Source organism: Nicotiana sylvestris, chromosome 4 (genome assembly GCF_000393655.2).
Source record: "Nicotiana sylvestris chromosome 4, ASM39365v2, whole genome shotgun sequence".
NCBI classification, from domain to species: domain Eukaryota; kingdom Viridiplantae; phylum Streptophyta; class Magnoliopsida; order Solanales; family Solanaceae; genus Nicotiana; species Nicotiana sylvestris.
The window spans coordinates 143951304-144023392 of record NC_091060.1 but is presented as its reverse complement, the minus strand read 5'-3'; the positions used below and the strand labels follow the sequence as shown (position 1 = coordinate 144023392).

At 37.6% G+C, this 72089-nt stretch overlaps 1 protein-coding gene and 1 pseudogene across 1 annotated transcript; both read right to left on the bottom strand.

Moving 5' to 3' along the window:
* Window positions 1-25821: 25821 nt before the first annotated feature.
* LOC138868147 (uncharacterized) lies at window positions 25822-31560 on the bottom strand. Its single transcript, XM_070173658.1, has 6 exons — window positions 31541-31560; window positions 28449-28737; window positions 27938-28337; window positions 27564-27794; window positions 27002-27276; window positions 25822-26355 (listed from the first exon to the last, which is right to left on the bottom strand). The coding sequence occupies exons 1-6, from the start codon at window positions 31558-31560 to the stop codon at window positions 25822-25824; spliced, it is 1749 nt and encodes a 582-aa protein (XP_070029759.1).
* Window positions 31561-32311: 751 nt separating this feature from the next.
* LOC104213080 (uncharacterized) lies at window positions 32312-49498 on the bottom strand (annotated as a pseudogene).
* Between the last annotated feature and the right edge of the window lie 22591 nt (window positions 49499-72089).

Here is a 72089-nt window from a genome sequence, read left to right as displayed (position 1 = left end):
TATCGAGGGTCGAACGACGCAAACCATAGATGCATCTATTAACCTGCCAAGGCGAATGACCCGCTCCGATGAGAGTGTGGTACATAAATCCTGCCGAGGCAAACGGCTCGATCCCATAAGAGTGTAGAAGGAAATACCCCGCTTGTGAAACATACATGCGATGCGGTCAAATATAAGTTTAACATTTAAATCATATCTCTTTCTTGATTCCTTTTAAAAATAAGGGAAATTCGTCTTGTAGCTTTTTAAGGAAATTACCCCGCTCGCGAAACATACATGTGACGCGGTTACACATAGATTTCTTAAGCTTATTATAACATTTCCGAAAATACGAAGTTTAAATGAAACTTTTCAAATCCTATATTCTTCATTTTCACTACTTCCAAAACATTTAATGAGCAAACTCAATCTCGCTACCTTTCAAGGCAAGCAATAAATATAAATCAATAACAATATCAACAAGGCATGATGTAAGCCTAAAACTACCAGGATTTATAGGCATAGCTAGTAGCTACATACGGACTCTCATCACCTCGTGCATACGTAGCCCCCACAAATAGAAGCACATAATTAATTAATTTACCTATGGGGACAATTCCCTCTTACAAGGTTAGAAAGGAGACTCACCTTGCTCCGAAGTTCCATAACTGGCATTCCACGCCCTTTCGAAGACTCAATTCGATGCAAAAATGCTCCAAAACTAGCCAATAATTATGTAAACCCATTAATAGGCGTTCAATTACTCATTATAATCCAATTTATAACAATTCCTAAACCCGATTGAAAAGTTGACAAAATTGCCCTCGGGCTCACGTGCCCGGATTTTGAAATTTTTCGAAGATAAAGTTTACCCATGACCTCATGAACTCAAATATATAATTTATTCTAAATTCCATGCCCAAAATCGTGGTCCAAATTCGAAAATATCAATTTCTAGGTTTTTCTTCAAAATCCCTAAGTTCCCACAATTCTACATGTTTAAATCCATATATAATCCTTGTATTTAACCCAGAACTAGAAGAAATCACTTACCTCTTTGATGATGATGGAACTCCTTCTCAAATGCTCTAAAAATCGCCTAAGACCAAGTGGGAAATGGGCTAAGGCTCGGAATAAAAAGCCATTGCACCAGATGCAGAAGTCATATTTGCGACAAAGGCATCGCAAATGCGAAGCCCAGCTTCTCCCTGCCATGGTCGCATTTGCGACAAAATCCTTGCAAAATGCGAAGAGGACAGCATCGCAAAAGCGATGACCCCCTCGCAAATTCGATCTCCCTCCAGCAGCCCCAGGTTCGCAAATGAGAGCTCCCTCTCGCAAATGTGATGGTCGCATTTGCGACCAAAACACCACAAATGCGGTCATACTAGTACCAGCAGTCCCATTTCTTAGCAAATCACTCCGAAGCTATCCTGAATCTCACCCGAGCCCCCTGGGGCTCCAAACCAATCACCCGCCAAGTACAAAAGCATAATACGGACTTGCTTTCAGCCTCAAATCACATCAAACAACATCAAAATCATGAATCACACTCCAATTCAAGCTTAATGAACTTTAAAATTTCAAACTTCTACTTTTGTTGCTTAAACCTATCAAATCACGTCCGATTGACCTAAAATTTTGCGCACAAGTCATACTTGACATTACATACCTACTTCAACTTTCGAAATCGAAATCGAACCCCGATATCAAAAAGTCCACTTCCATTCAAACTCCTCAAAAACCTTCAAATTTCTATCTTTAGCCAAATGACTCCAGAAAGACCTAAGGACCTCCGAATTCACTTCCGATCGCGCTCCCAATACCAGAATCACCATACAGATCTATCCCCAGACTCAGAATCCCAAACAGACATTGATAACACTGGAAGGCACTTTAACCCAAACTTATGAAATCCTTCCAAAAATGTTAACTTCCACAATAGGTGCCGAAATATTCCCGGGTCTTCCAAAACCCGATCCGGACATACGCCCAAGTCCAAAATTATCATACGAACCTGTTGGAACCTTTGATTCCTGATTCCGTGGTCGTTTACTCAAAAATCCAATATTAGTCAATTCTTTTAACTTAAAGCTTCTTAAATGAGAATTCTCTCTCCAAATCAACTCCGAACTTCCCGGAATTCAATTCTGACCATGCATACAAGTCATAATACCTAAAGTGAAGCTTTTCATAGCCTCAAACCGCTGAACAACACGCTGGATCTCAAAACAACCGGTCGGGTCGTTACACGAACAATATTCGCATTTGCAAAGTGGGTCTGGGGCAAGCTTGGTCGCATTTGCGATCAATTTGGTCGTAAATGAGGAAGATCAATGTTCGCATTTGTGAACAAGTCATCGCAAATGAGATGAAAGCAGAGATGGGAAGGATTTCGCATTTGTGATGGTTTCTTCGCATTTGCGAACACCTGGTCGCAAATGCGTCATCTGCAACTGATCAAAATGGGAGTTAGACGAGATTTTCTTTCATTATCTCAAATTTTCAAACTTAGAAACCCTAGAGGCAATTTTTCAAAGAACTCTTCTTCCCCCAAATCATTGGTACGTGATTCTAAACTAGTTTCTTTCAATCTTCCATTGCATTTCCTAAAATTTCAACCTAAAACCTTGTATTTTCATAGTGAAAATTGGGGGTTTGGGTAGAATTAAAGATTTTTGTAAAATACGGATTTAGACCTCAAATTGAGTTCGGATTCCAAAATAAATTATATAATCGGGCTCGGGGGTGAATGGGTAATCGGGTTTTGATCCGAATTTCAGGTTTGGACCAAGCGGGCCCGGGAGTTGACTTTTTCAATAATGAATTAAATTGAATTCTTTGCAATCGTGGGTAGTTCCTAAGGCTTAATTTGAATCGTTTGGTTGGTAAATTTCTAGATTCTATTGGTTTGGAGACTTGTTTGAAAGGCAAAGCCGTGGTTGAGCTTTGAATTGATCCTTTGGAGCGAGGTAAGTATCGTGGTTAACCTTGACTTGAGTGATTATGACTTATTTGTCTATATGCTACATGTTTAGATGTTAGGTACAACGTATATGTGAGGTGACGAGTACTTATGTGTTGTTGTCGGGTTAAAGCATGCGGGTGGGACTTGTTCCTTGCAATTAATTCTTACTTTGGTCATCTTATCCATGCTTAGACTAGTTATTTGTTAAATTTATCGTTCTTATCGTGTTTATGGGTTTTTGTGATAATTGAGTATTGATTCCAAGTTGAGATTGGTATTGTGGAATCGTTATTGAAGTAAAGCTTGTACTTGTTGATCCTATCTCCCTGTTATTACTTGTTCATTATTATGTAGTAAGGGAGAGTGTTAATGCACGAAGGGTGATGTCGTGTCGTATGTGAGTGTTAATGCACGAAGGTGATGTCGTGCCATATTGTAAGTATTAATACACGAAAGGTGATGTTGTGCCATGTTATGAAAGTTATTGTACAAAGGGTGATGTAGTGCCGTATCTATTGATTTATACTGTGAGTGAGAGTAAAAGCACGAAGGGTGATGCCGTGCAATTTTCTTCATTGTGCTTAATTATTTTTACTGGTTAAAGGCATATTGACTGTTATGGTTATCATTTCCGCTATATCTCTCGTATCTTGTATCCCCTTAGCATGTTTCCCTCCCAATAGTACATGTTTAGCTTTTATTGTTGTTATATTATATATATACTGTTATCTGCACAGTTTTATCATGTAGATATCTTTTCATAGCCTCGTCACTATTTCGTCGAGGTTAAGCTCAACACTTACGAGTATAGAGGGTCGGTTGTACTCATACTACACTGTGCACTTCTTGTGCAGATTTTGGTACCAGACTTAGCTGTTCGTGAGGCGTAGCAGCTTGGACTTGCTTACTGGAGACTTGAGGTAGATCCGCTGGCGTCCGCAGACCTTAGAGTCCCCTTCTATTTTCTATTTTACTGTTTCTTTTCATTCAGAATAGTTGTGTTTCTTTCAGACTCTTTTTGTAGAAAATCTTAGAGCTCGTGAGTTGTGACTCCAGATTCGATTTGTAGTAGATATTATGGGCATTTATGTTTTTCCGCACTCAGTTTTATTTCATATATCTATTGAACTGAATAATAATGGACTTAACGGTTCACTAATGTTGGCTTACCTAGCAAGTGAAATGTTAGGCGCCATCACTGTCCCAAAGGTGGAAATTTCGGTTTGTGACACTTAGAAAGAACATTATATCATGATTATGCTGATTTGGAACGCAACGTCGACATGTATATAGACGACTAGTAAGGGATTACCCATGCTATGCATGGGCCCAATAACACTATTACCGAAATATTGGAGTCGTAAAGATGTGTATATTTACCTTGCCTTTCATCAAAAAATATAAATATCAATGGAAACATACAGGAATAGTCAATACAGATATTTTAACTTGCTTCAAGTAAATAAGACTGCAACTGATATTTTTACTTTTTTGGTTCAGAGATTTCCGCTTTAAGTTTGGTTTCGTAACACTAACTTTTTATGTGGTTTATAATTTTACGGTTATTTTCCCTATTTATTTTATTTTGTTACAATTCTTTTAAGCTATTTATCATTAATAAAAAATAATTACAAACTTACCAGTTTGCCCTTTCTTACTGTAAGATAGTTTGTTATTCCAGTTGGGAAGTGGGTTGATCCCACATCGGAAAAGAGAAGGCAATTTTGAAGCCTTTTAAGCACTTGTCCCTTTTATGTCTTTGATTTAGGACACATACTTTTAAATGTATGCAATTAAGTACACTATATCTTTATATATTATAATCAAAGACTTGGACTTGGACTTGGGGCTTGGGCGCGGGCCGGGTCGGATCCTAAAATTAATTATTTTACTTTGTGACAGAAAAATTAAATTTATTTGAATTTTAAATTCAAAATTCGAATAAATAGTTATGTTTGTTATGAAAGGATCCACCCGAATATGACTGTTTGTGAAACAAGACATCTTTTCTGAAAGGGTCTGTTAGTTGCCTATAAATACACAAGAATTTCCAATGAAGTAGTATAGAAAATCACAAGTATTATTTCAGGCTTTGTTGTATCCTGAAGAGAATCATTTTGTATTTCCCTAAATTAGTATACATGCGATAACTCTTTAAGGACAGTCGATTTTCACGCCTCAAAGCCATTTTTGTTTATTATTTTCTAACAATCTTAAAGAGTTATCCTGCTATGGAGAAATTGATGTTTGTTGTTGAGAATCCGAAGGAGTTCATCAAACTTGATCGCTTTGATGGAACGAATTTTACCCGCTGGAGAGACAAGATGATATTCTTGTTGTCTGCTCTCAATATCTACTATAATTTTTATTATGCCTTGCCTGCGATGCTTGAGCCTACAACAGAAGATTTTGATGTAGTCAAGGAAGAAAGGAAGAAACGAGAACATGATGAACTGTTGTGTCGCGGTCATATTCTGAATACCACGACAAATTAACTCTATGATCTCTACTGCAATCTGAAGTCGCTAAGGGAAATTTGGACTGCTCTACAAACTGCATACCAGAATGAAAAACAAGGTATTGACAAATTCCTAGCTCTGCAGTACTTTTAATTTAAAATATTTGATACTAGGCCTATAATGGATCAGATTCATGAACTGCAAATCTTAGTATCAAAACTAAGTGATCTTGAAGTTAAAATTCCTGATGCACTTTAAATAAGTGCTATTCTTTCGAAATTGCCTTCCTCCTGGAATGACTATAGGAAGAAAATCCTTCATTCAATCGATAAAATAACCGTGGAACAATTTCGTACTCACATTCAAATTGAAAGCGAGACTCGTGCTCGTGATGCTATTAATCAGCCCTCGAGTTCCGCAGTCAATTTTGTTAGTCAGAATGGTTCTGGAAGTGGGAACAAAAATCTAAAAGTTTCCAAAAAGTCTTCTTTTAAAAAGAGAAAGAACTTTAGTTGTCACCACTATGGAAAGAAAGGCCATATGATTTGGGATTATAGATATAGAAAGGCAGGAATAAATTTCAATGCAGGCAATACTGAAAAGTCTGGAAAGATTGAAAAATCTGGAAATTCTGAAAAGGCAAACGTAGTGAAAAATTCTGCCTAAGGACTGGCTTCCATGGTTTCCGCAATGCAAATTGGTATGGTCACCGAATTGAATATGGCTACCGCTGCTACAAATACTCAAGACTGGTGGCTAGATTCGGGTGCTACTACTCATGTCGGTTATGACAAGAAGATGTTCAAGACATATGCAGAAGTGCAGGATTCTGAACAAGTATTGATGGGAAACCATGTTGCGGCAGATGTTGCTAGAAAAGGAAGCATTGAAATTAACTTCACATCCGGCCAGAAGTTGACATTACTGAATGTGTATCATGTTCCTGATATGAAGAAAAACTTAATGTCTGCTGCTTTGCTGTCAAAGAAAGGCTTCAAGATAATTATTGAGTCTGATCATGTAATAGTGTCTAAGAATGGAGTTTTTGTTGGCAAAGTCTATAACTGTAACGGCATGTTCAAATTGAGTATTAATGAAATAAATTATGTTTCTACTTATATTGTTGAGTCCGATTCTTGTTTATGGCATGCTAGACTAGGACATTTAAATTTCGGCTCCTTGAATTATATGTCCAAAAATGGTTATATCTCATGTAAAACTCAAACATATAAAATGTGAAATTTGCATACAAGCAAATATGACAAAGAACCATTTCATAAAGTTGAAATATCCACAGAACTATTAGATTTAATACATTCAGACTTGTGTGAATTAAATGGAGAATTAACTAGAGGAGACAAAAGATATTTATTACTTTTATAGATGACTTCTCTAGATTTACATATGTTTACCTACTTAAAACTAAAGATGAAGCTTTTCAAAAGTTTAAAGAATACAAGTATGTTGTGAAAAATCAAAGGAGTAGGAAAATTAAAATTATTCGAAGTGATAGAGGCGGAGAATATTTTCCTAACGAATTTAATAAGTTCATTGAAGAGCATGGCCTAATACATCAAATGAGTGCCCCTTATACTCCTCAACAAAATGGCTTGGCGGAAAGAAAAAATAGAACTTTGGTGGACATGGTTAATGCTATGTTACTTAATGCACATTTGCCACATAATTTATGGGGTGAAGCACTATTAACTGCATGTTATATTTTAAATAGAGTGCCTTCAAAAAGTATGCATATTTCGCCTTATGAGCTTTGTAATGGTAGAAAACTAAATTTAAATTATTTTAAAGTGTGGGGGTGTATATCCTATTATAGAGTACCTGACCATCAAAGAACAACATTGGGTCCTAAAGGAATTAAAAGTATTTTTGTAGGATATGCACAACACTCCAAAGCATATAGACTGCTAGATCTAGAATCTAATATCATTATAGAATCTATACATGTTGAGTTTATTGAAAATAGATTTATAAATGACAATGTTAATGAAATGGCTGAAGTAAATGGAAAACGTATTGATGCTAATAGATTGTCACCTTCTGAAATTATTACAAATAAAGAAAGAAGTGATGATATGCAAATAGAACCAAGGAAAAGCCAAAGAATAAGAAAAGAAAAACATCTTGGTTCTAATTTTATTTCTTCACAGTTTATAGTATTTCTTGTTGAAGGAGATAGGACAAACGTTTGTAATCAAATTCCTATTGTATTGAATGTTGAAAAAGACCCAAAGACGTTTCAAGAAGCAATGTCTTCTAGAGACGCTGCCTTTTGGAAAGAAGTCATTGATGATGAAATGGACTCAATTATATCCAACAACACTTGGGTTTTAGTTGATCTTCCTCTTCGATCAAACCCTATAGGTTGTAAGTGGGTCTTTAGGAGAAAGTACAATACCGATGGTTCTGTCCAAACCTTCAAAGCAAGATTAGTTGCAAAAGGTTTCATCCAAAAGGAAGGCATAGACTATTTTGATACATATGCTCCTGTTGCAAGAATAACATCCATTAGAGTCCTTTTATCCTTGGCCTCCATTTATGATCTTTATGTACATCAAATGGATGTTAAGATGGTCTTTTTAAATGGAAACCTTAGTGAAGAAATATATATATATATGCGCAACCTGAAGGATTTGTTCTTCCAGGAAACGAGAAGAAAGTTTGTAAATTGATAAAGTCTCTCTATGGTCTCAAACAAGCGCCTAAACAGTGGCATGAAAGATTTGATAGTGTAATACTATCAAACGGGTTCGTACATAATAGTGCAGATAAGTGCATTTACTCTAAATTTACAAAAGAATATGGAGTAATAGTTTGTTTATATGTCGATGACATGCTGATTTTTGGTACGAATCTGCGAGGAATTACTGAGACCAAGAAGTATCTAACTTCAGTTTTTAAAATGAAAGATTTAAATAAAGTTGATACTATTTTGGGAATCAAGGTGAAAAGAGATAACAAGCGAATGACTTTGTCACAAGCACATTATATTGATAAAATCCTTACTAAATTCAATCATTTAGGAATAAAGGAGTATAATACTCCTTATGATTCTAGTGTTAAGCTATCTGCAAATACTGGAAGAGCAGTAGTACAGTTAAAGTATGCAAGTGCAATAGGTAGTATGATGTATGCAATATATTGCACTAGACCCAACATAGCATTTGCTGTTTGTAAACTTTTAAGGTTTACCAGTAATCCAGGTAATGATCATTGGAAAGCAATAAGTAGAGTACTTGGATATTTAAAATATACAAAGCACTTGGGCATTTGCTATAATGGTTTCCCTAATGTATTAGAGGGATATTCCGATGCAAGTTGGATTACAAGTGTTAATGATAATAAATCCACATCAGGATAGATATTTACTCTAGGTGGTGGATCCATTAGTTGGGCATCCAAGAAACAAACATGTATTTCCCATTCTACTATGGAATCTGAATTCATTGCATTAGCAGCTGCTGAAAAAGAAGCAGAATGACTGAGGAATATGTTACTTGATATAAAGTTGTGGCCACAACCTATGCCAGCCATTTTCATATTCTGTGATAGTGAGACTACAATGTGTGTTGCTCACAATAAATTATACAATGGGAAATCGAGACATATAAGCTTGAGACATGCTTATATAAGAGAATTAGTTACAAATGGAGCTATAACTATAATATATGTGAGATCAAATAAGAATTTGGTTGATCCACTTACGAAGCCATTGGGTAGAGATGTAGTACAACAAACTTGTAAAGGGATGGGGCTGAGACCCTTAAATTAAATGCAAGGAATGGGAACCCCACTTTGAGTTAGTATATACTCTAACAATATAAGTTCAATGGGTAATAACAAGTTACTTGTATTGTTTAAGCACTGATCTCCTCTTTAGGAGCCCTAATTCTATTGTACTACTTACTGTTATGTGAGGAGTTAAGTAGTTGTTAAATGCTTGTTATAACAGGGGCATAAAGACAAACTGCAAAGTGCATACTGTTACATGAAAAAGTTGATTAATCTTAATGGAATTATTAATGTCTGGAGTAACAGGGACATAGTAACTAATTCCACCTATATGAATATTGAAGTGGTGCCGCTTCTAACAAGATTTAAAGGATTGATCTTGTAAATATTCATGAATTCAGGATGAGCACATGACCGTAAACGTGCTAAAGCGAATACTGGATTTTCTAAGCTATTAGATAACACTGTGTGTGTGGTACTTTCGGTTTTGGCATAAGGAGTTGTGGTTCAAATCTTAAGATACCAATAACTTTGTCAAAGCTTTAAAGTACTTACACTAAAGGAAAGTTCAAATCTATATAAGATACTTTCTATTATTCACAAGTGTTATGGAGCGAAATACTCCCTCCGGTCCAAAATAAGTGATTTTTTGGATGTTTTCACACAGATTAAGAAATCCACCTTTTAGCATTAATTAGCAATGGAATTGACCATATTAACCTTTACTATCTCACATAAATACTCCTAACACATATTCCAGCACTATTTACTCCAAGGACAATATAGGAAAAAAATAATTAATTCATTCTTGAAATCTGGAAAAATCACTTATTTTGGACCACAAGAAAAAGACCAAAAAATCACTTATTTTGGACCGGAGGGAGTAACAAACTAGTTGGGGATTGTAAGATAGTTTGTTATTCCAGTTGGGAAGTTGGTTGATCCCACATCGGAAGAGAGAAGACAATTTTGAAGCTTTTTAAGCACTTGTCCCTTTTATGTCTTTGATTTAGGACATATACTTTTAAGTGTGTGCAATTAAGTACACTATATATTTATATATTATAATCAAAGACTTGGACTTGGACTTGGGGCTTGGGCGCGGGCCGGGTCGGATCCTAAAATTAATTATTTTATTTTGTGACAGAAAAATTAAATTTATTTGAATTTTAAATTCAAAATTCGAATAAATAGTTATGTCTGTTATGAAAGGGTCCAACCGAATATGATTGTTTGTGAAACAAGACATCTTTTCTGAAAGGGTCTGTTAGTTGCCTATAAATACACAAGAATGTCCAACGAAGTAGTATAGAAAATCACAAGTATTATTTCAAGCTTTGTTGTATCCTGAAGAAAATTGTTTTGTATTTCCCTAAATTAGTATACATGCAATAACTCTTTAAGGACAATCGATTTTCACGCCTCAAAGCCATTTTTGTTTATTATTTTCTAACACTTCCACTCTTTTGATTGACTAACTAAATCCTTTTGGAATAGAAAAATATTAATATCCAAAAAACATTAAGTCACGAACCCAGGGTATTTTCTTTGAATTTTGTGTTTTAAGTATCATTTTATTTTATTCTGGCATTACTTTTATCGGGCTATTTTTTTGTGAATTTTAAACTTCCGTATTCGAAAGTTGTTTAATTTTCTTTCTTAGTGTGCCAAGATGGAAAGTCATCAGCTACTAAGACAAATATTTGCAGCAAGATTATACTATAAATTTGTCATTTTCCTGTTCAGTCCAAACCAAATAATCCAAACCAAAATAATCATCATTTCCATTCTAAAGAGGCGCCAATTTTTATATGACAATTCGGAAGATTATCTGCATCACATTTCTACTGAGGTTAAATGAAAAGAAAAGAAATCAATGAAAGAATTATACATTTTCTTTTCTGAAAAAGCAAATTTAAATGTTCTATATTATTGATAAAAATATTTATAGTATAAACTATATACAAGAAATTCAGACTACTATGTTAGAACTCACTTGTACGTTAGTCAAATCCGACTCCAGAAAAAATCACTCTATATAGTAACTCTATCTTTGTCAAAATTTATTTATGATATTTCACTCATAGGCACAAGATACAAACATTCATTTATAAATTCAACTGCCGCAAAAGCACTCATTCACTTAATACATGTATTTTTAGTACTCATGAGTGTTGTTGAAACGCTCTTCCAGCATGTAAAACTTTATTTTCTTTGTCATCCCTCATTTGGAACTTGTATCTCTAAATGAATTTGCTTATTTATTATTAAATGATCATTTATTAAGTTGATGTGTATTGTTTACTTTTGGAATGTGACTGTACCTTGAGACTATAAAATTGGGGGGGCGGGGGGGGGGGGGGTGAGGGGGGTTAAACTCAGGGAGCTTTGCTCATTTTGTTGATTAGTAAGTCATGTACTATGACAAATTTATTCATTTGTTTACAACGTGGTTAATTTATAGTATTATTTTAAGTTTTTAACTCATCCTTAATATGAATTACTATTAATTTAGTCATTGACCAACAAAAAGTTTTGCGAGTACTAAAAGAACTTCGTACCTGAATTTTTTTGCCTCTTCATAATTTCAGCACGCACGGAAAATTCAAAAGTGAAAAATACAACCAACGATACTTATTAATAATATTGCAGTATTTTTGTGATTGTAGGCCATTTGAAACATACTTGTTTCTTCCACAACTCCTCATTGATTTCTTCAAGCTGTGCCATCTCAGCTTTCAACTCCAAAGTATAGGCCTATCAAATCCCAAATAGAAGTGTATCAATATGTCTATTTACAATGTAAACATTTAACTAATTCAAGTTGTTATCCTTAGGATACCAAAGTTTACAAACGTGTTATAGGAAACAATTCCCTCTTTGGCTCTCAAATTTCCCCACTTGTACTAATGATCCAAAATCTAAAGCTGCAACTGAGCGCACATGCTCTTCCTAAAAGTCAACCACACTTAATGTATATTTGCTTGATTAAGTAATTTATTAATCCATAAGTAACTCTGCCTATCTTTTTTCAAAGTTAGTTATTAAGATTATCAGCTTGATAAAACATAAGAAAGCTTTTTTTTTTTTTAAAAAAAAGTAAATAAACATAAGGAAACTGTTGTAAGCAGATATAACAATGTTGGGCAAATATCAGACATTGTTAGGTATAAAGAAATTAGAGAAGATTGTTATCAGGAGTTCTAAAGATGTTAATGTTGACTACTATATATCAGATTTGTGAGTAGTTTATGATAAAGCTTGAATTCGAAGTGAATCTGCAAAGGAATATCTAGGGTTAAAGAGAAATGAATAGGGAGAAGAATGAAGCTTCTAGCTTCTGTTTCTTTGAATTATTCAACTCAAATGAAAATGTTCAATTACACATAGGCTACATGGGCCAAAGACTAAACCGACCCAAAGACAAATAAAACGAGTGCATAAATACAGCTTTGGGCTTCTGGGCCCAATACAAAACAAAGTAAAGGAAAAGAAAAGAAAGCCCAATTAAGTAACATTTTCCTTATACTCCTTATACAACTTAACACCCCCCAGCAAGTTGGAGGGTGATACAACCCCCAACTTGCGAAGATGAAGATGGTAGATAATCCTAACTAAAGGCTTGGTGTACATGTCAGTCAACCGAGTTGCGCTTGAAGTGTGAATCAACTGAAGTAGCCCCTCATTCAGCTTGGTGCGAACAAAATGGCAGTCCAATTTAATATGCTTGGTGCGTTAATGGTAGACAAAATTCTTGGCAATATGAATGGTAGCCTGATTATCACAAAACAAACGAACAGGAGAAGATAGAAACATGCCAAAGTCAAAAAGAAGTCTACAAATCCAAGTTATCTCAGCAGTGACCTTGCTTATGGATCTATATTCAGCCTCAGCAGAAGACAAGGACACTACAGATTGTTTCTTGGATTTCCAACCCACAAGACTGTCACCCAGCAATATGCAAAACCCACCAACAGATTTCCAACTATCCGGGCAGGTACCCCAATTATTATCACAATAAACACTCAAAGATAGATCAGAAGAATTATTATAGAAGACACCAAAATTAGGAGTACCCTCAAGGTACCTGAGTAATCGTAATGCAGCTTGCATGTGAGGAATGCAAGGTTTCTGCATAAACTGGCTCAAATGCTGCACAGCAAAACAAATGTCAGGCCTGGTATGTGTTAAAAAGTTGAGCTTACCTACAAGGCACTTGTAAGTCTCTGGATTAGGCAAGGGATCATCATAATCTGCTTTCAATTTCTCATGCATTTCAAGAGGAGATACCACAGAAGAACAATCAGAAGAGTGAAACTCTGAAAGCAAATTATGGATAAACTTTTTCTGATGAAGTAATACACCATTCTTAGAATACAAAACCTTAATATCCAAAAAATAATTAAGTGTTCCTATATCTTTAATCTTGAATTGATCATGGACAAAGGCTTTGACAGCAGCAATTTCACACAAATCAGTCCCAGTAATGATAATATCATCAACATAGACTACTAAAATGACCAATTTATCACCAGAACCATTAGTGAACATGGAGTAATCATTTAAGAAATGTACATACCTTTTAGAAGATAAAGAGTGAGACAATTTGGCATAACATTGCCTTGATGCTTGCATTAAACCATAAGATTTCTTTAGTTTGCAAACCAGTGAAGTGGAAGAAGATTGGGATGGGACAGCTTGTGTGAAAGAAGAAACAGATAGACCAGGTGGAATTTGCATAAACACTTCTTCATCTAAATCCCCATGTAGAAAAGTATTATTAACATCTAGTTGAAACAAAGGCCAATTACATTTAACAGCTACAACAACTAATGTTTTCACAGTGGACATTTTAACAACAGGTGAGAAAGTCTCATGAAAATCTATGCCCTCAACTTGTGTGTCACCCCTCACCACAAGTCTAGCCTTATATCTTGCTATACTCCAATAAAATTTGTACTTAATTTTATATACCCATTTGCAACCAATAGGTTTCTTGCCTTTTGGTAATTCAACTATATCCCAAGTTCCATTTGCCTCCAATGCCTCAAACTCTTTTCTCATAGCTTCCTGCCACTTAGGGACAACTGCTTCCTGAGAATAGCTATTTGGCTCAAATACATAAGGTTCACTGGAGACAGTTGTAATAGAGGAATTTGCATATCTGGAGCAAGTAGATGGGAGTGTGCAGATATAATTCTAAGAGTAAGTAGGAGGATTATGAGGTCTAGATGATCTCCTTAAAGGAGTAAAATCAGATTTAAGATTATAAGGAGGAAGGGCAGATGCAGGTTGGGGAGAAGAGACCAAGTGTAACGACCCGAACGGTTCTTTCATGAGTTACCGTTCCGTTTCCCCCATTTCTACTTCTTTATGAGTTGTTCAGCTGTATTTTATCATATCGTGTTGGTTTTTCTATGTTCGGAGTGGTCATGGAGTGAAATGAGACACTTAGTCTCTTATTTGGAAGCTTTAGTTGGAAAAGTTATCCGCAAGTTGACTTGTGAGTAAATGATCTCGAAATTTGGTTTTTATGGTTCGGATAGCTTCGTTAGGTGATTTTGGACTTAGGAGTGTGTTCGGAATGTATTTGGAGGTCCATGATAGATTTAGACTTGAATTGGTAAAATTGGAAATTTGGCGTTTTCCGGTCGGCAGTGGAAATCTTGATATCGGGGTCGGATTGGAATTCCGGAAGTTGGAGTAGGTTCGTCGTATCATTTGTGGCATGTGTGCAATATTTCAGGTAATTCGGATGAGGTTTGATAGGTTTTTGCATCGTTTGTGTAATTCGGAAGTTTGAAAATCCTTAGGCTTGAATCCGATGGTGATTTGATATTTTGATGTTGTTTTGAGTATTCCGAAGATTGGAACAAGTTTGAATGATATTATGGGATGTGTTGGCATATTTGGTTGAGGTCCCAAGAGCCTCGGGTGAGTTTTGGGTGGTTAACGGATCAATTCTTGGCTTTAGAAGTTGGCAGATTTCTGGTATTTTGTTGCACAAAATTCTTTCTTCGCGTTCGCGAGAGGGCTCTTGCGTTCGTGAAGGGTTAATGAGAGGGGCAACCGAGTTGTTCTTCTCGTTCGCGATGTAGGTCCCGCGTTCATGAAGGTGTATGAGTTTAAGGCTATGCGTTCGCGACCTAGGCCTCGCATTAACGTAGAGTCAATGTCATGTGGAGTTCAGGAAATTAAGCCTACGCATTCGCGATGGGTATTTCGCGTTCGCGTAGGGTCGAGCTGAGTGGTCTTCGCGTTCGCGAGTGCGCCCTCGCATTCGCGAAGAAGGGAATTCCGGTCTGAGGAAGCTTGTGCTTCGCGAACGCGAGGGAGCTACCGCGTTCACGAAGAAGAAAACACCTGGGCAGAATGTTTAAGTTCAAAAACGAGGGTTTTGGTCCATAATTTCAAAATTCATTAGAGAGTTCGGGAGAAGGCAATTTTGGAGGGGATTTTCAGAGGATTGATTGGAGTAAGTGTTCTTCACTCAAATTTGGTTAATTCCCATGATTATGCCTTATTTTTTATTGTTTAATTTGGGAATTTAGGGTAAAAATTGGGCAAAATGGAAGGAAATTTGGAGAGTTGATTTTGGGGATTTGGAGGGATTTTTTATGTCGGATTTTGGTGAATTTGATATGGGTAGAATCGTGAGCGAATAGGTTTTCCAGTTTTGTAATTTTTATCGGATTTCGAGATGTGAGCCCAAGGGCCGGGTTTGAGCCAATTTTAAGATTTTTAAGTTAATTTGATTATTTTCGCTTGGGATTTTTTCTTTAGCGTATATTGATGATAATATACTGATTTTGGTTAGATTCGGAGCATTTGGAGGCTGAGTCGAGAGAAAAAGGCATTGTGGGTTAGAGTTTGGACTCGTTTGAGGTAAGTAATGATTATAAATGTTGTCCTGAGGGTATGAAACCCCGGATTTCACATTGTTGTGCTACTTTGAGGTGACGCACACGCTAGATGACGAGCGTGGGGGCATGCACCATTGGGTATTGTTACCTGGTCAACCCCGTACGACTATTAATTCGCATATTTGATTGAAAACTATTTGATACTATTGTGTTTTGGAAAGTATTATTATGTTTTGGGTTGAATGTCATATTTGGGCCTCGTGCCAACTGTTTGGACCTTTAGGAGCTTTTTACTACTATTCCTCACTGTTTTGACTTAATATATGTACTTAGTTATGATGTGTTTTACTGATTTCATAACTCAGCCTTATTTACTCCATTTTGATATTATAAATGATATTTTTGGGCTAAGCACCCTGTTTTACTGTTAGCCCGAGTGGCTTGAGAGGTTTCTAACTAAGTAAGGCCAAGGGCCTGTGTTGTGAGGATATCATGGGATCGGGATGCGCGTCGTAGCATGTTGTACTGATTTTTGATATATGAGAGGCCGAGAGCCTGATTTATTATGCCACGGGATGGCTTGTTATAGTGCTTGGGCTGTAGGAGCCGTTTCGAAGTCTGAACACCCCTAGTAAGCGCGGGTACCCAGTGTGAGTGATGTGTTGTTGCCCGAGGGGCTATTGTTGATACATGTTGTTGCCCGAGGGGCTGATTACAAGTGATTGTGAGGTAGCCCGAGGGGCTAGTTCTGTTGATATTTTGCCCGAGAGGCGGTTTATGGTACATGTCTTACCTGAAGGGCTGGTTACGTTTCTATCATTTTTACTCACTGTTTCATCACTTGTTTGAAACTATTGAAAGATATTTTTAAAAGAAAAGGTTTCACTGAAACTGAGTTTGTTTTACGAGATAATTGAGTTCTGTACTATTTTGGAAATGTACTGTATTTATTGTAGTGCTATGACGTGGAATTTTCTATTTTCTTACTGCTCAGCTTTCATTTACTTTTATTACTTACTGAGATGGCGTATTCACATTACTCCCTGCACCTTATGTGTAGATCTAGAAGTTTCGGATCGCGATAGTGAGTGTTGATCGTTCTTCTAGCAGGTCTTCGGAGTTGGCAAGGTAGCTGTTTGGCGTTCGCAGCCCTGCACTTCTCCTTCTTACCTTACTCAGACTGTTCTTAGTATTTTATTTCCGGGCTATGATAGCTTTTCTTGTACTTAGACCGATCTTGTAGTTGCTCGTGACTTGTGACACCCCGACGTCGGGCTTGTGTTATTTTCTTCTGTTGGATATTAGTATACCTTACATCTTTTTCTCCATCATTTTCGTATTTCCTATATTTCTTATATTGTTGTTATTTTTATTTTATGTTATGTATTATATGTTTTATTATGAGCCTATTGATAGTACTAATATATTGTCTCTTGTTGCTCTCTTGAGCCGAGGGTCTCCTGGAAACAGCCTCTCTACCCCTCGGGGTAGGGGTACGGTCTGCGTACATATTACCCTCCCCAGAACTCACTTGTGGGATTATACTGGGATGTTGTTGTATTGATTATTTAGACTTATGTTATGAGATTCTGTTCATTTAATAGCTTAAAAATGACTTTTATGAAATATTGGTTGGATTGGGGTTTGTGTCGGCTGGCCTAGTTTTACGATAGGCGCCATCACGACTGGGTTGATTTTAGGGTTGTGACAAGTTGGTATCAGACCCTAGGTTACATAGGTCTTACGAGTCATGAGCAGGTTTAGTAGAGTCTCGCGGACCAGTACAGAGACGTCTGTATTTATAGGAAAAACTTCACATTCTTGAATTCCTGTCGTGCGAATCTATTGATTCTGGTAACTAAACTTCTATTATTCTATTCTCTCACAGATGGTGAGGACACATGCTATCGGTCAGGGCGGACGACCACCAGTACTACCAGTTGGGGCCAATAGAGGCTGAGGACGCGGTCGAGGCCGTAGTAGGGGCAGGGGTATAGCCTGCACAGCAGTTAGGGCAGCACCTGCAGATCCACCAGCTGCCACAATTCAGGATCAGGTCCCAGGTGCGGATGCTCCAGCAATACCAGCTTAGGCACCGGCTGTGCCTATTATTATCCCAGGCCTTTAGGAGGCCCTGGCCCAGATTCTATCAGTGTGCACTGGCCTGGCTCAGGCGGTCTCAGTTACTATGACCGCAGCTACTTCTCAGGCCGGGGGAGGCACTCAAACTCCCGCCGCTCGCACACCTGAGCAGGTCGTATAGGAACTTCAGACACTGGGGGCACCTCCATCCCAGCTGGTTGCAGTTGCTCAGGACTATGTAACTCATGTTATGCTAGAGGACGAGCATCGCAGATTGGAGAGGTTTGGTAAACTTCATCCTCCATTATTTAGTGATGTTGAGGGTGAGGATGCACATGGTTTCTTAGATAAGTGTCAGAGGATGCTTCGGACCGCATGTATTCTGGAGACCAGTGGGGTCTCATTCACTACTTTTCAGTTCTCTGGGGATGCACTTAGTTGGTGGGAGGCTTACAAGAGGCGTAGGTTGGTTGGCGCAATGCCCCTTTCTTGGCAGCAGTTCTCCGTTCTCTTCCTGGATTAGTTTGTACCTGAGTCTCGCCGAGAGGAGCTATGTAGGCAGTTCGACTAGCTTCGTCAGGGTGATAGATATGTTACACAGTATGAGATGCGGTTTTTCGAGTTGGCTCGTCATGCGATCTAGTTGGTTCCATAGATCGGGAGAGGATCGGGAGGTTTATAGATAGCCTCGATTTTCAGCTTCGGTTGCTTATGACCAGAGAGAGAGTATCCGGTGCTACCTTTGATAAGGTTGTTGACATAGCTCGAAAGATTGAGATGGTTAGTGGTCAGGAGAGGGTTTAGAGGGAGGCTAAGAGGCCTCGTGGTCAGGGTTGATTCAGTGGTGCTCCTTATGGGGGTTAGTTTCAGCCCAGTAGAGATCGTCCATTCAGACATGCTCAGTCAGCTCGCCCAGTCTACCGTGGGACATCATTGGTCTATGGTTCTCACAGTTCTTCTCAGGGCCATTTATCACTTAGTGTCCTTCTAGCCCAGAGTTTGTCTCGTGCTCCATTAGTTCAAGGCACTTCCATGCCAGGTTCTTCTACTAGTCATCCTGGTGCTAGGGGTTCACTTCAGTCCCCGTATCCAGCACCAGGGGGTTGTTGAGTGTGGAGAGTTGGGGTATATGTGGAGATAGTGTCCTCGTCGTCTTAGGGGTTCGTTTCAGCAGAGGAGTCAGCCATCGACTTTAGCACCAGTTACTTCACCACCCACCTACCCAGCTAGGGGTGGAGGACAGTCAGCTAGGGGTCACCCTAGGGGGGAGGTCGATCAGGTGGTGGTCAGGTCCGTTTCTATGCACTCCCAGCTAGACCCGATGTTATTGCTTCAGATGTTGTGATTACAAGTATTGTCTCAGTTTGCCACAGAGATGCCTCTGTGTTATTTGATCCTGGTTCCACTTTTTATATGTGTCATCATATTTTGCTCGTTATTTGGATACGCCCCATGAGACTCTTGTTTCATCTGTTCGTGTATCTACTCCGATGGGCAATACTATTGTTGTGGATCGCGTATATCGGTCGTGTGTGGTGACTATGGGGGTTTGGAGACCCAAGTGGACCTTCTATTGCTTTGTATGATCGACTTTGATGTGATATTGGGCGTGAATTGGTTATCTCCATGTCATGCTATTTTGGACTGTCATGCTAAGACAGTGACGTTGGTTATGCCAAGTGTGCTACGGATTGAGTGGCGAGGTTTGACTGATTTTGTTCCCAGTAGGGTGATTTTATTTTTGAAGGCCCGGCGGATGGTTAGGAAGGGTTGTCTTTCTTGCTTGGCTTTTTTGAGGGATGTCAGTGCAGAGACTCCTGCCATTGATTCAATCCTGGTAGTGAGGGACTTTCCGGATATGTTTTCTGCAAATTTGTCGGGCATGCCACCAGACAGGGATATTGATTTGGTGCCAGGCACTCAGCCCATTTCTATTCCACCATATCGCATGGCACCGGCGAAGTTGAAGGAGTTGAAGGAGCAGCTTCAGAAACTCCTTGATAAGGGGTTTATTCTGCGTAGTGTGTCTCCATGGGGTGAGCCTGTTCTATTTGTGAAGAAGAAGGATGGTACAATGAGGATGTGCATTGATTACAGGCAATTGAACAAGTTCACAATCAAGAACAAGTATCTTTTACCTCGTATTGATGATTTATTTGACCGGCTTCAGGGAGTGAGAGTGTTCTCCAAGATTAACCACAAGTCGGGGTATCACCAGTTGAAGATTAGGGACTCAGATATTCTTAAGACACCTTTCAGGACCCGATATGGTCATTATGAGTTCCTTGTGATTTCTTTTGGGTTGACCAATGCCCCAGTAGTGTTCATGCATTTGATAAACAACATGTTTCGGCCTTATCTCGATTCGTTCATTATTGTATTCATTGATGATATTCTGGTGTACTCGCGTAGTCAGGAGAAGTACGCGGAGCATTTGAGAGTTGCATTGCAGCAGTTGAGGGAGGAGAAGCTTTATGCAAAGTTCTCCAAGTGTGAGTTTTAGCTCAGTTTAGTGGCTTTCTTGGGGCACGTGGTTTCCAACGAGGGTATTCAGGTTGATCCGAAGAAGATAAAGGCGGTTTAGAGTTGGCCCAAACCGTCCTCAGTCACAGAGATTCACAACTTTCTTGGTTTGGCTGGTTATTACCATCGGTTCGTTTAGGAATTTTCATCTATTGCAACACCCTTGACCAAATTGACTCAAAAAGGTGCTCCATTCAGGTGGCCGGATGAGTGTGAGGCGAGCTTTTAGAAGCTCAAGGTTTCTTTGACCACAACTCTAGTGTTACTTTTGCCATCAGCTTCAGGTTCATGTACAATGTATTGTGATGCTTCGAGAGTTGGTATTGGGTGTGTGTTAATGCAGGAGGGTAGAGTGATTGCTTATGCTTCTCGTTAGTTGAAGCCCTATGAAAAGAACTACCTATTCATGATTTGGAGTTGGCTGCCATTGTTCACACGTTAAAGATTTGGAGGCATTATCTCTATGGTGTGTCTTGTGAGGTGTATAGTGATCATTGTAGCCTCCAGCACTTGTTCAAGCAGAAGGATCTCAATTTGAGGCAACAGAGATGGTTGGAGCTGCTAAAGGACTATGATATCACTATCTTGTACCATCCGGGGAAGGCCAATGTAGTGGCCGATGCTTTGAGTAGGAAGGCGGTGAGTATGGGCAGTTTGGCATATATTCCTGTTGGGGAGAGACCTCTTGCAGTTGACATTCAGTCCTTGGCCAATCGGTTTGTGAGGTTGGATATTTCGGAGCCCAGTCGGGTCTTAGCTTGTGTGATTTCTCGGTCTTTCTTGTTTGATCGCATCAGAGAGCGCCAGTATGATGATCCTCATTTGCTTGTCCTCAAGGACAGAGTTCAGCACGACGATACCAGAGATGTGACTATTGGTGATTATGGGGTGTTGAGGATATAGGGCTGGATATGTGTGTCCAATGTAGACGGGCTTCGGGAGTTGATTCTGGAGGAGGCCCACAACTCGTGATATTCTATCCATTCGGGCGCCGCGAAGATGTATCAGGATTTAAGACAGCATTACTGGTGGAGAAGAATAAATAAGGATATTATGGGATTTGTAGCTCGGTGTCTCAATTGTCAGCAAGTGAAATATGAGCATCAGAGATCGGGTGGCTTGCTTCAACGGTTAGATATTCTAGAGTGGAAGTGGGAGCACATTACCTATGGATTTTGTAGTTTGACTCCCATGGACTTTGAGGAAGTTCGATGTTATTTGGGTGATTGTGGATCGGCTGACCAAGTCCGCGCACTTCATTCCTGTGTGTACTACCTATTCTTCAGAGCGGTTAGCAAAGATTTATATCCGAGAGATTGTTTGCTTGCATGGTGTCCCAGTTTCCATCATTTCAGATAGAGGTACTCAGTTTACTTCACAGTTTTGGAAGGCCGTGCAGCGAGAGTTGGGTACTCAGGTTGAGTTGAGCACAGCTTTTCACCCTCAGACGGACGAGCGGTCCGAGCGCACTATTCAGATATAGGAGGACATGTTGCGTGCTTGTGTCATTGATTTTGGGGGTTCATGGGATCAGTTCCTACCGCTCGCAGAGTTTGCATATAACAACAGTTATCAATCGAGTATTCAGATAGCTCCATATGAGGCTTTATATGGGAGACAGTGTAGATCTTCAGTAGGTTGGTTTGATCTGGGTGAGGCTAGACTTTTGGATAAAGACTTGGTACAGGATGCTTGGACAATGTGAAGGTGATTCAGGAGCGGCTTCGTACAGCGCAGTCAAGACAAAAGAGTTATGCTGACAGGAAGGTTCGAGATGAGTCTTATATGGTTGGGGAGAAGGTTCTACTGAAGGTTTCACCCATGAAGGGTGTTATGAGATTTGGGAAGAAGGGTAAATTGAGTCCTCGGTTCATTGGGCCTTTTGAGGTGCTTCGGAGGATTGGCGAGGTGGCTTATGAGCTTGCCTTGCCACCTAGCTTGTCGAGTGTGCATCCGGTATTTCATGCTTCTATGCTCGAAAGTATATTGGCGATCCATCTCATGTTTTGGATTTCAACACGGTTCAGTTAGACGGTGATTTGACTTATGATGTGGAGCCAATGACTATTTTGCAGCGACAGGTCTAAAAGATGAGATCAAAGGACATAGCTTCAGTGAAAGTGTAGTGGAGAGGTTGGCCCGTGGAGGAGGCTACCTGGAAGACCGACCAGGAGATGCGAAGCAGATATCCAAACCTATTTGAGGCTTCAGGTATGTTTCTTGACTCGTTCGAGGACGAATATTTTTTTAAGAGGGGGAGGATGTAACGACCCAGCCGGTCGTTTCATGAGTTACCGCTTTGTTTCCCCCATTTCTGCTTCTTTATATGTTGTTCAGTTGTATTTCATCATATCGTGTTGGTTGTTCTGTGTTTGGAGTGGTCATGGAGTGAAATGAGACACTTAGTCTCTTATTTGGAAGCTTTACTTGGAAAAGTCAACTAGAAGTTGACTTATGAGTAAATGATCTTGGAATTTGGTTTTTATGATTCGGATAGCTTCATTAGGTGATTTGGGACTTAGGAGTGTGTTCGGAATGTATTTTGGAGGTCCGTGGTAGATTTAGGCTTGAATTGGCAAAATTGAAAATTTGGCGTTTTTCGGTCGGCAGTGAAAATATTGATATTGGGGTCGGATTGGAATTCCGAAAATTGGAGTAGGTCCATCGTGTCATTTGTGGCGTGTGTGCAAAATTTCAGGTAATTCAGATAAGGTTTGAGAGGTTTTTGCATCGTTTGCGGAATTCGGAAGTTTGGAAATCCTTAGGCTTGAATCCGATGGTGATTTGATGTTTTGATGTTATTTTGAGTATTTCGAAGGTTGTAACAAGTTTAAATGATGTTATGGGATGTGTTGTCATGTTTGGTTAAGGTCCCGAGGGCCTCGGGTGAGTTTCTGGTGGTTAACGGATCAATTCTTGGCTTTAGAAGTTGGCAGAATTCTGGTATTTTGTTGTAGAGAATTCCTTCTTCGCGTTCGCGAAGGGTTAATGAGAGGGGCAGCCGAGTTGTTCTTCGCGTTAGTGATGTAGGTCCCGCGTTCGCGAAGGTGTATGAGTTTAAGGCACGTGTTCACGACCTAGGCCTCGCGTTTGCGTAGAGTGAATGGTCATGTGGAGTTCAGACAATTAAGCCTATGCGTTCGCGATGGGTGTTCCGCGTTCGCGTAGGGTCGAGTTGAGTGGTCTTCGGGTTTGCAAGTGGGACCTCGCGTTTGCGAAGAAGGGAATTCCGGTATGAGGAAGCTTGTGCTTCGCGAATGCGAGGGAGCTACCACATTCGCGAAGAAGAAAACACCTGGGCAAAATATTTAAGTTCAAAAACGAGGGTTTTGGTCCATAATTTCAAATTTCATTAGAGAGCTCGGGTGAAGGCAATTTTGGAGGGGATTTTCAGAGGATTGATTGGGGTAAATGTTCTTTACTCAAATTTGGTTAAATCATATGATTATGCCTTGTTTTTTATCATTTAATTTGGGAATTTGGGGTGAACATTGGGCAAAATGGTAGGAAATTTGGAGAGTTGATTTTGGGAATTTGGAGGGCCATTTGGTGTCGGATTTTGGTCAATTTGATATGGGTAGGCTCGTGAGCGAATGGGTTTTTCAGTTTTGTAATTTTTATCGGATTCCGAGACATGGGCCCCGGGGCCGGGTTTTAGCCAATTTCGGGATTTTTTGAGTTAATTTGATTATTTTCGCTTGAGATTTGTTCTTTTAGCGTATATTGATGATAATATACTGATTTTGGTTAGATTCAGAGCATTTAGAGGCCGAGTCGAGACGAAAAGGCATCGCGAGTTAGAGTTTGGATCGGTTTGAGGTAAGTAATGATTATAAATGTTGTCCTGTGGGTATGAAACCCCGGATTTTACATCGTTGTGCTACTTTGAGGTGACGCAGACGCTAGATGACGAGCATGGGGGCATGCACCGTTGGGGATTGTGACTTGGTCCGCCCCGTACGACTATGAAGTCGTGTATTTGATTGAAAACTATTTGATACTATTGTGTTTTGGAAAGTATTACTATGTTTTGGGCTGAATGTCATATTTGGGCCTCGTGCCAACTGTTTGGACCCTTAGGGGCTTTTTACTACTATTCCTCACTGTTTTGACTTAATATTTGTACTCAGCCATGCTGTATTTTACTGATTTCATAACTCAGCATTATTTACTCCATTTTGATATTATAAATGATATTTTTGGTCTGAGCACCCTATTTTACTATTAGCCTGAGTGGCTTGAGAGGTTTCTAACTGAGTAAGGCCGAGGGCCTATGTTGTGAGGATATCATGGGATCGGGCTACACGCCGCAACATGTTGTACTGATTTGTGATATATGAGAGGCCGAGGGCCTAATTTATTATGCCACGAGATGGCTTCTTATAGCGCTTGGGCTATAGGAGCCCCTCCGGAGTCTGAACACCCCCAGTGAGCGCAGGTACCTAGTGTGAGTGATGTGATGTTGCCTGAGGGGCTATTGTTGATTCATGTTGTTGCTCGAGGGGCTGATTACGAGTGATTGTGAGGTAGTTCGAGGGGCGATTTATGGTACATGTCTTACCCGATGGGCTAGTTAAGTTTCTATCATTTCCACTCACTATTTCATCATTTGTTTGAAACTATTAAAAGATATTTTTAAAAGAAAAGGTTTTACTGAAACTGAGTTTGTTTTACGAGATAATTGAGTTATGTACTGTTTTGGAAATATACTGTATTTGTTGTAGTGCTATGACGTGGAATTATCTGTTTTCTTACTGCTCAGCTTTCATTTACTTTTATTACTTACTGAGTTGGCATACTCACGTTACTCCATGCACCTTGTGTGCAGATCTAGGAGTTGCGGGTCGCGATAGTGAGTGTTGATCGTTCTTCTAGTAGGTCTTCGAAGTTGGCAAGGTAGTTGTGTGGCGTTCGCAGCCCTGCACTTCTCCTTCTTACCTTACTGAGATTGTTCTTAGTATTTTATTTCCAGACTATGATAGCTTTTCTTGTACTTAGACCGATCTTGTAGTTGCTCGTGACTTGTGATACCCCAACGTCGGGCTTGTGTTATTTTCTTCCGCATTGGTTATTTAGACTTATGTTATGAGATTATGTTAATTTAGTAGCTTAAAAATGACTTTTATGAAATACTGGTTGGATTTGAGGTTTGTTCGGCTGGCCTAGTTTCACGATAGGCGCCATCACGACTGGGTCGATTTTAAGGTCGTGACAATAAGTCAAATTCAGAATTGCAAGGTGGAAAGGCAGATTCAGAGTGCGGAGAAGAGGGTAAGTCAGGAGAAGGAGAAGAACCAGGAGAGGAGAGAGAGATATCCCCAGGCAGTGTAGAAGTAGGGGAAATACCAGGATTAGGAAAGGGATGAGTTGCTTCAGGTTGTATAGGAGAGAAACAATCATGAGATGAAGTAGAAAGTTGCTTATTTGTGTGATCAAAATAGGAAGAAAATGAAAAATTAGTCATAGTAGGAGAAACATAATCACATTTAAGAAAAGGGAATATATGCTCATGAAATACAACATCTCTAGAAACAAAACAGCTTTTATTTTTCAAGTCATATAACTTGTAGGCTTTCTTTCCAAAAGGATATCCTAAAAATACACAAGGAATAGCCCTAGGTTGTAGCTTATCTCTATGAGGTTTTGGGACAGTGGAATAGCACAAGCAACCAAAAGCTCTAAGATTGGAGTAGGTTGGGAGTTTGTTATACAGAACCTCATAAGGTCTTTTGTCCTTTAAAACACTAGAAGGAAATCTTTTAATCATGTTGCAGTTAAGATGCAATCTCCCCAGAATCTAACGGGGAGGCCAGATTGGAAAAGAAGGGCTCTGGCAATCTCCAAAAGATGTATGTGCTTCCTTTCCACAACTCCATTCTGTTGTGGATTATGAGGACAAGAAGTCTGATGTAAAATTTCTTTTTAAGAAAAGAATTTGGACCCCACAGTGCTAGATCCTAATTCTAGGGCATTATCACTCCTTACAGTTTGAACCTCCAATTGAAATTGGGTTTCAATCATGGCAATGAAGGCTTTTAGAAGATCAAAGGCATTGCTCTTGGCTCCCATCAGATGGGTTCAAGTGGCTCTTGAAAAGTCATCAACAATGGTTATAAAAAATCTAGACCCTGTATTTGTAGGTGAATGATAGGGTCCTCAGGTATCAATGTAAATTAATTGGAAGGGTTTGGTGGTTTGGATACTGCTATCAGGAAAGGGTAGTCTAGTTTGCCTGGCTAGAGGACATATGGGCAAGAAAGGGATTGTTTAGTAGACAGCAGTAGCCAAAGTTTAGGAATATGTTTCATTCTAGAAAAAGGAACATGCCCAAGTCTATAATGCCAAACCACATCTATTATATTTATGTAATTCAAATTTACATCAGTAGTCAGATGTCTCTCATCAGAATCAACAATATTTACACTTGTAATAGCTTTTACAATTTTATTTGTTTCAGATAAAGCACAGACAAAAGAAACAAAAGAAGAATTACCAATACAAAAGGAGATGGATGTGGCAATGTCAGAATCAACAGGAGGTAGGAGAAGCTTGTAGAGGTTGTAATCCAGTTTACTAAGAACCAAAGGCATCTTCAGAGAAGGGGCCTGTGTAGCACAAAGACTTCTAGTAAACAGAACAATTCCATTGTATTGATCTAGCAATTTATGAACAGATATGAGATTATATTGAAAAGAAGGAACATAAAGGACATGATGAATTGTAAAATTTGGAAATAAAGTCAAAGATCCTACTAAATGAACTTTCATTTATATCCATTAGAAAGGGAAACTAGACAAGGCACAGGTAGAGTTTGCAAGTCAAAAAGTAGGTCCTTATGTGAGGTCATATGGTCAGATGCTCCAGAATCTATAATCCAAACAAAACTATCTACTTGTGACAACATACATGACTTGAGCAAAATGCTTTCTGATAATAGCTTACCAGCAAAGTTAGCAGAAGCCATAAGAGAGGGAGTAGAGGAGGAATCATCAGAAACATGGGATTGCAACATCATCAGCTGGGAGAATTGATCTTGTGTGAGACCAGGAACCATTGAAACAATACCAGAATTAGAAGGTTTTACAGACTCAGAACCCATATTAGAAACCATACTAGCAAGAGGATCAGCAGAATTGACTTCAACATGAGCTGCAGTCTTTCTAATTCCAGACCCTTTTGTAAATTGAAATTAGGAGGATAACCATGCAGCTTGTAACACCTGTCAATAGTATGGCCTGGTTTCTTACAATACTGGCACACAGGTGACTTCTGAACATCAAAATTGACTTTGGAGGGAAAACCTTATTTGGACACACCAACATTGAAAGAAGCAGATGTGGGGAGAAACTGAGGAGAGGTAGAAATATGCCTCTGCTTCTCATTTGACAATAAGATACTGTAGACAGTGCTTACAGAAGAGAATGGCTTAATCATAAAGATGTTACTCCTAGTTTGCACATATATATCATTGAGTCCCATTAGAAACTGATACATTTTTTGGACATCATCATCCTTCTGATAATTAGCTTTAAAACCACAGTTGCTGCAAGACCTGACTCTACTAATTGACAAAGCATCAATTTCATCCCATAATTGCTTTATCTTATTGAAATAGGAGGCAATATCAATAGAACCTTGAGAGATGTGAGCTAATTCCTTTTTAAGCTCAAAAACTCTTGCAGCATCTGCCTGACCATATCTTTCCTCCAACTCAGTCTAAATATCTTTGGCAAGTTCAGAGTAATCAACACTGTGAGCAATGTCTTTGGACAAGGAGTTGGTTAACCACGAGATGACTAAATCATTACACCTCTGGCACTGTCTCGCCAAGGGAGAACTGTCAGGAGGTTTAATTGAGGATCCATTTATGAAATCCAATTTATTTCTAACAGATAAGGCTACAAGAATAGTTCGTCTCCAACTCCCATACCCAGTGCCATCAAAAGGCACAGGAACTAGTGAAGACCCCAACACGTCAGATGGATGTACATAGAGGGGATGACATGGGTGAGTATAGTCATCCTCATGAAATACAGAACGAGAAGATGTAGAGCAACCAGTAGGTAACTCAGATGGAGGACTATTGTCATTTTTACACACAATCAACAGAAAAAATCTACACATGTAGCAAAAGAGAAAGTGATCAGGGTTACCAGTTTCCTTCGCAACCGAAAGGAACAACGTACTTTTACAGAGAAATGAGGACGAAACCACGTCAAAACCCAAGCTGAAACATACCGGTGCAGAAAATCTCCAAACCCTAGGTTGAGAAATTTTCCCCTGAAATTCTGAATCACTTCGATAGGACAAGAGCACGAACAATCTCTACCAGAAGAACACACGAATTTAGGCGTTATCGCCAGAGAAAATCAACAGAAAGTTTCAAAAGAACATAGAGAACACAGATCGTCGCGGAAGAGCAAAACTCCGGCGAAAATGCTCGAGGGTAACATCGGTCGACTTGTAAACACCTGATCTAGCTAGATCTGAGCTCTGATACCATGTTAAAGCTTGAATTCGAAGTGAATCTGCGAAGGAATATCTAGGGTCAGAGAGAAACGAAGAGAGAGAAAAAGGAAGCTTCTTACTTCTGTTTCTTTGAATTATTCAACTCAAATGAAAATGTTCAATTACACATAGGCTATATGGGCCAAAGACTAAACCGATCGAAAGATTAAAATAAAACGAGTGCATAAATACAGCTTTAGGCTTCTGAGCCCAATACAAAAGAAAGTAAAGGAAAAGAAAAAGAAGCCCAACTAAGTAACATTTTCCTTATAATCCTTATATAACTTAACAGTATTTGCAGCCCGTAAGCAGCATGTCGAATGTTGAGATGCTACAGTAGGACTCAATGGAGTTTCTGAAGGAACAAGGGGGGGGGGTTGAAGCAACACGCATGATTCTTTGTGCTTAAAAATATGGGAGTTGGTCGTATCAGGGAAAAAGTGAAACTACACTGATTTTCTCAAGTTTCTAATTTTCAGAAGGCTTAAATACCTTGTCAGCAGGCATATGATCATAGACATTCACCTTGTCGGCCGTTGTAGAAGATTGCTATTTGTCGTACTGATGTATCTACTCAACCTGTTGTTCTGGAAGCACCAATAGAAAAGCCATCAATTTTTGAAGCTAGATAGAATGCAATTATCTGTTGGAGGAAATGCTAGTCATATAAGGCCCGTGCACTTATACATATGCAGAATCACAAGTTATCATATACTTTAATCAACCATTGAAGCTCGTCAAATACTGGTAATCCAAGATGCACATTACACGAGAGTAATCATGGAAATACTAAGATCAACAGTCCGATATTCAGAGGGCGGATCTAGGATTTTGGCAGAATAGGTGCACTATTAAGACGAGGTGGATCTAAAATATAAATTTTACGAGTTCAATCTTTAGTTCTTTCTATTGCGCACCCATTACGCAATAGTAATTTTCTTTAAAAATAATAATTTTCTTACATCTATATCTATTTTCCATTGAAAATATTGGGATCAGTTGAACCCATTGACTATATGCTACATCATACACGGTTACTAATTTTAAAATATACATTTTGTTTAATCATATAAGATTTTACAACGACAAAAGAATAAGAATTTTAATATGTGAAAATTTTGAAAGAATAAATCAAACAATTAAAGAAATAAAAAAGAAAAAGTACTTAATTACTATCCAAAAAGTGACACCAGGCACGCCCATCCCCAGTGGGCGTCTAGTTCTAGAAAAAAAAAAGGAAAAAAGCCAAGATTGACGTGAGATTTGAACTCACAATCTCACCTAGAGAGATACACCTAATAACTATCACATCATATAATCCTATGAGCTTGGGTGCACACACATACATTTAAATATTTTATAAAAAAAATATAGCATTACTATACATGATTTAGATAGGAGAGCATGTGTTCACGTGCCCCATGGAACCTCCCCTCCCCCCCTAGATACGCCCCTGGATATTCTAAACCTCGTCCTTTGTTGTTGTATCATATGAACAATTTCATACTATAAGTTTCAAAAGTTTTACAGTCACACAAATATATGGCTTATGTAAGACCACGATTTTTCAAAAGACTTCCTTTCTTTACTTAAATGTTGTGACAAGTCAAACCAAGATAATCTTTTTGAAACGGAGGAAGTATAGAAATATAAATTTATGTATATAATTATATAATCTATATAGTTATAGTACTGTATCTATCCTCCCGTGAGTGGTATAATTATCCTCCTAGATAAGTGGTACGATATAGTGATGGCTTATCCAATATCTGACTATAAACTGGAAAAGAATGGGCTACATAATCATTGAGCCTTTCACAAATTACTCACTCTTATATTCGTGTGTTTGATATAAAATCCATGATAATCCTAACCTGTTATTTATCCTCTTTAGATCCTAATCACATATGGTTTGTGTTTGTCCACATGTCTAAAAATTCTCACCAAAAGGCTTAGTTATTCTTTTTAACTATGCCCCGTCTATCAATTCAATTTTTCATATTATTATTGTATCCTAGTTCATCCTATTTTTACTTACAAACAATTGAAAGAGAATAATTCTGCTTTTGGAATAAATATGTGTACTGATCTGAAATATAATGTTTGTATTGTATAATGTCTTTTTCCTTTGTCAAAAGTACCAAAAATGGTCAAAAAATGCCTTTTTAATTAGTACCGATCATAAATGTCGTAAATAATTAAATGTCAAATTATAAACTATAAAGTCATAAATTTAAACAATATAAGATCCTTTAATATTAAATTATTAATAACAATAAGAGAGTTAAATATAATTTAATATGGTTAAGTCCAAAATACATTCCGTATAAATTGTACTACTAGGGAAAAAGCGGAGCTCCTTCTTGTTGTGCCCGATCCCCAAAACATTGAAAAGATAAGGGGGAACTTACCTAGTGAGAAGTCTTACCATGGGAGTTTATACCTCCATTGACAATCCCTCTTAAACAGTGGTGCCCAGTCACCAAAAAATTCTATTAATTCCGTTCAGCGAAAAATCTTCTAATTATCTTAAGATCTTTTATTGTAAGATATGCAAAATTAAAATAGAGATATAAATTGATTTTAAGCATGTAAATTCACAATTCTCTGCATGATCAAGTTTCTAATTATAAGTTAGAGTAAAAATAATTAATAAAAAAACAATGCAAGTAATTAAGATAAAGACTATTTAAGAAGCTAATCACATCAAAACTTCCAAATTGCATAAGAAATGGCGAAAAGATTTTAATTTTTTTATGTAAAATCTTAAGATAAAAATTTCATGTAATAATGTTAAGTATTTGTATGTAGTTTCCAACCTTTAATTTACATCAACTGTGCTTAAATTAAATCAAACAGTATCTCTAGTCAAATAATTTGCTGTATGAATAAGAATACACCTAGTAAACATTAAAGTAACATTAGCCACGTGGTTATTAAATTGGCCTCATGATTTTCAAAGAATTGTATAATGGCTATTAGAATATTCGTATTCTTGCTCTAGCAAAATGATAAATAAAGAGTCAGGTGGGACCCACGTCTTAGAAAAGTGCCAAAAGCAAACATAAATATACTTTAATTAGTGGAATTTGTAGGAACTCGTTTTCGTTGTTGCCCCGGTTACCAGCCTTCGTGACCAATGCTAAGGTAACAAAATCAAGACTTGAATTACTTAAGAGAAACTAGACCATTGAACACAACTGTTCAATAACATGTTTGGCTTCGATCAGGTCAGCTTTTATAGACAGACAATTTAACCAAAGCTGGAATACATCAGCAAAGGACTCAGAATAAGGGAAATTACATTGGAGGAATATTGATCATCAAAATGTTTACAGTAGTAGTGGTTTCATTGAATTGGTTAAAAGTTAACATCTTCTAGGTGATAGAATGAATTCAATTTCATCTCTTGCCGAGGCAAAAGATATGTCAATGTTGATTCCATGGCGGCTGGTGGTAGTGTTTGCTGAAGATGCCTCAAAAATTAAGCGTGCGATTTATAATTTTTTCTCTAGCAAGATCAATTTCAGAACACAGAACCTACCGAAATAGCAACATGCAATTACCGAATGTGTACATATTCATAAATTTTAGTTTGATAAGAGGCCACCATTCCACAATATTATGAGACAGTTATATTGGCAGATCGATCAATCAACTTTCTCCATAAAATTTAAATCAATGGGAAAGAAACACAGGAATCTTATTATTATCAAATAAATATATCTGATAGTCAAATTTATACAAAAAAAAAACTCACTAATATAATTTGTAAAATGTCAAAAGGTTTTAATGCTTTTCTTGCAAGAACAAAAGAATCGTAGTTCCAAATTCTTTATATTCATCACAAATGAACAACTCAATCTAACATCTAATAGTTTTGATTTCAGACTAACCCCTGCAAACATTGAAATAATTTTTAGAATGTACTGATAGTTGGGACCAATAAGTTCTCCATCTAACCTGTACGTGAAAAAAATCGGTAAAAGAGTGAGGACTATATAGAAAGGATACACTATATGAGTTTGTGTATTAGTTCAAAAAGTTTAATAGAAGTTTATTTAGATCATAATAAATTAATGATACTAAAATAATATAAGTACCTCAAGCAGTTTGTTTGACTAATGATTGCTTAGTTTTTCAAAGATGTGATATTAAGAAATTTATTTGGAAGAAAATGCATGCTAGAACTAAGAACAGATAATTTATCTGTGAAAAATATTTCTAATCAAGTCCTAATATTGTAAAGTGAAGACCAGACAAGGATGAAAAGTAGAGCAAACTAATCCAGTACCTTTCAACCATTGAACATAGTTGGTCATGAACATATTTGGTTGCAGCCATGTCACCCTTTATAGGCAGGCAGTTTAACCAAAGTGGAATAATCTACCAAATAATTTTGGAATTAGAATTCTGAAGAAATTATAACAAGATTAAATAGTACTCCACATAGGAGTCAATTATAGGATAAATAGAGAAAATAAATTATTCCAACATAAGCATATATGACCTGTAAGCTTAAGAATGCATAAACAAATAGTAAACATTAGCGATTTTGAGAAGGACAAACCTGGGCTGATGAGTCAGTATTTTTCCAATGGAACTGACAAATCTTACCAAGTGCATAAACAACATTATCAAATGCACTTTCATTCTCAGGTTCACGAGCCCGAATATGCATTATCACTGCATTGATCTTTGAAATAGCCTCTGAATCATTTCATGAGAATTACTAGTTAGTAAGTAAAAATTATACTACTCCAGCAAGTATCATCATCTTTTGTTATGATATTATACCTTTAACAACAGGTTTGAAATCAGAACCACCATATTCGGCACAAAGCACAAGTCCATAAAGAGCAGACTGAACACGACATCAGTGGTGTTTGGTTAAATCATAGAGTGAAGCAACAGAGGCGGAACCCCGTGGAGAGGCATGGAGCACGTGCACTTATGCTCCCCTCCTTAGGTTGTGTATCACCGGGATATTTTTCGATAAAGTACTTAATTCTCCACGTGGGAACCCATGATCAAAAGAGCATTTGATGTAGTGGTATCTTTGTGCACCATTGACCCCTAGGTCTAGTGTTCGAATCCCTCTTTCCTTTCTTCCATCTCAAAATCATTTTTCTATTTCTCTTTTTCGTTCTTTTCTTTTCTGTTCTGTTCAAATCTCATGCCCTATCTTTCTTTTCTTTTCTTTTTTTTTTCCATGCATTCTTCTGTTTTTGGGTTCACCCTTTGATATATCCTTGAATTAAATTTTCATTTTTATTGAATTCTTTTCTGTGTTTTCTTTATTCTCTTTTTTAGTTAAATCATTGAGTTTCAAAAATTATAAAAAATGAAAATTAAATCATTTTGAATCTTTTCAATTTCAAGTTTCCTCTTTTTTCATTTACCACTCTCTTTTTGATTAGTTAATAATAATGCTATTATTGATAGTTCTCTAAGGTAAATTTTAGAGAACCAAATCAAACGGTGGTCGGATATGGTGCACTCATCCTCCTGAAATCCTGGATCCGCCTCTGTGAAGCAACCACTTGAAGAAAGAACTTGCCAGCAACCAAACCTGTCTAACTGCTGGACTTTCGTCATTGCTTGCATCCAAAAGCAAAGGAAGAAATTCATCAGAGTACCTAGTTGGACATAGTGAGCAAATTTATCAAAACCGTGGAATATTTATGAAAAAACTGATCATACACGTAAACAAAAGCGGATCCAGAATTTAAATTTTATGGGTTCAATATTTAAGGTTTTTAATATTGAACCCATCATATTTTCAAAGTTATGGGTTCATATTCACTATTTATTATAATTTTAATAAATTTTTATGCATAAATATATGCTCCGCGACTGCATGCAACCCCACTTTAGAGCAGCTTCAGGGCACTTCTCCGGAAGATGATCAAAGATAAGAAATGGTGTGCATCTCTATTGAGCTGTCATATCTTTGCCCTTCATATAAGCAAAGAAAAATTGAAAGAAAGAAATGTAAATTAAGATATGAATAACAAACTAGAGTACTGTTAGCTAGGATGCCAGCGGTTATCATATATATATCGTGAACTTACCCACATAGGAATTAGATATGATGACATGAGCTCGTGAAAGAAAGGCAAGAAAGCAGCCTTGAATGTTTCGATCAACGTATTTAATACTAGACCAACCTGATAAGAAAAGTTTTACGTTATTTGAGAATAACAATAGATAATAACTTATGTCTGAACTTTATTGTTAACATGGAACAAAATATTATCTTCTTGCTCCTTTTCCCCCCTCAACAATTCATCTTCCTCAGCATCAAAATCTTTTGATTTTGCTCTCTTTGAGTTTTTGTTTTCTTTTTGAACTTTCTGTAATGACATGCTTTACCTCGTTCACTATTCGACGAAGCTGACCTTCATTGAGGATTGGTCGACTGATCTGAAACAAGAAATAGATAATCTGAAAATCCTATTTTGCCATTTTAGCTCACTTGATAGTACTAATGGAACACTTGAAGCAATATCAAGAATACAGTGTTTTATTTATCGGAAACAGCCTCGCTACCTTGCTAGGTAGGGGTAAGGTCTGCGTACACACTACCCTCCCTATACCCCACTTGTGGAACTATACTGAGTATGTTGTAATAAAATAATGATAATAATATTGAAGGAGAAGAAATTGGAGTTATTTACCATACCACCAAATTAGAAAAACGCTGTAAACTTAGATCAAGAATATTAAAGAGAATCTATCTCAGACATAACCAAACCTGTAGGCAATGATTCAATTCATCCAACATGAATGCACATATTTCTGCCATAGGCTCCAGTGTGAGATAACAAATGAAGTGTCACTTTCTCTTTATCCAAATAGATCGAATTTAAACATTTTCCTTCCCGAAAAAAAAAGAATAAAAAAGAAACAACATAAATACTGATGTTGAGGACAACCTCATGCAAAGATTCTAACAGAGACAGTATTACATAGTCTGACAACTTTGTGAAATATGATTCACTTCCACCTTGCGCTATCCCTTTCTCAACAGCCATTTTCGAAGAATACAACAGGTTATACATGGCTTAAAAAGGCAAAAATTAGAAAATTTGCATCAGCAACTGAAGAATTAGAAAATTAGAATCCAGTATCATGAAATCATGAGAATCCTCACATTTCACAGAGCATTTCCTGGCTTCATTTTGGGTATAGAATTTCAGAAGCGGAACTAAGACTGAAGCAACCTGTTTCATGAATTAAGCAATTGATATTAATTACTTGTTTAATTTAATTCAACATCACATGAGAAAATGAATATGTGCAGGTGATCATTCATTCAGGCCAACCTGGGGAATCCACGGGTAGAAGTCTTCTTCCAATTTCTGGGCATATAAACCAAGGATATCACAGGCTAAATATTTCTGATATAGGAGGTCTCTTCCTCTGAGGCGTACTATTTCATTCCGAAACTTGACTTCATGTACACTGCAAAATGTCCAATTAATCTCTAGTTGAGATAAGTGTCAAACTTAGAAGAACAATTTAATAATCATGGATAACATCATGAATGATAGTAAATGTGATACCATAAAATAAAAGATAGAAAAAGAAAGGAAACCAAAAAGATATAGGCTTACCTATCATGTAATTTATCAGAGGGGACTGTCTTATCGGGCTCAAGTTGAGCACATTCAACCAAAGGGGGAATTAATCTACTCATGTAAGGAAGAAAATCCTTCCCCATGCAGTAGCAAACTCTGTAGCATGACTGCGATGCAATCAAGAAAATATTGAGAGGCAAATCTAAAAAGAAGTTCTGAGCCCGTAAAATCAAAGGATTAACACATACCAGTAGAGTGCAAGTAATATCAAACTCTTTCCCTTGCGGTTCTTGTAATGAGTAATTAAGCACTTCCATAATCTTTAATGAAAAGAACCAAAAAAAAAAACAAATAGTCCATGTTCATAAATGAATGCGATAAGATCACACCACACCACATAGTGAAGAAAGAGTGCGCCAAAAGAGAGGCAGAACGTAGGACCAAAAAGCAACTAGCAGTAGAATACTATGGTTTGTCCACTGGAAAGCCATCTGACAAGCATAGCAAAAGCAAACAAGAACAAAGGCATTCCATCTGCAATGGTACCGTGGAAAAAACTCAACTGTTTTAAGTCATCTTTGAATTTCTCTTTGCCTACAGACGTCCCAATAAAGCTTATGCACTCCAACGCTATGCTTCGAAGGTAGCGATAAGATTCACCATTTTCATCTACCAGGATAATTTTCAAATATGGCATTACGAAATCATAGTACTTTTGGAAGTGCACCTGTACGTTGAAGTATGTTATATTAGCCATCATTATAAGTAGAAATAGAAACTGAGTCAAAAATAAATGCAAGTTGGTAATACCTTAGACAAATTAGCTATACCAGACAACGCCTTTAATGCTGCTTCTTGAACCATATGGACGTTGTCATTCTGCATTTCAAACAACAGCAGTGAATATCTTAGATTAGTTATTAATCTACCTTTATAACATGGTGGCCTCTATATTTGCATACCTGTAGAAGTACAACCAGTTTTCTAAGTAATCCATCTAAGTGTGGTACCAAAGTTTCTGGAGGTACTAATGTTTCTTGCTGTAAAGATCCACTGAAATTTGCGACAGCTCTAGCTGCATTTGCCTATGAAAATAACCTATTCTTTTATAGCTGGTGTCATGAACTGAATGAAGCAGTAATGACCCAAATATATTTAAGGAAAGAGCTTTATGTAAACCAAAATATATTTGTAACCTTAGATTTCAAGCAATGCGCTGTTAAGGCTCCATAAATCAGGCTATTAAGATACTAATTGTACAATATTCTAGAAGGGATAGTTTCACAAATATCCTTCTTTTCCTCATATTGCAGAAAATCACTTGTGATTGTTGAGGAGCAACTGACAACAGGTGTTATAAATTTCTCAGAGTTCCAAAGATTACATCCAGACCACTAGAATTCAAGCAGAATGCAATAGAACGATTAGTCTCGTTTAGAGTTATATGCAACCTGCTTTATATATAGCCCAAGATTCTTTCCAACCAAACGTACTAAAATATGTTAAGTTTAAATAGTAATTATTATCTCAACAGATAACGTCGATTTTTAAAGTTAAACAGATTAATCCTATTCAAGTTATAGATCATCAGCTTTATGGAATATGTAACCCCATCGTAAAGTTGCAGAAAGATATGTAGATACTTTTGATGGCTGTTTCTTGTATAAATAATAACCTATTCTTTTATAGCTGCAATTGTAATTTGACCATTAATTAAGGGTTCATATCACCATAGATCAGACCTGCACTCGAGGATTTCCAAAATCATCCATAGTTGTAGCTAATGCAGGCAATACTTGGTCATGGTGTTGTACTTGCAAGTCTATACAGAAGACAGTTGACAATTTGGCAATTGAATAAATAGCGGCCCATCTGACTCGAGGATGAGGATCTTGGAAAGAATGCAGAATCATATTCACTACTTGCTCCAAATACTTGATCATAACCTATAAAAGAGAAACCACGGGTTCAAGCTAATAGCCTAAGAAAATTAAAGTAGAAGAGAGAGTCTAAACTAATCCTATCAGTTTGCTAGCAAAAAATTAAAGCAGCTCCAAAAATCATCTCAACATATTCATGATAAAAACACTAACTAATGAGACATAAGATTTGCACCTTTGAGCTACCTTCAGCTATCTCTGTATTGGGAAAATCGAGTTTACATATTAAAGTGATTGGAAATGACGTGTCATGACACGAAGGCTGGTCAAAGAGTGATGATTGGCAAAGAGGCACGAGTTGCAATAGATACGAGCAGAAGGTACAAGTAGAGGCACGAGCAGTTATTCAAAAGACTCAACGCTCGTACCTATTTATACTCAAAAGTCAAGGAGAATGAATCTGACAGCATAAGAGAGTACAGATACAGTATTTAATAAGCAGTAAATACTAAAAACGTTATAGAATCTGTATTAAATTACAATGATTATGTAACGTAGCATTTAATGCCTTTAATTGTCTATAGTGGCCTAATTATAACAAAGGCAAAACGTATATCTTTAAGATAGCTATAAAAAGGAGAGAATGGATCATTTGTAAGGACACGAAAGATCATGTGAATATACTGGTTTACTTTGTTTTCTTCTGTCTATCTTATTGTTAGCAAAATTACTTTCCTTTATTCAGTTTTGATTATTAGTAACCCGTGTTCTTCTAAATTAAAGCTTTGACTAAAATATCCACTTTTTGGTTAAACAAATTGGTTCCGTTACCGGGAATCTAATAATCTACTCTTTCTTAGCCTAACCTTTGTTGTTACATCAACTATGTCGAACATCAATGACAACACCCAAGGAAACTAAGGAAACCAACAACTCCAGGAGAATCCACAGAATGATCACATCTCAATCCCTTCTCCACAAAGTTCCCCTCGACGATCTCGAGAAGGCACTCCTGATAGATCTCATGCAAATGGAAATGCTCAATTCGAAAATGATGAAGCTATCAATGAAGCTTTGCAAAAGCTAATCGCTCAACAGGTCAATAAAGCTCTTGAGGCCTTTGTCAGCCAATTACCCATTGCACCACCCACACCTACTTCAAATAACAACACTTTGGAGAACCCTCGTTCTGGGCTTGCTAATTCAGGCACTGGTGGAACCCCCACTGAATCACGAGAAGGAGAACCAGGTAACTTAGTTAATTCTGATTTACAAAGTTTAGTACTAACATTACAGAAACAGCTCAAGGAGCAAAGTGACCGCATAGAGAAAATTCCTAGGGTGTCGCCCGTAATTAAAGGAATAGATATGGATAAATATTCACAACAACCTTGGAAGCCAAGTGTTGCTCCTCTCCCAATTCCAAAGAAATTCAAAATGCCCGGTATCCCAAAATACGATGGAACAACTGATCCATGAGACCACGTGACTGCATTCACAATAGGCGTAAAAGGCAACGACTTGACCAAACAGGAAATTGAATCAGTATTGGTCAAACAATTCGGTGAAACACTCACTAAGGTAGCATTAACATGGTATTCTCTTTTACCCGAAAATTTCATAAATTCTTTTGCTGAGCTTGCAGATTCTTTCATCAACGCACACTCGGGAGCTCAAAAAGTCGAAAAAAGAATGGAAGATATTTTCAAAATCAAGCAAGGGGACTCAGAATTGCTTAGAGAGTTCGTGGACAGGTTCTAACGTGAAAGAATGACGTTACCGCGTGTACCTGACAATTGGGCAGCTATAGCCTTCACAAGTAATCTGAATGAAAAAAGCTCAAAAGCCACGAGACGACTCAAGGAAAGTCTTCGTGAATTCCCAGCCACAACATGGAATGACGTTTACTACAGGTATAGCACGAAGCTAAGGATAGAAGAAGATATTATCTCACGATCTCAAAAAGAAGAAAAGGTAAGTTCGAGACGGGCGGAAACCGAAAAAAGGTCCGGTAAAAACAGGTACGAACCATACATGGGGTCAGCAGGAAAAGACTCACGGTCAAAACAGGACTATCAAAGGTACGATCACAAGTCGAGGAATAGAGAGTCGGGCTCGTCATCAAGATTTGGGAATGATTGAAGCATGCGAGAGTCACGGGATGATGATAGAAATTTGAAAGCAAGGTTTGGCGGTTATAATTTTAATGTAAGCACTTCCGAGCTCGTAGTTGTTTTAAGAAGCATGGGTGATAAGGTACGGTGGCCAAAATAAATAAGATCGAACCCAAACAGGTGCAACCCTGATCACTAGTGCGAATTTCACAACGATCACGGGCATAAAACGGCAGACTGTAGGTTGCTGCAAGGTGAAGTTGATCATCTATTAAAGCAAGGGTATCTCACTGAATTATTTAGTGAGAGAGGTAAGCAAGCATATATGAAGAATAGGCAGGATCCCCCAAAACTAACTTCTCCCAAAAGGACCATTAATGTGATAAGTGGAGGTGAAGACATCAATGGTGTGACGTACACAGCAGCCAATAAAGTCTCCAAAGTCACAATTACCCACGGGAAGCGGGTGCGACATGTCTTAGAGGAAGAAAGCATTATGTTTGATGATGCAGACGCGGATGGCGTATTATCCCCACATAATGATGCACCGGTAATATCTTTACTTGTACATGATACTAATGTGAAATGAGTTTTGATTGATCAAGGTAGCTCCGTGAACATTATTTTGCTAAGATTACTACGTGAGATGCAAGCCGAAGATAAATTAATACCAAAGGCGCATACTCTGTCTGAATTTGACAATTCCAGCGTAGTGACAAAAGGGGAGGTAATACTTACAACATTCGCAGCAGGAGTTGTCAAGGATACAAAATTTCAGGTGGTAGATATGGAGATGGCTTACAATATGATCCTTGGGAGACCATGGATCCACGAGATGGATGTTGTTTCGTCAACCTTGCACCAAATTATTAAATTTTCATCACCATGGGGAATATGTCAAATCCATGGGGATCAACATACATCTAGAAGCATCAATTCTACAGCAGATTCAAGTACGTGAAACGAAGAAAAATAGCAATTACAGAATCCAGTTGAGGGTACCACAACACAAACCTCAACTGAACAAGGATGAACAAACGTGGACTCAAGGCTAGATGCCATTCAAGAACCAGAAGAAAATGAAAATATCAAAACAACGATGGAAGAACTGGAAGCTGTAATATTATTTGCACAATGGCCTGAAAGGAAAGTCTACGTAGGGGCCAATCTAAGTCAGGACATGAAAGGTAAGTTGATTGAATTTTTGAAAACTAACGTGGATTGTTTTGCTTGGTCTCATTCTGATATGACCGGAATATCACCGGAAGTAATGACTCATCATACCCACCTGTCAAACAAAAGAAGAGAAAGCAAGGAACTTTCAAAAATCAGGTGATTCAAGATGAGGTTCGAAAATTACTAAATATTGGGTCTATCCGCGAGGTAAAGTATCCTAATTGGTTAGCCAATACTGTTGTAGTACCAAAGAAAAATGGTAAGTGGCGAGTTTGTGTAGATTACACAGACCTTAACAAAGCTTGTCCTAAAGATTCTTTTCCATTACCACATATAGATTAACTAATTGATGCTACTGCAGGGCATGAGTTGTTAAGCTTTTTAGATGCGTATTCAGGATATAACCAGATCAAAATGGATCCTATAGATGAAAAAAAAACTTCATTTATAACAGACAGGGGGGCTTACTGTTATAAAGTAATGCCCTTTTGGTTTTAAAAATGCTGGTGCAACATATCAAAAACTTGTGACCAAAATATTTCAAGAACATTTGGGAAAAATTATGGAGGTCTATATAGATGATATGCTCGTTAAAATTCAACATTAAGGGGATCATATATCACATTTATCTGATACGTTTCAGATCTTGTGAAAATTCAATATGAAACTAAATCCTGAAAAATGTGCGTTCGGTGTAGCATCAGGTAAGTTTTTGGATTTTCTTGTTTCTAACCGTGGTATTGAATTGAATCCCACACAAATTAAGGCCATTGAAGAAATCCCTAACATGCTTACAAGTAAAAAAAAGTGCAAAGGTTGACAGGAAGAATTGCAGCTTTGGGGAGATTTATTTCCAAATCATCAGAAAAGTGCTTTAAATTCTTTTCAGCTCTTAAAAAGCAAGATCAGTTCGAATGGATTGAGGAATGTCAACAGGCACTCAAAAATTTGAAGACATACTTATCAAATCCGCCATTGCTTGCAAAACCAAAGGTTGGGGAAAGACTGTTCATCTACCTTGCTGTCTCAGAAGTAGCGGTAAGTGCTGTTTCAGTCCGTAAGGACCAAGGTAAACAATCTTCGATCTATTATGTTAGCAAATCTTTATTAGATGCGGAGACGCGGTATCCTAAATTAGAAAAGCTTGCACTTGCATTAATCATGGCATCTAGGAAATTAAGGCCTTATTTCAATGTCACCCTATTGTTGTAGTAACTGCTTATCCACTACGCAATATATTACACAAGCATGAGTTGTCAGGTAGGTTAGCCAAATGGGCTATAGAATTAAGTGAATATGACATCACTTACCAGCCTAGAACTACGATAAAGTCTCAAGTGTTAGAAGATTTCGTGGCTGATTTTAGCCGAGGAATGCAATTAGAAGCAGAAAAAGAATTACAGGTTCTCAACGGATCTAATCTAGGAATTTGGACTTTATTCACTGATGGTTTATCTAATGTGAATGGTGCAGGTTTAGGAATTGTTTTGGTACCACCTACGGGTGAAACCATTCGACAAGCCATTAAGTGTCATTCTATAACTAATAATGAAGCAGAGTATGAAGCTGTATTGCAGGTTTAGAACTGGCACGGGAACTCGGCATTAATCAGATTGTAATCAAAAGTGATTCACAGCTTGTGGTTAACCAAATACTGGGGACTTATACAGCCAGGGAAGCACGAATGCAACAGTATGTAGAGAAGGTACGAGATCTAATCAGGCAATTCCAAACCTGGAAGGTTACGCAAATACCAAGAGATGAAAATGTTGAGGCGGATGCCCTAGCTAATCTCGCATCTGCGGCAGATGTGGCAAGCAATGAAATGCTTCTGTAATACATTTGTTTCATTCAGTACTCGATCCAGATAAGAATGGGGTAAATTTTAATAACTTAACTTGGGATTGGAGGAACGAGATTGTAGCCTTTTTGCAATATGGTATCGTCCCTGAAGATAGGAGAAAAGCTCACGCGTTTCGAATAAAGGCTGCTCGATATTGTTTAAAGCAAGGCAATCTTTATCGAAAAATGTTCGGTGGTCCCTTAGCAAGATGCCTCGGACCTTCTCAGACAGAATACCTAATGAGAGAAATACACGAGGGGCATTGTAGGAATCACGAAGGAGGAAGATCACTAGTAAGAACCATAATAAAGGCAGGTTATTATTGGCCCAAATGGAAGTAGAAGCGGAAAATTTCGTAGTTTAATGTGATAAATGCCAAAGGTACGATAATAACATGCATAGACCTGCGGAGTTGTTGCATCCGGTCATTGTACCGTGGCCATTTATGAAATGGGGGATGGATATCGTGGGTCCGCTACCACAAGCAAAAGAACAGGTAAAATTTTTGCTCGTACTCACTGACTATTTTACTAAATGGGTGGAAGCAGGAGCATTCAAACAGGTGCAAGAAAAAGAGGTTAGAGATTTCATTTGGCGGAATATCATATGCTGATTCGGTGTGCCAAAGGAAATCGTGTGTGATAATGGCTTTCAATTTATAGGCGCACAAATCACAGAGTTCTTTCAAAGTTGGCAGATCAAAAGGATTACATCCACACCTTATCATCCGGTGGGTAATGGATAAGCGAAGTCAATAAACAAAGTCATTATCAACAATTTAAAGAAACTTTTAGAGGAATCCAAAGGTAATTGGCCAGAATTGTTACCTGGTGTTTTATGGGCATACCGCCCAACAGCAAAAACAAGTACAGAAGAAACACCATTTTCATTGGTTTATGGAGCTGAAGCTTTGATTCCAATTGAGATAGAAGAGCCAAGTACAAGGTTTACACAAGCGTCAGAAGAGTCTAATGATGAAGAAATGCAGATAAATCTTGATCTACTTGAAGAAAGAAGAGAAGTTGCATTAATAAGAATGGCAGCACAAAAGCAAGTCATAGAACGATACTACAATCGAAAAGCACGCCTAAGATTCTTTAAGATTGGGGACTTCGTGCTCAAAAAAAAAATTCAATCTACAAAGGCAGCCAATGCGGGGACTTCAATGGTAACTCGCTTCATAGCATCATTCCTACTTGAAGAACCAACCTCTGTGTAAGGAGCAGTTGAAAGAGGAGTAGTCGAGGGTGGAACTGTGGAAGCAGTCATAATAGCCTGGGGAGGAATGGTAACAGCCACGACCGGAAAAGGAGGAATCACAGGAACGGGAGTAGAAAAAGAAGCAAGAGGTGCTTCATCAGAAATCGGACCTAAATTTTCACCCTCAAACCCGCGGTTAAAATGTTGCTCAACTGAATCATGAGCAGCAACGGGGACTTCATCATCAGGAATCATAACCGGGGCTTCAATAAACTCGGTAAGAGGAAGAGAACGAGGGGGGATGCTTCATCATCAGAAATGATTCGCCTACGAGCTCGTGGCCTTTTTACTAAGGAACCCCCATCTTCCTCTTCTTCAGAATCTTGGTCATTAGCAGTTTTCCTTTTCAATGAAGAACCCAAGATTATCTATTGGGCTCTTTCCAAAGAAATGCGGGAAGCCACGACCGCCTCGGCACTAATCCCTCGAACAACGAATTCTGATAAAAAGAAGGATTAAAATAAGTTCTGGGAAAAACAATAAAAATTTAAATAAAAAGAACTCTTACCATGAGTTTTCACTTTCCAACCAAATCGTTGGGAAAGATGCTTCCAAGATCTACCCTCCATTGGGGCTGTATTCAGTAACCTTCCTACCCAACCACGGAAATTGGGAATTTCTTCAACAATTCCCATGGTTGCTAAAAAGAAAAAGGAAAATGAGAATAGAGATCATCAAAATTGAAGAAAAAGGTACGAGAAAGTTATTAAAAAAGAAAACTCACGTGCAAAATTCCACTTCTCAGGGAAGGGGACATTTTCATCACCCACTAAACCTACGGTAGGGGCAGCAACAAACTTGGCGTACCAGACATGGTCTCTGTTATCTTTTGGACTAACTAGAACTCTTTTGCTCCTAGCTACTAAAGTAAAAACACATTGGCGGAAAAGTCTGGGAGAGTAAAGGTGAATTAAATGAGCAAAAGTGAAAGGCACACCAGCCATGTTTGTCAAATGCCTCAAGCAGGCAACAGCCCTCCACACTATACGGCCAATTTGGCTTAAGCAAACATCAAAAAAATGACAGAATTCGAGAATAACAGGATCAATAGCAGGTTTGAATCATAATGTGAAAAGGTATGTATATACAAAGGAAAATCCAATTAAATAAGAGGTGATTCTTTGATTCGCGTTGGGAATTATGATAGGGAAGTCATGACTCCAATGACAGTCTTTACGAACTAAAAAAATCAGACCCTCTGTAATCTGAGTTAGATAGATATCAGCACAATCTAAAGAGGATACTTAATTTCTAAGGGACTCCCTGTCATTGTAGAAAGATAGTTCTGCAGGAACTATTTCTTCTACTGTAGGTTCACGAACAGGTTCAGCGGGTTCCTTACCCCTAGAAGAAGATCTTTGTAAGAAAGAACCTCTGGTTCTAAAGGAAGGACTGGAACTAAATGAAGGAAGAGAAGAACCACGTACAGAAGAAGACCCTAAATTACGAAGTCTACCTCCTCTTCTACTCCTGCTAGGGGCAAGAGGGAAGTTATCAACTATGGGGACTCTTCTAGGGTTAATGTTTGGTGAAAACATGATAGTACGAGGAAGAAACAAATAAAAATTCAAGAATTGAATACTCAGAGAACTTTATGTGATAAGGATAAAGACGAAAACTATGTTTATACTAGGAAGCAACCGTCAAAGGAAAAGGTGCAATGATGGAAAGGTCATAATGAGAACTATCGCTTCGTGATTAGTGAAGCCGTAAAAAGCCCTAAAAAGTGTGGTAAAGTTGCAGAGCCAATAAAAGGGTGCCACGTATGATAAGAATTAAATGGAAGTGACAATTGAAGTATCGATTTTACCGTAGCATTAATAGCGGCAACATTCCCGCTTTAATAAAATCCACTTCCCAAATATTCAATTGATGAATAAATGGTAAGTGGGGGGACTATCTGTATTGGGAAAATCGAGTTTACATATTAAAGTGATTGGAAGATGACGTGTCATGACACGAAAGCTGGTCAAAGAGTGATGATTGGCAAAGAGGCACGAGTTGCAATAGATACGAGCAGAAGGTACAAATAGAGGCACGAGCAGTTATTCAAAAGACTCAACGCTCATACCTATTTATACTCAAAAGTCAAGAGAATGAATCTGACAGCATAAGAGAGTACAGATACAGTATTTAATAAGCAGTAAATACTAAAAACGTTATAGAATCTGTATTAAATTACAATATTTATGTAACGTAGCATTTAATGCCCTAATTAAACAAAGGCAAAACGTATATCTTTAAGATAGCTATAAAAAGGAGAGAATGGATCATTTGTAAGGACACGAAAGATCATCTGAATATACTGGTTTACTTTGTTTTATTCTGTCTATCTTATTGTTAGCAAAATCACTTTCCTTTATTTAGTTTTGATTATCAGTAACTCGTGTTCTTCTAAATTAAAGCTTTGACTGAAATATCCACTTTTTGATTAAACAATCTGAGCGAGCGCAATGAGAGTTGCGTGGCGTTTCTCCCACTCGGGGGAAACTAAATAGTCACCCAGCTGCTCTTTGGCAATGAGAGCAATAGTCTTTCCACCTAATGCAACAGAAAACTGGTTTAAACATGTCATACCAAACTAGTAATTGTTTGTTTCCCTTGCATGCTCATGCTCCATCTCTGCATTATGCCAATCAGGGTCATCCTTAATATCTAGTAATAACTTCAATAATATTGCAAAGCATTTGCTAGTAAAGGAGGCCGGAGGGCAACTTCCTCATCATGTCGGGGGCCCTTTCTCTTGCCTCAACCAAAGTTATCAAAAAATTCAACTGCCAAGTGCCTCGTCACCTCTTCCAATTTCTCATCTCTGCTATCTCCAATATTGAACCCACAACAACTAGTTGTCGCCTAAAGAAGTTAAGCTCATTCTGCGCCAGCTCTATGAAAAGATCCAACACGTCTAGTGCTACAACGGCCTTCTCCTTACCATGGGTCAATGCATCTGTCAACGTGCTCATCATACCTGGCAATAGATCTTAAAATCGCTCCTTTTCATTTGAACTCGATACGCTCTGAATGAAGCAGATCACAGTGGTCGTAGCCAGAGGCGGACCCAGGATTTGAGCATGACGGGGGCACCGTTATATACTAATGACTCGCGATAAAATTTGGCGTACAACTCTTTGAGAACTTAATGATTATGATGACCTATTATTCAAGTATAAACGGGAAAAGAAGTTCTAAAGAAAAAAACACCGAATAGAGAGAAATTTCTTCGCAAAATGGATGTTATTGGAAAAGAAGGTATTTGATTAAGCATATTTCACACTTTAAATTTCTAGTTTATTAATAAAAAGGGGGACGGTGATCAAAATGGCGTTCCAACTTTAAATTATCAAAACTTACTCAAGAAATCAAGATTAAAGGTATGTTAATAGTTAAAGAATCGAAGAAGAGTCTCAAACTCTTAGTTGCCATTATTGAGTCGGAGTCAGAGTAATTGTTGAAGAAGGTTGTGGCAGAAGAATATTTTTCTATTTATGGAGCGATAAGTTGCAATTTGAGGCTTTTAATTTTAAATGAGGGATTTGAAAAAGAAAAATTAATGAAGTTGATTGTTATGTGTTTGTATTAAACTATAATTGAATTAAAAAATATATGAAAAATAAAGCAATTAAGAAAAATTAGAAAGGAGGAGGATAGGCAGAAGGTTGGAACCGAACCCACGACATTCAGCAAAAAGAGAACCTGTGCGCCCAAGCCAACCACTACGCCAGTCAGTACTTTAGTGTTTTGGGGCACAAGTAAAATATTTAACGGTTCCATCTGCATGTGTACATATATATACATAAATATACAGAATATTTATCGAGGCTAACGGGTCCCGTGACCCCTCAACTCACAATGTAGGTCCACCTCTGGTCGTAGCCGCCATCCTCACATCTAAATCGAGGCCGGTATCATCATTCAGTGCATTAAGGAGTTGTGGTTGCATATATTTTGAGCAAACAAGTGTTATTCTGTCAGCTATTAGCCCATATATCAAGAAAGCTGACACTTTTAACTTGTTTGAACCGCAAGTGATGCAGCACATAAGGAATGGCATTAACTCAGGCCAGTTGTTTTCTGGAACAAGTGAAACAGCTAGATCCAAAATGGTGTCACGGAGCTCTTGGATGATAAATTCTGATTCTGATTCTTCTTGCTCGATATAATCAATGAGAAAACACTTTATGGTGGATTGAGTGGAGACACTTAGATTATTCCACATCAGCAAGCAACTTGTGAAGGAGTTCAGCACAAACTTCACGGAAAGCAACGTCATGAGAAGAGCCAAGAAAGTCAGTTAGCTTAAGAGCAAAGGAGTTTGGATCCTTTTGCTTTAACAAAGTGAACATTGACTTAGCCTCCAAATATTTTCCTTGGCCCTCGACATATGATCCAAAATAAAGGTTTCAAATGGCTCTAAGTCAGGCCCCAGAATCGCCTCCATCTGGAACTGACCCAACTCGCTATCCATAAATTCTTACAGTATTGAGAAAGAAAGAGAGAGGACTTTAATTTTTGGTGTTACTGAGAATGAGTTTTGTCTTACAATATGATCAACCCAAACACGCTGGTTTAAATGGTTGGGGGGCAATATAATATTTGGACCTAATTAATAAATCTTGAGTCTTAGGAAAAGTCATTCTAAATTGACACCCAAAGCAAATTGTTATTTATTTATTTATTTGTAATGGAAGTGAAGTCTAGTAGTTTTTATTAAAAGAAAAAAAAAAGGAACAGGCTTCACATGGTCGACCAAACATAAATGATTGAAATAAACAATTCAGGCTAAGGTTTCAATTCGATCGTAACATGTTAGGATGGAGATTATAGTATCACTACGGGAGAGAGTTGTTCGCCCTATAATACGGATCACTGCATACTGCAGTTATTTTTACTAGAGAAAGTCAATATGAAAACACCAAATCACATAGTATATTATATACTTAGGGGTCATTTGGTTTGAATACGGGATAAGTTATGCCGGGATTAGTTATGTTGGAACTAGTTATCCTGATATTATTTTTTATCCACTATTGGTATGTTGTATTAAAAATGACGATTGCATAATTTCTAAGAAGAAGGTATAAGTTATCCCGTCACTAATTATTCCACCCCTACAAGGTATAGTTTATCCCGGTACTAATTTTAATTCCGGGATAACTTATACCGGGTTTGCTAACCAAATATAGTATTAAGGTGATGTTAAATTTTTATATCAGCATTATATCTACTTATACCTCATACCAAACGAGAGTTCAGAACCCAATTGTGATCTTTTTGGACAAGTGTGATATATATATACAAAAAAAAAAAGTGATCATTCTATATATAACGCTATTTTATACCGCGCTATGCTTTAACGGTATTTTGACATATGTTAACGCGCTATACTTTTTGTTCATTTCATTATCCTTTTCAATCTGACAGTAGTTGTACGGCTTGCATGTGAGCCGGTGATGGGTCCCGAAGTTGAATTAAATAGTGCAAATTTATTTGGGAAATAAATACTAAGTAGTTAATTAATTTGGCCTAATGAGAAGGATTAACATCGTAATGACAACGTGTAGACGCCTTTGTGATTGGTTAAAAGAGGGGAGTCCGGAACCAAAATGTGGTTTTTTTTTACTCAAACTACACAAATAGGTGGTTAAAAAAAAAGTACATTTTTATATATAGCGCCACAATACCTGACGCAATACTGTAAAAGCTGACATGGCCAGGTATAGCGCCACAATACCTGACGCTATACATAGCGCATTAATGTATAGCGCCAGGTATTGTGGCGCTATACATAGATTTTTTATACCCCTCCGTCTTCTTCTCCGATTCCATCCATCCCCCATTTTTTTAAAACTCTTCCCCACTTCTTGGTCCCCCCCGACGATTCTGCCCGTTTCTTTAAAAAAAAAAAAAATTGGGTCCCCCGACACATAAAACTCGAAGAAAAAGGGTCCCACATTCGAGTAGAGTTTCGTGCTATTGTTGATTCACAATTCCGGAGTCAAAATTTCTTTGCCAAAATTCTATCGAGGTATTTCGATTTATTTTAAGTTGAAACATTTATAATAATGTATATTATTTGATTTGTATGTGTTCTATTTCGGTTTGTGTTTTTTTTTCCGAAACTAGCATGTTAAATTTATCCGAATTTAATATTAGTGTTTTCTAATAAAATATAAATTAGTAAAATAAATTTGTCTGTTAATATCCTGATTTATATATATGTTTTTTTATACCGTTTTGTATTTTATTTGCAATTAAATTTATTTGTTGTTTATGCTTAGTTTAGATTATTTTTTAACGTAGTAAAATCCAGACCTTTTTAGCGTAGTAAAACGTAGACCCTTATAGCGTAGTAAAATTTAGAGCCTTGTAGCGTTGTAATGTGTAGTATTTTAGCTTAGAATTCTTTTTGTTTAAGTATCTTATACTGGTATTTGAAAATGCAAACTTTGTACAATTAAGTTAATAATTGTATCAACACACATAATTAGTAATTTGTACAATTAAGTTATTAAAAAATATGAATTTAAATTATAATAAAAACACATTATATATATATATATATATATATATATATATATATAATTTGTACAATTAAGTTATTAAAAAATAATAATTTAAATTATAATAAAAATACATAATTATATATATATATATATATATATATATATATAATTTGTACAATTAAGTTATTAAAAAATAATAATTTAAATTATAATAAACACACACACACACACACACACATATATATATATATATATATATAATTTGTACAGTTAAGTTATTAAAAAATAATAATTTAAATTATAATAAACACACACGCACGCGCGCACACACACACACACATATATATATATATATATATATATATATATATATATATATATATATATATAATTTGTACAATTAAGTTATTAAAAAATATGAATTTAAATTATAATAAAAAACACATAATGATTAATGATAGTTTAATGATAGTTTACAGTTGACGACATGGACGCGACTATACATCTCGGCCCTCGGACGTTGGATCTATTAGCCCTACAGCCCCAGCATAGATCCGAGTATATATGGGACAGACAGTTGCTTACGCAGACTTTCCGGGCTAGGAGAGTGGATCTATTGTGGGAGTTTTTGTGTCCTCCCCGCATTCTACATCCCCGCGTGGTCCATTACCTGGAGGAAATGGGATTATATAGGATTATTATGATTAGCCGGATACAACTCGACTATGCTTTGATCACGGCCTTGATTGAGCGCTGGCGACCGGAGACGCACACTTTCCATTTGCCAATCGGCGAGGCCACCACCACACTGCAGGACGCTGAGATTTTATATGGCCTGTCCGCTGATGGCTTGCCAGTTTTACTGCTGCGACCATGAGATATTATTCGCGGCAGGCATATTGGGATATGCTCACGGGTTTCATGCCGGAGGATGAGGAGGTAGCGTCTGGGTCCAGTCGTATACAGTTGGTCCCCATTAGAGACCACCTGGTGCAGATCCACCATACTATCACCGACGAGTAAGCGGAGGTGGATGTACAGCGATATACGAGGCTGTTGTTGCTCCTTCTATTTGGGGGGGTCTTGTTCCCGAATACTTCGGGGAACCTAGTGAGCCTCCGTTTTTTGCATAATATTGCCCGGTTCGAGGATACAGCCATCTACAGCTGGGGTGGTGTTGTCGTCTCATACCTGTACAGGCAGATGTGTCGGGCTTGCATCGGCACACAGAGAGACATTTGTGGCTTTCTGCCGCTTCTACAGGTGACAATATATTCAAATAATATGTCCATTAGTTACAATTCTACTTAGTTATAGTTAATCTTATAATTTACGTCAACTTTGTATGTTAGGTTTGGGCCTGGGAGCGATTTCTGCAGTTTCAGCCACCTCTACCATAGTTACCGGCTAATGTAGAAATTCTGCAACTCCCTCTAGCCTGTAGGTGGGTTATGCGTCGTACTCTTGCACGAAAGTATGATTCCCATCATAATCTCCCCCTCTGCAGGGATGTGTTGGATCTGCTGGATGACGCACAGGTGAATATCTAACTAAACTTACCTGTTATAGATTAACTTAGTGCTGCGCATACTAACTTTTTGTGTTCTTATTTGATAGTTCATCTAGACGTCGTATAGCGATGAGGTGATAGATACTTGCCAGCGTATTGCACGTTCGGCCGACATATTTGGAGGGCTTCTGTCCCGCTCATATGCCTCGATATTGTCGAGCATCATGCCTCCTAGCGGGTATTTCGCCAGTTTGGCCTGCTGCAGCCTATACCGACTCCGCCTGCATGGCATGCTTTACATTATGAGAGGGATGATCGGTCCAGGGCGGACGACACATTTATGTCATGGCTTAACGAGCAGCTGGGTACTTGGGACAGGCGAGGGGACTTGACCCCACCTCCGCAGCACTTTCCTATTCAACGTTATATTGCATGGTACCGCACTGTTTCCCGACTTTTTATCGGGAACCCGGTTCATTAGGCACACGGTCGGTACGTTCCATACGCCGGGAGACACGAGGCCCTGGTATGTTTTCTGTTATTATTAATTATATACCTGTAATTTAATGTCAAATATGTAGTTTATATTTTTTACTTTGTGCAGGCGATTGGATTGCATACCGTCTATAATATGGGGCAGCAGATGCAGAGTTATGTCCACGATCCTGTGGCCATGCAGGAGTATAGTCGTCAATTCATGGATGTGGCTTGCCAGACACGCAGCGAGCCCGATCGGATCAGCGTTTGGCACACGAGGATGATTATATGGACCCAACACATTACCATCGAGGTCGTGGCATCCCACGAGCTGGTGGTGCCCGACGTGCAGGTGGTGCCGGACGCCGCCGGTGATAAGTTTAAATCAATGAAAACTCTTTCATTCAGAACCTATCCGGCAAAAACTGCTCCAAAATAATCACCCGATGACTGAGGGTTATCTCTGCTACGCACAACCTCGTTTTTGGGAACGTCTTCGACCTTCACGTACATATCCAACATTGTGATTACAAGAAATTTCCGACATTCGTCCGGAGTCCTCAAAAAATCACTCAAAGTTTCATCATCGTCGATGTTAAACTCCGAGTAAAAAACAACCCCTTGCGGAGTGACGGAATACAGATATCTTCCGGTTACTTTAACTATAACCGAATGTTTCCTCACACTCAGTTTTTTGCATAATAACGATATCAATTTATCGTACTCTATTGTAAGTGGCAATTTAATATGACACTGAGCAGGTAAACTGTAGCCCACAGAATTATTCTCCATCACAACCTCACCCCCCAATATAATGAAACTCTTATTCTACGCTCTTCAGACATAATGAAAAACTGTTGGAGAATTTAAGAACAATAAACGTTTCAACAAGAGTTAACAAATTTTTTTGGATGAATTTCTATACAATCCTAACCTTTTTATATAGGAAATGGCTAGCCGGATTTTTTTTTATATGTACAGCGCCAAAAACGTTGGCACTATACGCTTTTGAATTATTGAAGTTTGAAATTATTGGAGGGGCCAGGAAAATCTATTATAGCGCCACAATACCTGGCGCTATATATTAACAGTAACGGAACCGTTAATGTATAGCGCCAGGTATTGTGGCGCTATACCTGGCCATGTCAGCTTTTACAGTATAGCGCCACAATACCTGGCACTATATATTAACGGTTCCGTTACTGTTAATGTATAGCGCCAGGTATTGTGGCGCTATACATAAAAATGTACCTTTTTTTTACCACCTATTTGTGTATTTTGAGTAAAAAAAAACCACATTTTGGTTCCGGACTATAAAGAGGGGGATGGATGATGACAATTGTTTCCCATCCACTCCCATGTGGAACTTCATGCTTTGCATAATTGCATGTAAGCAAAGTAGCAAACTCAGGAAATTGGGTCCATGTACTTTGCCTTTTCTATTTTTGACAATATAATATTTTTGTATCTTCTATAAATTATATAATTACTATACAATTAAATTAACTATGTGGTGTTTATTTAAATAAAAACTGACCGTTGTACCAATTTTTTTAGCCAAATGTCAATAGATAAGAAAAATATTCGGGAGACTAGTCTAATATAGCATTAGGTTAAAAGAATTTACTCGTTTTACAAACGTCACTAGGCCATTTAAAAGTTGAGTTTAAGCGGGCGTTTGGACATAAAAATTATAATTTTAAAAAATAATATTTTGACTTAAGTCAAAAAATAATATTTAAATATGCATTTTACTTGAAAAAATATTTGTGGACAAATAGGGCCTAAAGAATTTTTGTAGCAAAGTTGATTAGCTACCTCAATTTTCGTTTTATTTATGAGGGTTCGATTGTTCATCTTGTTATCCCCTCCCTTATTTCTCCTTCCAGAAAAAATAATAAGTTTAAGAACTTTACTAGGGTGATTGAAATTGTGGCATCATTCAAATGTAAAATTAAACTTAAGTCCTTTTGCATTTATTTATTTTTTATTATTTAGATTTTTCTTCCTTCAATAAATCAATAAAATGAGAGATAAATTGTTTTCTCTTAAAAGTCAGCTGTAGCTAAATTTGTTGATGCTAAACATAAATTAGTAGTCCTGGAAAATAGTGACGCTTTGAAAGGATAGATATACAATTGAAAAGAGATATGTATAGCGCAGTATTTTAAAGCGTTATGCGTGAAAATACAAACAAAGCATATAGCGCGGTATAAAAGCGCGGTATATATAGAATGATCACTCTTTTTTTTTACACATATTTATGTCACACTTGTCTAGAAAGACTACAATTGAATTCCGGAACCAAAATGTTGTCTTTTTGGACAAAAGTAACAGTAATAAGTGTAAAAAAAAAAGTTACCATTCTATATATAGCGCGGTTTAAAACCGCATGAATTAACTGCGTTATATATATATCGCATGAAATCACTACATTATACACGAAATCATTGGGTGGCTCAATGGTTGAAAGTCAGTTATGAAGAATGTTTTGTCCTTGAGGTACAAGGTTCAAACCCCTATACCAACATTCTTGTATTTTCCTATTCCTTTTTCATTATTTGTTTCTTTTCATTATTTGATTTAAGTGTTTAGATATAAATACTTTAATAGAGAAGTCTTTTATTATTTCTTTAAAAAGTCAACCAATACTTTTAATAGTTGTTATTTTCTGTTATACGTAAAACAAAATTATTTTTTCCCTTTTATTTTCAAATTAGAATTATAAACTTTATTTTATAGTTAAAATTTCCATAAAAAAAATTATGTATATAGCTTAATTGAACCTTTATATAATGCATTGCATCCGCCTCTGATTGGATGGATGGTCTCCGACGCAATATTTCTTACTGTTTTTGGAACTGATGAGAAGGGTTGTTTTGTGGGGGAGAGAGAGGCCATGGAGCAGAGAATAGAAAGAAACAATTGCAGGATATATTCCGATCACGGTCGACTCCGATCAATCGGATGAGACTATGGGAAATTATCCGAATATGTTCTAAACTTTGAAAATGAGAGAGAAATTAATGGTGAATGGAAAGATAACACGTCATTTTTTCTTCTGATGTGTCTAAATATCATTGGTTACGTTTTTAAGTGAAGTGCGTGAATCTGACATGTTTAAGTGTTTGGGCTGATACTAAAATGTGCGTTCAATATTCATCAAGTGTCAATTGGAACAAGGTTTAGTACAAGCGTCTAAATAAAAAAGTGGGACAAGTGTAAGGGGTTATCCACTATTCAGCCTTATTAAAACTCAATCCTTTGGCTTCAAAATTTCCAATGTGATAACACTTCAATCTTAATGCCGGACATACGGATTTTTTACGATCTCTATCTTAATATCAAACGAATAAAACTTAATGCTTAGATATGTAAAATTTTCAATAGAGTTTTGATCTTCATCTTTCTAACTCTCTTTATGTCTGTTTAATAAAATTGTTTGGATGTAACTAAATTAATGTACATAGCATTATAAATATACATAAATCATTTCTAAATCTTACTTGAATGTGAGTAATTTGTGGAGTAGTATATAATAAGTCATTCATTTAACAAAGATAACTCATGACATTGGCCATGTATTTTTGAATGAATTTAATAAGGTACATAGCTAGTAGAATCCGATAAACTAATTATTTTCTTGCTACATACACAAATTATTATGTCATGAATGTTATATTTTTTGAACTTTATAAGCAAGATACAGATATTTAACTTTTTAAAAGTTTCATATATATTGCTAGATAATTAATAGAATGACGTGTGAAATCTTTTTGAAGTTATTCACTGTATTGGTCAAAATCTGACCGCTACGACCAGGTTGTCCGACACCCAGCTTCAGTAATCGGGCAGTGAAAGTTAATAGAGCCCACTCCATTTCTCCTCTGTGCCAATCGACAAATCGAAAGGAGTAACGCCTAAAAATCACGACCAGAACATATTAGTGACCTCGAAGAATACATGTAACTTTACTTTCTCATCGATTGATGAAAAAGACAAAGTTGAATCTTAATAAGATCAATCATGCCTCTTTCGTCTCATATGCAATCATTATCACTAACGTTTCAATCCAGAATTAATTATATTTGGCTAAGATTTACCCTTTCATCTTTGATTGATTTGTTTAAAAAGATTTTAACATCTTTTGAGTCAAACAATTTGGTGCCGTCTGTGAGGATTTCTTAGTAAAAATTTCCTAGCTTCTCCCAAATCGAAACCAAGAAGTGCAATCACTCACCAAAAGGAGCGCGGAGGAAAAACCCAACCCATGCGAGACTCAAAAGCAGTGGAAGAGGAAGAAGAGCCAAGCAAGATCACCGGCTCGAAAATCTTCGTCCCATCAACCATCGATATACTAAACAAAGCAAGCAATGTTACCAACCTGTATTCCCCCACCGGATCACTGGGCGGGAGCGAAGGAAATCTCATCCTCACCTCCCACTTTTTGTCCGAGCAAGCACATAAGACCCACATGGACAAGCGTACACTGGAACATCTCAACCGAAGAACGAAAATTGCTTCAACACAGCTGAAATGCCTCCTACTGGCAACATCCCTGAGCTGGACTGCAGGAGTCAGACAAAAAAAACATGGGGCGTATACAGCACGAACCTAAACGAAACATCAACACCCTGCATTCACCAGCGTTGTACCACCCGGTGCAAGCAATGCCAAAGGGACTAGGACTCCCGCGAAAGATGACTGACTCTCAGAAACCGGGACTGACGACGGGTTGTTATTTCGATAAGCTCGAAATAACACCCTTTAAGGCTAAGAGCCTTTGCCAAATGAAAGGAAGAGTTTGACCTCGCTCGAACGACGACGGGTTGTTATTTTGATAAGTTCGAAATAACACCATTTAAGGCTAAGGGCCTTCGCCAAATGAAAAGAAGAGTTCGACCTTGCTCGAACAACGACGGGTTGTTATTTCGATAAGTTCGAAATAACACCCTTTAAGGCTAAGAGCCTTCGCCAAAAGAGAAGAAGAGTTTGACCTCGATCGAACGACGACAGGCTATTATTTCGATAAGTTCGAAATAACACCCTTTAAGGCTAAGAGTCTTCGCCAAAGAAAAGAAGAGTTCGACCTCGCTCGAACGACGATGGGTTGTTATTTTGATAAGCTCGAAATAACACCCTTCAAGGCTAAGAGCCTTCGCCAAAAGAAAAGAAGAGTTCGACCTCGCTCGAATGACGACGGGCTATTATTTCGATAAGTTCGAAATAACACCCTTTAAGGCTAAGAGCCTTTGCATAAACTCTTATATATGTCCCGTTAGGCTTCAGCATAAACCTAGAGCTCATGCGTTTGGCGAGGAACGACAGCAGAAGGTGACTCAACCTGAGCTCGTAATCGTTCATTTTCCGCCTCCAGGGCCACGACCCGATCTCCCAGAACCGATGCCTCATGATCAATCACGCCAATGCGGTCCTCGAGCCTCGCCTCTCTCAGGGTAGTTGTCGCTCTCTCCGACTCCTGTTCAGATTGGAGTACACGAATGGTGTTCCCCAGAGCCGTCGCCCTCGCCAACGCCTCAGACCAGGCTCTCAATGTTCTACAAGCCAACGACTTTGCTCTCCATCGCGGTTAGTTTTCTCATCCACTCCATGCTCATCGCCTCGACCTTGACCAAGTTCTGGTCCATCTCCTACTGCATCGACCTCAACCTACCCTGTAAATGCTCGCACTCCGCCGCGACCCCTAACCAACTCGAGCTCCTCGTCCTTAATGCGAAGTTGCTCCTCGAGCTCGCTCTTGCTGCGGATGGTCTGCACCAATTCCTGATCCTTTTTCTCCAACTCCTCACCAAGAGCCTGATTACGGGGATTCGTCCTCAGCCTCTCGTGCATCTCGCGACATCTGTCACGGTAGCAACGGTATTTCTCCAACATCTTCAAGAAAACCTTTGCTCGGATGTTTGCCCTGCAAATGATTTCCACTTCCACCATGTATGTCTGGAAAACAGAAAGACGGGGTTATATTAGTACTTTCAAAAAGGGCGAAAGCATCAAGCAAAAACAAAATGTAACGTACCCTCAAGCCCATGACGGAAACCTCATCCCGCAATTCAGCATCGGGAACATCCCGAAGGGACTCGTTCTCAGCTTCGGAGCACAACAGGCTGAACTGTGGTACCAGATCTTCCCCCTTTACCAAGAGATTAACGCTGGAAGGGATCTGGAGGATACGGGCCGAGCCCCTCGCATTAACCACCGAATGAGTGAGACCCTCCTCAAACATCCTAACGTCGTTGGGGTCCAGGTCCGACTCAGACTCATAGTCATCAACCACCATACTTTTTCCCTTTTTTGCTACTGAAGAGGAAGCACAACCCGCTGCAGAAGATGAGGGCACGTCCGAAGTCACAACAACGGCCCCAGAGGTCTGGTTCTCTACCGCGACAATGTGTTAACCATCAACAACGGCAGGGACTTCTGATTGAGCCAAGACAGCGGCAGGAGTTTCTGATTGCTGATTGCGGGTACCGACAACTCCAATGTTATGTTCCGCCCCATTGGGGGGAGCGGCAATAACACCCTCTCCGGAGCCCGTTGGGGGAGAGTCGTCTAGATGAATTATTGTTGGGGGCGCCGTCTCAAACTCTACTCTCCATCTCTTCGAAGGCCCCTCTTCCTCTCCAGTAGATGGTGACTCGTCCGTTGGGCGAACAACATTGGTCGGGACTTCGTCCTGGGAAGCGACCCTCGCTGGAGTAACCAAGGACACAGATTCAACTGAAGCAGCCCTCGATGAAGGTCGTACAGTGGATACTGCGATAGGGCAAGCAGATGCGGCCGGCTGGCGAAAGGCTAGCTGAGGTGACCTTACTCTCCGGACCCTCCCTAGCAACGACAAACGATACATAAGAGGCTAAACAAAAAAGGAAAAGAAGAGAGAACAACAAATAAAAGCGTCATCTCACCTGTAAGGGGCCTGCGTCCAAACCTCTCATGAAAGGTCGACCTTGTGCGAACTCCCACTGTGTAGGGAAGAATGGCCTCCGCCCATTCACGAATCCCTTCGACAGGCGGCAGGGGCAATCTCTCAGCTACAAAGACGAGACAGTTTAGTACTCACAGAAAACGGTTGAACATTTCACTGACTAAAGATACAAACTTACGTGCGAAGATCCATCTCTCAGGGAATCCCATTGGGTTCGCCAATGTGTTCGGTCTGCACATAAAAGTAATTCTCATAGAAACAACGGTTGGTCCTGTCGTCCATATTCACCACTAGACTCCTCGACCCCTAAGGACGCATGTGAATCATCGAACCACGAATTAGTTAAGGAGCAAAAATGCTGAGTGTATGGCCTAAAGTGACCTCACGGCCGGCAAGTTCTGCATATTTGAGCAGCATAAGGAATAACTTTTACAAATTAGGCGAAAGCTGGGCGGTGTGCACGTCGTGGAAACGACAAAAATCCACCACCAACATGGGAAGAGGGAGTGTGTACCCTACAATAAAGGGGTAGGCGCAGAACACGCAGTACCCGGGACGGTCGAAGTAAACTATGTAGTCTCTCTCCACCGACCGCATATCAACGTAATTGGGAATTCCCTACCTTTCTTTCAACTCTACGATCCCCCTTTCCCTCATGACGCGGGGGATAGGTTCCGGCTCCGCTCCGCCGCCAAAATTGAAGTTAGCCGCCTCTCTCCCTGAGCGAGGCAAGATCTCAACCACTGAGGGAATTTCCTCATCCTCCGCCGCATCCGCCCCCAGGTGGCCTAAATAGAGCTCTCCGGCACCAGATTAGCGACAGGCAGATTGTCACGAGAAGATTCACCAGTCATTTTTTAGCAGAAAACGTGCCAAAGAAGTAATGAGAAGAAGAGACGAAAGATTTCAATGGACAAGAAGGTAAGTAGAAATTCGAGGTACCAGAAAAAGCTATATCTGAAGAACTCTCTCAAGAAAAAATGAAGTGAATCAATCAAGTGACAAGTTTCCTCTATTTATAAGGGATATAAATTCCCCAAGCACGAAAACCAAGAGTCGCCATTCGAATATGATAAGGAACAAAACGTTTTAGTCTCCCAGAAACATGTAATAACAGTGATAACCACAAACCAATGCTTCAGAGCCAACCGACATTTCGATTCCGAAACCGCCGCAACGGTCCACGAGGATCGAAAAGACACCACCACTCCGCTAAAAACCCATAAAATACGACTAAGGAATGGAAAGTCGTAGGCCTGATTTCTCTCGACTTCGTAACGAACATGATCCGTCTGCCAAAGTTCGACATGGGATGACCCCGACAGACGGAGGGACTAACTGTATTGGTCAAATCTGACCACCACGACCAGGTTGCCCGACACCCAGCTTCAGTAATCGGGCAGTGAAAGTCAATAGAGCCCACTCCATTTCTCCTCTCTGCCAATCGACGAATCGAAAGGAGTAACGCCTAAAATCACGACCAAGACATATTACTGACAAGAAAGCATCAAATCGAAAAAAGGGTAAAAGGGCCTCGACTATATATAACCAAAGAAAGCTCTCAAATGGGGGGGGGTCTCCATTTTTGTTGGAAAAAAGAGGAAAACTAAAAACTCCTTTCTTGTATCTTAGAAAACGGGGAAATGACCTCGAAGAATACATGTAACTTTACTTTCTCATCGATTGATGAAAAAGACAAAGTTGAATCTTAATAAGATCAATCATGCCTCTTTCGTCTCATATGCAATCATTATCACTAACATTTCAATCCGGAATTAATTATATTTGGCTAAGATTTACCCCTTCATATTTGATTGATTTGTTCAAAAAAAATTAACATCTTTTGAGTCAAACATTCACTGTCATAAAACAATCAATTCTAAATATTTGCAAAGACTGGTGAAACCCAAAATGCGAAGGCGCCTAGAAATCTCATTAAAAATCATCCATCTAAAATGTGAAAGAAGAAGACAAATAAGGTATCAATTCATATATCTGTAATAAATATATTATATTATGGATGTTCATTTAGTACTCCGTTGTAAATAAGCTTCCTGAAGAAGCTTATTCATATGGGAATCCGTCGTAAATATGTTTATCTATTTAGTACTCTATTGGAAATAAGCTTCCTAAAGAAGCTTATCACTTCGGTATTCGGTTATGGATAAACATTATTTCCAGTAGAAGATTACCCATACCGGGTACAATGAGTTTATCCTTTCAGTACTCCGTTATGTATAATTATTACCCCTAGTAGAAGATTATCTATACTGGGTACAATGAGCTTATCTATTCAGTACTCCGTTATGGATAAACATTGCTCTCGGTAGAAGATTATACATATCTGGTATAGTAGCAACTTACACAACAGCTTGTAGTAGCAGCTTGCAGTAGCAACTTACACAGCAGCTTCCTTTCTTCTATAAATAGAAGAGATTTCAGTTCATTATGTACATCAGTTTGAATTCGAATAATATATCGGTTTCTATCTATACTTGTGTTTACTTTACAATTTTTATTTTATAACACGTTATCAACACGAGATTCTGCCATCTCGAGCAAATACTTTGAAAGTATTAGAGGTACGAACTTTCTTTTCCTAAATAATGTCAAATCTTTCTAAACTTGAATTCGTAGCCCTGGATATATCAGGCAAAAGTTACATGTCTTGGGTGCTTGATGCTGAAATTCATCTTGATGCGATGGGTCTAGCAGACATCATCAAAAATTAAAACCAGGCATCAAACCAAGACCGTGCCAAAGCAATGATATTCCTACGCCATCACCTTGATGAGGGCCTGAAAATGGAGTATCTTACTATTAAAGATCCAGTCATACTGTGGAATAATTTGAAAGATAGATATGACCACCTGAAGATGGTCGTTCTTCCACAGGCACGATATGATTCGACTCATCTAAGGCTACAAGATTTTAAATCTATCAGTGAGTATAATTCTGCTATGTTCAAAATTATTTCCCAATTGAAATTATGTGGTGATAATAGTACTGATCATGATATGTTGGAGAAACTTTCACCATTTTTCATGCCTCGAATATGCTCCTGCAGCAGCAATATCGAGAGATGGGATTTAAAAAGTATTCTGAACTTATCTCACATCTTCTTATAGCCGAGCAACATAATGGGCTATTAATGAAAAACCATGAAAGTCGACCTACTGATTCTTGTCCATTCCCTGAAGTGAATGAGACGAACTTCCACCAAGCTAAACGTGGAAGAGGTCGTGGCCCTAGTCGTGGTCATGGCCGTGGTCAGGGAAGAAACCCCATCATGGTAATAATAATGCACCAAAGAAGCCTCCTCACCACCAGCAGTGGAAAATGAAGGAACAAAAGCATGAAGCAGTGCAAGCACCAAATGCAGAAATGCGTGCTATAGATGTGGAGGAAAATGGCACTGGTCACGTACCTATCGTACGCCAAGCACCTGGTTGAGCTTTATCAAGCCTCCCTGAAGAAGACAGAGAAAAATGCTGAAGCAAATTTTATTTCTGAATATAATTTAAACTTCATGCATTTGGTTGTAGCTGATTACTTTGCACTCCCAGAAAGAGAAACAAGTCATGTAATCGGTAGTGAATCTGTAAAAATATAAATATTTTAATTTTTGTTGTTTGTAATAGATAGTATGGTTATGTAATTATTGTACATAAATAAAAGTTATGCTTTGATAATAATGTTTACTATAATATATTTTATTTATGTCATTTTGCAGAATATGGATAATCCTCAAATTATGTTTGGATCAAAGACAAATCATGAAGATATTTGTGTTATTGATAGTGGAACAACTCATGCCATATTCAAGGATCATAAATACTTTTCTTATTTGCATAAGGAAAAGGCAAATGTTTCAACAATTTCTGGTAATATAAGTTTGATTGAAGGCTCTAGAAGAGCCATTATATTTCTGTCTAAGGGAACAAAACTTATTATAGACAATGCATTGTTCTCCTCCAAATCCCGAAGAAACTTGTTGAGTTTTATAGATATCTGCCGAAATGGGTATCATGTTGAGACAATAGATGAAATAAACAGGGAATATCTTTGTATTACAAAGAATATTTCTGGCCAGAAATGCATTGTAGAAAAGTTACCAACTTTATCTTCTGGCTTATACTATTCAAAAATTAGTACAGTTGAAGCACACTCTATCGTAAACCAGAAGTTTACGGATTCAAATACTTTTGTGCTTTGGCATGGCCGTTTGGGCCATCCTGGATCAATAATGATGAGACGAATTACTGAAAATTCGAGTGGGCATCCATTAAAGAACCTGAAGATTCTTACAAATGACGAATTTTCTTGTGATGCTTGTTATCAAGGCAAAATGATCACTAGACCATCACCAATGAAGGTTGGCATTGAATTCCCTGCCTTTTTAGAGCGTATACATGGGGATATATGTGGACCTATTCACCCACCAAGTGGGTCGTTTAGATATTTTATAGTCCTAATAGATGCATCTTCAAGATGGTCTCATGTGTGCCTACTATCATCTCGCAACCTGGAGTTTGTAAAGCTATTAGCCCAAATAATTCGATTAATGGCATAATTCACAGATTATCCTATAAAGGCTATTCGCCTTGATAATGCTAGAAAATTCTCATCTCAAGCTTTTGATGATTATTGTCTATCAGTTGGGATAAAAGTTGAACATCTTGTAGCTTATGTTCATACTCAAAATGGCCTTCCAGAATCATTTATTAAACGCCTGCAATTGATAGCAAGACCGCTACTTATGAAAACAACATTGCCTACTACTGTTTGGGGCCATGCTATCTTGCATGAAACATCACTTATCCGTCTCATACTGATACACTATAATAAATATTCTCCATCACATTTAGTTTTTGGTAATGAACCAAATATTGCCCATCTACGAATTTTCGGATGTGCTGTATATGTGCCAGTAGCACCACCACAGTGCAGTAAGAAGGGAACATAGAGAAGGATAAGAATATATGTTGGGTTTGAATCACCCTCTACTATTCGCTATCTTGAACTATTGATAGGAGATTTATTTACTGCTCGATTTGCAGATTGTCGATTTGATGAAACAAATTTCCCACAATTAAGGGGAGAGAAAAAGGAAATCAAAATAGAAATTGTGTGGAAAGTTTCATCATTATCTCACATTGATCCCCGTACCCCTATATGTAATCAGGAGGTCCAGAAGATCATCCATTTACAGAATATAGCAAATCAAATGCCAGACGCATTTACTGATTTGAAAAGGATAACTAAGTCACATATCCCAGCAGAGAATGTGCCTATCCGAATTGATGTCCCAGTAGGACCATCTACTAGCATGAGAGCTAGTGAACCTAAAGCACGCCTGAAGCGTGGTAGGCCTTTGGGTTCTAAGGATCGAAATCCTCGAAAAAGAAAATCGACAAATGATCAAAACGATACTATGAAGGGATCCCCTGAAGAGACCCAAAATCTGATTAGTTCTGAGATTCCTGAAGAAATCAATGAACCTGAAGCTCATGTGAGTGAGGAACTTTTAATAAGTTCGAACGGTGATGGGATTAATTTAAATCGATTTGAAATAGTGGTGGATAATATTTTTGCATATAATGTTGCACTTAATATTATGCAAGATAGTGAGGATCTTGAACCTCGATCTGTCGAAGAATGTCGACAAAGATCTGATTGGCCAAAATGGCAAGAGGCAATTCAATCGGAATTGAAGTCACTTGCTAAAAGAGAGGTCTTTGGACCAGTAGTCCAAACACCTGCTGGTATAAAACCAGTTGGTCATAAATGGGTTTTTGTGCGAAAAAGGAATGATAAAAATGAAGTTGAAAGATACAAAGCTCGCCTTGTTGCACAAGGATTCTCACAACGACCTGGAGTCGATTTTGATGAAACATATTCACCTGTTATGGATGCCATAACATTTCGATATCTCATCAGTTTAGCACTACATGAAAAGCTTGAAATACATCTAATGGATGTAGTTACAGCTTATCTGTACGGTTCACTTGATAATGAAATTTATATGAAAATCCCTGAAGGATTTAAAATGCCTGAAGCAAAATCTCAGGAAATGTATTCAATCAGATTACAAAGATCTTTGTACGGTTTAAAGCAATCTGGGCGCATGTGGTATAATCGCCTTAGTGAATATTTGCTGAAAGAAGGTTACATAAATGATGTTATTTGTCCATGTATTTTTATAAAGAAAATGGCATCAGAATTTGTTATACTTGCTGTTTATGTTGATGACATAAATCTTGTTGGAACTCCAGAAGAGATCCAAAAGGAAATTGAATATCTTAAGAAAGAATTTGAGATGAAAGATCTTGGAAAGACAAAACTTTGTCTTGATCTGCAAATTAAACATTTAGCAGACGAGATCTTTATCCATCAATCTGCCTATACAGAAAGGGTCTTAAAATGCTTTTACATAGACAAAGCGCACCCATTGAGTACACCAATGCTTGTTCGATCACTTGAAGTGAATAAAGATTTGTTCCGACCTCCAGAAGAGGACGAGGAACTCCTTGGTTCCGAAGTACCCTATCTCAGTGCAATTGGTGCACTAATGTATCTTGCTAATGCTACAAGGCCTGATATAGCATTTTCTGTTAATTTACTAGCAATATATAGTTCTTCTCATACACAGAGATATTGGGACGGGATTAAGCATATATTGCGATATTTAAATGGAACTCTTGATATGGGTTTATTTTATGCTAACAAAGATAGTGCAGATCTTGTTGGTTATGCAGATGCAGGCTATTTATCGGATCCACATAAAGCTCAATCTCAATCCAGGTACGTATTTATATATGGAGATACTGTCATATCATGGCGCTCCACAAAGCAATCTATTGTTGTTACTTCTTCAAATCACGCTGAGATAGTAGCTATTCATGGAACACGAAGGGAATGTGTATGGTTGAGATCAATAATTCATTTTATTTGAGAAAAATGTAGTTTGGAATGTGAGAAAAGACCCACAATTTTATACGAAGACAATGCTGCATGCATAGCCCAATTGAAGGGAGGATTTAAAAAAGGAAATAGAACGAAGCACATTACACCAAAATTATTCTACACACACGATCTTCAGAAAAGTACTGACATTGATGTGCAACAAATCCGTTCAAGTGATAATCCAACAGATTTATTCACTAAATCTTTGCCAACTTCAACTTTTGAGAAGATGGTATATAAGATTGGAATGCGGAGACTCAAATATTTAAAATAAGATTTTCATCAGGGGGAGTAAAATACGCGATGCACTCTTTTTTCCTTACTAAGGTTTTATTCTCATGAGGTTTTCCTTATAAGGTTTTTAATGAGGCACATAACAATGCGTATTACTAAATATGTGTACTCTTTTTCCTTCACTAAGATTTTCTTCCCACGTGATTTTTCCTAGTAAGGTGTTAATGAGGCACATTATCTTTTAATGAACACCCAAGGGGGAATGTTATAAATATATTATATTATAGATGTTCATTTAGTACTCCGTTGTAAATAATCTTCCTGAAGAAGCTTATCCATATGAGAATCCGCCGTAAATATGTTTATCTATTTAGTACTCTATTGGAAATAAGCTTCCTAAAGAAGCTTATCACTTCAGTACCCGGTTATGGATAAACATTATCCCCGGTAGAAGATTATCTATACCGGGTACAATGAGCTTATTCTTTCAGTACTCCGTTATGAATAATCATTACCCCTAGTAGAAGGTTATGTATACTGGGTACAATGAGCTTATCCATTCAGTACTCCATTATGGACAAACATTGCTCTCAGTAGAAGATTATCCATATCTGATATAGTAGCAGCTTACACAACAGCTTGCAGTAGCAGCTTACACAACAACTTTCTTTTTTCTATAAATAAAAGAAATTTCAGTTCATTATGTACATTAATTTGAATTCGAATAATATATCAGTTTCTCTCTATACTTGTCTTTTACTTTACCGTATTTATTTTATAACAATATCCAATTTGCGCCGGTCAAATCTTTTTTCCGCTTATTCTCGGAAGGTCAAGGAACTACTATAAATTTATAATTTCAGATGGGAACAGTCAGTTCTTTAATTTTAATAAAGTCGGTTCACTTTACTGCGGCCTTGACTACCGCCGTCTTAGTTTTTTGTTGGGACTTGCTCTCGCTGGACCTTTGTCCAGAATGAAATGTACTACTATTATTTGTACTACGTTTTTGGCAGTTGAAGAGTGAGTCAGTGGCAATGCCAAATATTCGCCAATATATTCAAGATTATATATATATACACTTAGTGTAATTTTTATATATGCAATACTCCCCTCTGTAAATTTATGTGGCACTTTTATTTTTAAAGCTAAATATGATTAGATCAACTCAATATTTTAAAATTAAAATTAAGTATTTAAGAAGGAATTTTTACCTCCTATAGCAAAAGTTAACATCTTATTTATTAAATAAATTATATTATATAGATACTTTTTTATGGTTTATAGCAAAATTTCTAATTTTGGTTATCTCCTACACTTAAGTCACTAAACACGCTATTTTTTTCTCTCTCCCTTTTCAGATTTTTCTCTCTCATAATTATCGTGTTTCATAAAAACTTCTCAATACACGTTCTTTCTCTCTCTATTTTGATACACTCTATTCTCTTTCTCATTCCCTGTAAACACGCTCAAAACCAGAGAAACCTCTCACCCACACTGCTTCCTTCTTCCCCAATCTCGGTATAAACCCTAATTTCCTCTCGATTATTGTCATTTGTTTTTATAATTCATGTGGTAAGTATTTAAATTTTTTTATTTTCGCAATGAGAACAAGAATAACTGCTCCAATCCCAATCATTGAGTTTATGAAAGCCTTAACTGCTCCAATCCCAATTATTGAGTTTATGAAAGCCTTATAAGAATCTGAAGTGATACGTAAGTATAATACTTCATTCTTTGTATCCTTGAAGAAAGAGCGTAATTTGGGAACCCTGATCTTCCTCTATAACACTGTCTGAGCCAACGACCTATTTGGGAACCCTTTTCACTACCTGCTTCCGGTGAACGATGGATTCGCCGGAAATTAGAATTTGTTCTTGAACAAAGATGACGGAGTTTGGGGTTGAGCAACTTGATTTTCTATTAATACATTTCAATGTATTTCATTGTATTCATTGTCTTTTTTTTTTTCATTGTAATTCAATGTATCTCGTTGTATTCCATGTATTTTATTGTATTTACTATCTTTTTTTCATTGTATTTCAATGTATCCCGTTATATTTCATTATATTCATTGTCTCGCTATATGCCATGAATGTATTCATATGTTTTTTTTAATTAATATAATTTATGTATTCAGATGTATTATAAAATTTATATGAAGATTGCTATATTTTTTAGGGTTTGGTTCGGTTGAAAATCTTTTTTATAACTGAAAATACAAAATTTGTGTGTTATAATTGAGTTTGTTGAGTTATATTATGAGTCTATTATGTTAATTGATTCACTTTCCGTTTTAAAAATAGTGTAATCCCCTATTTCACGCCGTGAGTACAGTCGAGTACAGTCGAATACAATAATTTGTCCAGCTATAATCCCATGTTTCAATCCACGAATACAGTCGAATATACTCGAATACAATAACTGATTAGCTAGACTTCCCTGATTCACGCCTATTTTTGCTACTGTATTCATGCATACAATAGGTTAGATACATCAAATACATCTTATAACCACAGAAAAGGTATCTATAATCCGTAATATAGCAAATGATATCTATAGATGGCTAATTACTACTAAAAGATAGTGCTTTATGAAAACTTTCCATTTAAGAACTATACAAAAATTACTACTATAAGTTACAATTCTTCTTATATCAATACGATGAAAAAAATTATTTTAAAAACATTTATATTTTAATCTTGATAAACAAAAAGTAAAAAGTAGGATTATAAATTTTCGCTAAATAAATGTTCAATTGACCACTCTTTACTGGAGTCCGGAACCTAAATATTGTCTTTTTGGACTTAAATTGCCTTAATAGGTGTTTAAAAAAAATACATTTTTATATATAGCGTGCAAATACAAGATGCTATACATTAACGGTAACATCTGTCGTTAAGGTATAACGTCTTGTATTCATACACTATATGGCCTGACGATTTGACTGCCATGTATAACGTCTTGTTATTGTACGCTATATATAGCGTTTTCTTTTCATACGCTATACCCCCATTTAAATACTGCCCTTCGTCTTCTTCCCCAACCACCCTTTCCCTCATTTTTTAAAAAATCCCATTCCGGTCCCCCCACTGGCTGTTATTAAAAAAAAATTGTGGGCCCCTCCCGTCATACAAAAGGTTAAGAACGTAGGTCCCACATCATAGTAGAGCATTATATTATTGTGGTTTAACTCCTTTGTCTTCAAATTTTCACACAAAACACTCACTGCATCGAAGTATTTCGATTTATTTTATGTCCAAACTTGTATAATAATGTATATCACTGCCTATTGAATGTGTTTCCATGTCGTTTTGTGTTTTATTTTCGAAACTAGTATATTATATTTATCCGGACTTAGATATTAGTGTTCTAAAAAAAATATAAAATTGAGATTTAACTTTTTCTGTTAATATCCGAATTTGGATACTTCAGATATTAGTGTTTCCATGTCGTTTTGTGTTGTATTTGCGAAACTAGTATGCTATATGTATTTTTGTTAATGTTATGTGATTAAAATGTATTTGTTGTTTATATTTAGTTTATTTATTAGCGTAATAAAATGTAGAAACTTTTAGCGTGGTAAACTGTATAGTATTTTACCGTAGAATCCTTGTAGTTTAAGTATTTCTTATAATGGTAGATTGTTATATACTTGGTACAATTAAATAATCAAAATTATAAAACAAACACACACAAAATTATCAAAAAATTAAATTTGACACACATAAATATTCATGATAGTTTGGTGCTACTGGACCTCAAATATCGAGCTTGGAACCCAATTGTTATATATACTTTGTACAATTAAATAATTAAAAATTTAGAATTTAAATTATAAAACAAACACACACAAAATTATGAAAAAATTGAATTTGACACACATAAATATTCATGATAGTTTGGTGCTACTGGGACTCAAATATCGAGCCTGGAACCCAATTGTTATATATACTTTGTACAATTAAATAATTAAATAATTAAAAATTTAGAATTTAAATTATAAAACAAACACACACAAAATTATCAAAAAAATTGAATTTGACACACATAAATATTCATGATTGTTTGGTGCTACTGGCCTCAAATATCGAGCCTGGAACCCAATTGTTATATATACTTTGTACAATTAAATAATTAAAAATTTTGAATTTAAATTATAAAATAAACACACACAAAATTATCAAAAAATTAAATTTGACACACATAAATATTCATGATAGTTTGGTGCTACTGGGCCTCAAATATCGAGCATGTAACCCAATTGTTATATATACCTTGTACAATTAAATAATTAAATATTTAGAATTTAAATTTTAAAACAAACACACACAAAATTATCAAAAAATTGAATTTGACACACATAAATATTCATGATAGTTTGGTGCTACTGAGCCTCAAATATCGAGCCTGGAACCCAATTGTTATATATACTTTGTACAATTAAATAATTAAAAATGTAGAATTT

Coding starts and splice junctions, on each gene's coding strand:
- LOC138868147 (XM_070173658.1), bottom strand. CDS start 31,560: ATGGTAAGACTTCTCACTAG. Junction 28,338..28,448: donor CTCCTGACAGTTCTCCCTTG/GCGAGACAGTGC, acceptor AAAGATATTTAG/ACTGAGTTGGAGGAAAGATA. Junction 26,356..27,001: donor AGAGACATCTGACTACTGAT/GTAAATTTGAAT, acceptor AGTGTTTTAAAG/GACAAAAGACCTTATGAGGT.